This window comes from Oryza sativa, chromosome 12 (assembly GCF_034140825.1).
Source record: "Oryza sativa Japonica Group chromosome 12, ASM3414082v1".
Lineage (NCBI taxonomy): Eukaryota > Viridiplantae > Streptophyta > Magnoliopsida > Poales > Poaceae > Oryza > Oryza sativa.
In genome coordinates, this window is record NC_089046.1 from 11976732 (window position 1) to 12047809 (window position 71078).

General features: G+C 44.8%; 3 protein-coding genes, 4 long non-coding RNA genes and 1 pseudogene across 15 annotated transcripts; 2 read left to right on the forward strand and 6 right to left on the reverse strand.

The window, feature by feature from the left end:
* Positions 1–3260: 3260 nt before the first annotated feature.
* Positions 3261–6219, reverse strand: LOC9271475 (uncharacterized). Of its 4 annotated transcripts, XR_010738673.1 has the most exons (6): positions 5685–5821; positions 4791–4906; positions 4432–4519; positions 4267–4313; positions 4080–4169; positions 3261–3553 (listed from the first exon to the last, which is right to left on the reverse strand). It is a non-coding gene; the product is annotated as an uncharacterized lncRNA (long non-coding RNA). The 4 variants fall into 4 exon arrangements; XR_010738672.1 differs by lacking the exon at positions 4791–4906 and having other exon boundaries at positions 5685–6219; XR_010738671.1 differs by lacking the exon at positions 5685–5821 and having other exon boundaries at positions 4791–5531.
* Positions 6220–9856: 3637 nt separating this feature from the next.
* On the reverse strand, positions 9857–12379 carry LOC4352033 (uncharacterized). 3 transcript variants are annotated; one of them, XR_010738411.1, is made up of 3 exons: positions 11482–12379; positions 10537–10626; positions 9857–10366 (listed from the first exon to the last, which is right to left on the reverse strand). It is a non-coding gene; the product is annotated as an uncharacterized lncRNA (long non-coding RNA). The 3 variants fall into 3 exon arrangements; XR_010738410.1 differs by having other exon boundaries at positions 9857–10397; XR_001542312.2 differs by lacking the exon at positions 9857–10366 and having other exon boundaries at positions 10450–10626.
* A 2780-nt stretch (positions 12380–15159) lies between these two features.
* LOC9269494 (uncharacterized) lies at positions 15160–16740 on the reverse strand. Its single transcript, XM_066306042.1, has 4 exons — positions 16591–16740; positions 16423–16498; positions 15404–15975; positions 15160–15165 (listed from the first exon to the last, which is right to left on the reverse strand). Exons 1-4 carry the CDS (start codon positions 16738–16740, stop codon positions 15160–15162), a joined length of 804 nt encoding a protein of 267 aa, XP_066162139.1.
* Positions 16741–17235: 495 nt separating this feature from the next.
* Positions 17236–18528, reverse strand: LOC136354640 (uncharacterized). The gene is made up of 2 exons (XM_066306149.1): positions 18037–18528; positions 17236–17941 (listed from the first exon to the last, which is right to left on the reverse strand). Exons 1-2 carry the CDS (start codon positions 18526–18528, stop codon positions 17246–17248), a joined length of 1188 nt encoding a protein of 395 aa, XP_066162246.1. The 3' UTR covers positions 17236–17245.
* Positions 18529–20574: 2046 nt separating this feature from the next.
* On the forward strand, positions 20575–23681 carry LOC4352036 (nucleolar protein 58). The gene is made up of 7 exons (XM_015762674.3): positions 20575–20789; positions 21175–21284; positions 21380–21421; positions 22389–22556; positions 22632–22808; positions 22974–23177; positions 23251–23681. Exons 1-7 carry the CDS (start codon positions 20684–20686, stop codon positions 23443–23445), a joined length of 1002 nt encoding a protein of 333 aa, XP_015618160.1. The 5' UTR covers positions 20575–20683; the 3' UTR covers positions 23446–23681.
* Positions 23682–29481: 5800 nt separating this feature from the next.
* Positions 29482–32131, reverse strand: LOC136354538 (uncharacterized; annotated as a pseudogene).
* Positions 32132–34683: 2552 nt separating this feature from the next.
* Positions 34684–41939, forward strand: LOC107279609 (uncharacterized). 4 transcript variants are annotated; one of them, XR_010738413.1, is made up of 6 exons: positions 34741–35497; positions 35591–35717; positions 36420–36486; positions 40473–40538; positions 41688–41806; positions 41899–41939. It is a non-coding gene; the product is annotated as an uncharacterized lncRNA (long non-coding RNA). The 4 variants fall into 4 exon arrangements; XR_010738412.1 differs by having other exon boundaries at positions 34684–35497; positions 41688–41939; XR_010738414.1 differs by lacking the exon at positions 36420–36486 and having other exon boundaries at positions 34700–35497; positions 41688–41939.
* Positions 41940–57483: 15544 nt separating this feature from the next.
* Positions 57484–59482, reverse strand: LOC136354809 (uncharacterized). The gene is made up of 3 exons (XR_010738622.1): positions 59217–59482; positions 58828–58893; positions 57484–57694 (listed from the first exon to the last, which is right to left on the reverse strand). It is a non-coding gene; the product is annotated as an uncharacterized lncRNA (long non-coding RNA).
* Positions 59483–71078: the final 11596 nt, after the last annotated feature.

Here is a 71078-nt window from a genome sequence, read left to right on the forward strand (position 1 = left end):
AGTGAAAATGAAGCTTGAAGAACTTATTTTGGAAAGATTTCAAGGAGTACATCCAGAGACCTACCTTCCTATCTGACACCAAAAACTATAACAGGAATTTTGGAGATGTCGAACCCGAAAATCATTGGATTTCCCCGAAGACAGCAATTGAGGGCAATAGCCATAGAATCCATAGAAAGCCGGAAGGAGAAATGTGAAAAACAAACCACCAAATGGAAAGCGGATGAGGGAGAGCGGGAAAAATTAACCGGTGATCGGAGACGAGACCAAATCTGGGAGGCAAAATCCAATCCCAGTGAGAAATCCCACTTGTCCGCGAAGGAGAGATCCCCCATGGAGGCCAGATCGCCATTAGGCCGCCTCACAATCGCCTCCGCAAAAGAAGGTCCTCACCATCGTTCGTCAGTCCATATTGCATTTTCATTCTCCTTCAATCGTTGGTACTCTACTTCTATTTCAAAATCAATTATCTTTTCGCCATGACAACTATATTTATTGCTCAGGGCAATACAAGGAGGTGCGGATTCACTTTGTGGATCCACAATATCAAAGGCGGTAGCCACCTAGCAGCGATCTCTACAACCACACTTTGGATACTCATACCATTTAGGTAAATCTAATGGATTGTTCCTACAGTCTAAGCTTGCAATTTGTACCCGATGTTCGTACTCTATCCAAGCCTAAATGAAATGTGTGGTTGTTGGCGGCTATTAAATGTCGATTCTATACCACCAACATCTACCAGATAATAAAACATCCAACATAGAGATAGGTGTTTAATCTCACATATTTCACAAGTGTTAGTGTATATTTGTATGCAGGTGTTAAACCCCGAAGTTGGGAGGAAATCTAGAAGTGAAAAGAAACATGTATCCATACGAGGATGGGTTGTGAACTTCATCAAAATATCAAAGACTCACCCCAAAACTCCGAGAAATGGAGAGTCAGGGGAGTCCACAAGCCGAAGGCCAGCCCCGGATGGCCCAGCCCAGGTTCGCTCCTCTGATCACCGTTGATCTGGTTCGGCTAAACTCCCTGGTTCGGCCAAACTCCTCTGATCACCGTTGATCCTAGGGTTTGGCGTGGACGCTCCAGATGCTCTCCTCATGACGGTTGCGGGGCAGTTCGGACATTTCCCCTTCTCACAACCGTCATAACTGCCCTATAAAAGGAGCTTCACTCCTTCACTTTCACACACACTTCCAAGCTTGAGCTGAATTATAAGAGGCTCCATTGTACTATATTGTATACTAGAATAGGAAGAGAGTAGAGTAGAAGAAGTCGGAAGAATTCCGGAGTTGTTGGTAATCTTCTCTCATTTCTTTTATTCTATTTATTACTCTGATTTTAATATAATATTCTTCCTGAGTAATTTAGATTTATCTTGTGAGAATTATTTCTTGGTTAGTTCCTAAATAGCATACGGGATTATTGTTCACTATAATCAACTAAAATATAGTGATTGCTTTAGTGAGTTATAAACACTGAAGTAGATATTAATTTCTTAGACGTGGTGTTTAGGTAATTATTATCCAATAATTGTTGCGTATCCCACAATACGTTTGAGGTAGGTGTAGAGGTGGTGACAGCCCTCGAGATCACTTAAGTCCTCCCTATCCGGGTATGTAGTAGAGCGACATTTGGGAAGAGCGGGTTGCCAGTGCCTGAAGTATTGCATTAGGAATAAACTTAAGCTTTCCCTAGACACTGTTTCTCACCAGTATATCCTCTCTATCCTGGCCTATCTTTAGCTTGGTGTCCTTGGATGAACCGGAGGAAGATCTGACCACACACGTTCTCTTGGATTCGATACCCTTTGGAATACTCCGTAGGGGAAGTGCTACATCGGTATATCCGTGCGCTTGCGGATTTTATCTGTAACCGTAAGAATTACCAACAGTGGTCGTCTCATGTTGCGTTATGGTTTGACCATTGGAAGTAACTCTGACCGTATCGATCCATTGTATGAATTGACAATTCCTTACATCCTCCTATTGGTACAATTTTATAGGGACGGGTAAGTGCATGATAGTAGTGATTAGTGGTACCGAAAGAATTGATACTTATGATGAAATCATCATCGACAATGTTAGGACACACGAAGCATCTTTGTCCTCAAGTTCGTTGCCTTACATACCTTATTACCTGACAACGGTCACCACAATGACACTCTGGATGTTCACGACACGAGTCCCAGAGGATTTACCTTGCATTCTAAAGCTTCTGCATCAATTCAGCGTTCATACTCATCCTTCCGCCTAAGATAGTCTGATCGTGTTTCACTATGTGAATATGGACGTGTTCCGTCGTTTTGTAGGTTCTCCTTATCTACCCACAAAAAAAAAGGAAGAAGGGAGAAAAAAAAATCATGTCATCATCCACGCGGCATGCCACGTAAGCAAGACCACGATCAAACAAGGTTTTGGACTGGGATGATATATTAAACCAAGTTTAGATATTTCAATGCGCGTTTTGTAAGTTCGTGGACCTAAGTGAGACCTCGTTACAAGTTTAAGCAACGCTAGTGTATTTTACTCTAAAATGAATTTTTTAAGTAACTAGGGGCCTATTTGGATTGCTACATGCCAATTTTTTGGTAGTGCTAAAACTTAGATAAATTTTAGTACTACCAATTTCTTTGTAGGACAAGATTGTATTTGGTTTGCTACCAATATAAAGTCAACATATGAATTATAGTGAAGTTGCTCTAGATTGATGCTAAATCTAACATGGACAGTACCAATAAATTGGTCACAATCCAAACAAGCACATGTACTATCTAAACTACCAAAATATTGGTACGGCTAATAAGTTCTAGTAATCGTGCACGTGCAATGCACGTATTAGCAAATATTGTATGAATATGAATCATCTATTTATAAGCAAAGCATATTCAAATGATTGACAATAGACCAAGGCTAAAAAACATGGTTTTTTTTTTCTTTTAAGACATTGTAGTTCTGCTTTTATTTTTATATAGCAAGGGCATATTACTATATAAAAAAGATAAGAATAAACGTTGTTCTGCTTGTCATAGTATGTTGACTGAAGCATCTAGGTGAATCCTTTGGCGTGGTTGCGTAAAGATTCATTTAGTTGTTTATTTTGGCAACTTAAAATGTACATAAATCTAAATCTGAGGCACATTCCATCTAAAGAAAACCTAGAGCTAAATCTTCAAGACTGTAGAATTGATTCATTCACTATATGTAAATCAATCTCTCTTGCAGTGTTTGTGGCAAAAGATGAGTGGTGCAATCTTGATCACTAATTACAGTTTATTCTCTTTCCATCGTTTGTACACGCTTGTTTTTGTGTCTCTAAGCATCAGAAGAAGAAAACACAAAAGAGGTAAGCAAATGACAATACATTCTTTACTGAAGATACTAGCAGCATAATGCTATACGACTGTTACTTATTTCAGTTTCTTGCAAGAACTACTAATGGAAGGATGTGCATCCAGTAAAAATAAACTCAATGGAGCAGACCATGAACATGATTACATGAATGGAGTCAGAGGTGGAGACACCGCTTGGCAACCCCGGGCAGCCACCTGGGCTTATCGGCAAACACATAATAGAATTTTATCATTATCTTAGTGATTGAAAATATATTTCTTTTATAATAAACACTCAATGTAAATGGATTTGTCCAGCTCTAAAAGATTCCTAGCTCCGAAAATTGTGAAGTAACATGCATTGGAAGATTGAATATGTTGGTTCAGGTAGGTGTATTTCTACATGAATTTTAATTGGCAAATGATATCTAATTGACATTAAGAAAAATTAAACATGTACATGTACCCAAGCCTAAAAAAAATAAAAAATATCATTGGGTGTATAAGAAACACAAAACCAAAGGATTGGATCTAGTAGCCACCCTAACATAGAAGTGAGATTTTATTCATGAACTTAGGAAAAAAACATGCACATGACCTAGGGTATTTTACACATTAAAAATATTGCTTCATATATAGTAGAATGGCAATTCAGTGATCTACATTAAAATCAAAGTAGCAAACAACATCATTGTTCATCGAGATTATCCCAGTCAATGCAGCAAAAAGTGCATTTACTTACCAACAAAGATTGTTTCATCTGTGATTTTACATTGACAACCAAATCCCTTGAGACCTCATTCTTTGAAGAGGATATATGCCTTCGTCCATTCTGAAATATTGATTCAATCCTAAGGGCAAAATATATAAAAGGGGCAAAACAATGTTTGGTTTTCATGAGATAATATCATGCAGATCACATTAGCAACCTTTAAGCCTTCTAACTCCATTTCCAAGTCTAATTGCATCCCCTTCACTGAGTAGAACATATATATTATCAGTAATCAGGGTTTTAGCTAAAAGGGAGTCAGTATAGATCAAAATCGAACCAATTGAAATATATCCGATCTGATGCAGAGAAGTGGAGAATCAACCTTGTGCAATCGCTGAGCATTGCCACACACCTATGAATTCCTACTTCAACAGGAAAGACCATAAACACAGTAGAGCTACCTGTTTTTCCTTCAGTTCAAGAATTTCTGGTTTCATTAATCAAAACAAAAAGAAGAACCGAAAAAATTGGAAGGAGAGGAACTAAAGATTTTCTTTAGCACAAGAGCCTTCCTCCTCGGGATGTCGCTTTCAAAATAAAGGATATCGAGCAGTGCAAACAGATACTTTCACAGGTTAATCACAAACCAAATTTCAGTACAGCCGAAAAAAAAGAGATACTCCAATCATGCACAAACATGAAAAAAAAAACCGTGATAGCTAATCTAGAAGACCCCCTCACCGTAATGGAAGGGTACCATCTGCAGCACGCAGTAGCTGGAGCCGCTGAAGGCCTAGGTGCAGACATTGTGGCTTGCTTGCGAGGTATCACTGATGGCGGCATGGAATTCTACATATCTATCGAACCCAACTTTTAAAACAATCTATGCACTTGTGTAATCACTTGAACATCATGTGGATCAGTTTAATGATAACAAAATGAAACACAATATATAATCTTATGATTATACCTAACTGTTAAGTTTGTATTCTTCTTGGTCCCTGAAAGAGAAATTTTCAGCTCCTACACTTGCATCTTGCATCATTTACATAGGTAAAACAAATTGCATTTAGGATTTTTCATGTAAATTTAGGGTGAAAGTGAAACAATACCTCAGAGGTACTGTCATCATGTGCAAGGATCAAAAACAAAAATGACAAACTAATAAAGTTATGAAAGTTGGGATCTGGGGCAATGCCTTTTGTAGTTGAATAAGTACCCAGAATCAATGATTTACATATAGATTGAGCTTTTCATTTTGTATAATTTCCAGAGCATAATCAAACATTTTATCAATTTTGTTATTTTTCATATATATTGGAATTGCATTTTAACATGTATCGATTAAGCAAATTTGGAAATCAACAGATATGACAATGAATCAGTGTGACATAGGGTCATAGTCGAAAGGTTGAATGTTGACATTCTCACAAATTCAAGATTAATATATAGCATATTGCTACAGATTTCATTTGTTTTTTTTTTTTGCCGGGGAAAAATTCTCATAATATAATTAGCATTCACGGAACAATTCATTGATCCTATTTGATAGCAGAAAGGAGAAAGAGAAAGTAAATGCAATCTGAACAAGGGCACATAAAGGAATTGAGAAGGAGAGGAGACGGAAAAGCAAACCTGGGATAATACCAGCAGATGGCAACCGCTTTGCTGCTGTGGTAAAATCATTCATCGATGAGGATACTGGCACAACAGAAAGACGTGGTAGGAATCCTCTCTCCTCGGGCTAAAGAAGGCAAGCACACGATGGAGAGGAGGGCGGCAGGGATAGAGGTTGTCCGGTGGTGTGGTGGTGGGCAGCGGGCGTCCGGCTCCGAGGCGTCGAGGGTGAAGACAACTAAACATGGCGCACGGCAAGGATGCGCACGATGAAGACAGGGGCTGGGGAAGACCTCGCCTCCGGTTCAGTGCGCGGTGACGGCGGCAGCGGCGGCGGAAGGGAACGACCTCATGGGCAGCGGTGGACTGCGGCGGCGGCGGCGCATCGGGAAGACCTTGTCTCCGGCGGCGGCGGTTGGGGACGACGTCGGCTCCGGGCGACGGATGGGGACCTGCGGCCGGCCGCGGTGGATGGGGAAGCTCCAGCGGTGGGAAGACCTCGCCTCTCGTTCAGTGCGCGCCGGCGGCGGAAGGGGACGACAACGCCAGGAGTGAGTCGCGCGTTGAGAGGGTGATGACTGATGAGGCGTAGGGGCTGTTTGGTTTGGTGCCACACATTGCCACACCACATGTTAGGCATGCTACAGATTGTTAGCTTAGCGTTTGGTTGCTTGTTTCAGTTGTGGCAAGCCACACTTTCTTATTTCATGGGTCTACATGTCATATACTCATTTTCTAGCCAAACATTGCCACACTTGTGGCCAACAAATTGTTGGCCACACTTTGTTTGCCATGCCACACCTATGGCAAACTGAGTTATGGCAATGTTAGGCAACAACCAAACAGACCCGTAATCTTCGCTCGGTCTTCACGCGTGGAGAGGGTGAAATCGTGCGGTGGAGATGGGTGGACGGTTCGGATTACATCTGACCTGATTTCACCAGTAGGATTGGATGGGTCCAACTCTCTCTCTCTCTCTCTATATATATATATATATATATATATATATATATATATATATATATTTTCCGGATGTTTTTTTCGTCCGTCATTACCACGCGCTTCGCTAAATCCGGATTTAATCCGGTTAACAGCCCGATCGGATATTTTTTTATCTACTCCAAAATCACGTTTGATACGGTATATGTACTTTCCATGTAATCACTTCCCACATGTAGTAGTCTTCCCACTTGGTGAGGTATGAAAGTTTTCATTTCGGCCACCCGGGTTCGACTCCCACTTTTCTCTCATTTGTACACCTTTTATTACTTGCACAGTTTGCTTCCCTCATGTCAAATTATATTTGCCTTCGATTTTTTTTCTCTTTTTTCAACAGATTTTTATTTATTATGAAATCTTATCTTATAATGAATTAGTTTTTAATTCGAAAATTAAAAATATATACTTACTATACTACTACTTAAAAAGTATGAGATGTTTCCGTCGTCCGTGTGAAAAAAAATCGGGGGCGAAAAAAAAAGTCGACGCGGTAACAAAAGGGAAAAAAATCGATCCGATTCAATCGGGTGGAAAAAAAAAAGATCTGTCGGATTCCAAAAAAATTCGTCCGTAATAATAACCAAAAAGGACGAAAAAATTAAAACAAAAGGAGGAAAGTCCGCTTCCATCCATTTTTTTTATTTTCCTAGGAATTTTTTCATCCGTATTAGTCTGCAAGATTGCATCTCACTCCGACCAGCTCGCACCCGTCCCGTACGGGCAATACAGATTATTGAACAAGAGATCAAATCCGATCCGATCCAAGAATTACGCAAAGAAACAAGAGAATCACAAAATCACAAAAAAACCGGCGCCACTGCTCACATCAGAGGCAAGCACGCCGCTGCCCCGAGGTCGTGGCGGCTTGGCGAGCGCCCCACCGTGCGCCGCAAGGAGGATGTTATCGCCGAGGCACTAACGGGAAGGGGTTGCCTCCACTGTGCCGGAGAAGACAATGATGCTGCCGAGGAGAGGGCGCCGCCGGCTGAGGGGAGGGCGTCGCCTGCAGAGGGAGGGCGCCGCCGCCGAGCGAGGGTGCTGCTCGCCGCCGTGGGCCGTGGTTGAGGAGGAAGGGGGCGGAGAGGGAGGGGTGCCGCCGGTGGGGGAGGGGGAGGGGGAGGGGGAGCGGTGGAGAGGGAGGGCGTCGTCGGCTGTGGAGATGGCGCAGCGGTGGAGAGGAGATACAAGCGAGCGAGGAGAGAAGACCGAGAGTAGAGAGGAAGAGGAAAAATGGCGCTTGGAAAAAGGAAGAGATAAGGGCGGGCGGAAGGATCGAGACGGGCGCCGCTCTCTCGCCTCAGCAGTCCACGCTTTCACGGGCGATCATTTTTTTTTCCTTAAAAGAAACCAGGTACTTGAGAGCAAGTTCAATAGTATAGCCAACTACTAGCTCTAATTCATCTATAGCCAATCTAATAGCTCATTCATACAATAGTTACATACTACACTATTAATATCTAGTCCCACCTGTCATAGACACACTGCGTCTTGGAGTCCGTGCTACAGCTGGCTACAAATCTGTAGCCCGCTGCTCTTCTCTCTTCTGATTTATCTCTTTAAAATATGTTTGTAGCTGACTTATAGCCTGCTATTGTAGCTGCTCTTATAAGTCATCCATAAAGATACTACTAATACACCCCTAATTAAATAGCATGCGGAATTAATCCCATTGCTCCTTCTTCCACGGCGCATGCACGCATGCCAGAATCTTTAAGTCCGACTCAAAATCAAAAACGAGAAAAACAACTACTGTCGTACTAGATCGATAAAAAAAAAAAGTCTCGTCCGTCAAAAAAAAAACGTCCGACTCAAAAAAAAACTTCCCACGCCCGACTCTGATAAAAAGGGAAAAAAATTCCGTCCGTAAAAGAAATCTGACTCCCTTAATAAAGAAAGAGAAATAAAGAAATCTGACTCCCTTAATAAAGAAAGAGAAATAAAACTTCTCACGACCGACTCCCGTAATAAAGGGAAAACAAAGTCACCTACGTAAAAAAAAAGTCCGACTCCAGTAAAAAAATAAAAAACCGAGAAAAACATAAAACATCTTTTTATAAAAAAAACGGTTTGAAAAACGTTCGACTCAATGCGAAATAAAAAACCACTCCGAAATAAAACCGTCCAAAAAAAATGTTGTTTATAAAAAAGCGAATCGGAACAAACTGTCTGAATCCACGCGAGAAAATTCAAACCGAAAAAAATTGTCCGACTCTTCCCGAGAAAAAACTCCGTTTATTATAAAAAAATACTGCTTCCGGGAGCTAGCATCCGTTTATTATAAAAAATTGCCGGTGTTTATCCGACCCAACGTGAGAAAATATCTGCGTTTATAAAAAAAATCTGGTTCGCACCGTGCAATGCAAAAAAATTGTCCAATTTTAGAAAAAATTTCATATTCCACGAGAAAGGTTCGTATCATCCATCGTCTACCACATTGGTTTGGTTTTTCTAAAGCGTTCTGTGAATGTTCTTAAGGCTTGAGTCGAATAGGATACTTAATGTTTTCCATCTCCTACATAGCTTATGTTGCCCCTTATTGAAGACTCTGCATGATTCTGTATATAATTATCAGACTACTTTATATAATTATCAGACTACTTTGATAAGTATAGCTAATATTCTTGATTGCGTATCATATAAAAAAATAAATAAATTTTTAATTATTATTAAGAGAAGAGTCATGATGACTCTATTTTATCTAGACTTGACCACATGAGATAGTGTAGAATTTGATTGATCCTATTATTAGTTGCAAGAATGAGATTGAAAGATCATTGGGAGATTGCCATCGTCGAGGTTTTCTTTATGATATGTCTTAGCAACAACGATAGATACAACCATTATACATTATACGTCGAGGTTTTCTTTATGATATGTCTTAGCAACAACGATAGATACAACCATTATACATTATACATGGAAAGTGTGTATTATCATTAGAAATTTTTCACCCGTTGCAACGCACAGGCATTTTTGCTAGTATACCTACTTAAAAAATAAGTAAGGCTGCGGTTTTTTTGGCCCGGATTTTTTCCGTCCGATTGGTTTTTTCTTTTGCCCGGTTTTTTTCCGCACACGGTTTTTTTCCCAATTTCTGTCCGATTGGTTTTTTTTGCCCTTTTTTTCGTTCGATTTTTTCTTGGTGGGTCGCGATTAGTTTTTTACGCGGGCCCGGTTTTTTCCCACCAAGATTGAATCCCAAATAGAGTCATATACAATTACATGGCTCAATAATTACAACCCAGGAATTACATACAGAATCCAAGAATAAGAATTACATGGCTAAGTAGGATGCAAACATCTTCTCAACCTATATAAAAAAACTGAAAATACAAACAAGACTCATATATACACCTAATAATTGGTGTGGATACTCAATCTCCCGCTTGACGCTACTCAATTCCCTGTTGGGCATGACACATCTGCGTTTACTACATTTATACGACGATGGAAGGTAATTCTTAAATGTTCCGTGTTTAATAGAAGCTGAAAGATGACTCCCTATTAGAAGCACTAGAGTGATTTCTCATATTTATTTTGCTGGTACATATTGAACAGCAACAGAGCAATTTCTAACCAAAGAAGTGTAGCTAATGAACTTCGATGTAAGGAGTATCCCTTCAGCAAACTTAAGTAAGAGAGCAGTTTTCAGAACAGGGACTGCTTGCTGCCAACTTGGAGCCAGATTAAGCTGCCCAAGACTGAAGATAACTACGAATCAACAAAGGCCGACTGCACAGTGCACACACCTCTCTCAAATACTCCAATTAGATGGCCAAGACAGTTTCACCCAATCATAATATCTCATTATTTAAAATAATGGGAAACCGAGAACCTGAGAACACCGGGAAAGCAAGAGAGGAGGTCTCACCGGCGGGCGGGAACTGGGACGTCGTGGCCTGCGGGAACGCGAGTGCAACATCCAACGCCAGCAGCCCCACCTTGCCGCCTCCATCTCCGCCTGCAAGAAAACCATCATCCAGCAATGAGTCAGCCACTCGACCAAGATCGTCATAATGATAGGATGAGATTAATTCTGAAGATAAATAATCTAGGCCAATTCTAATGTATTTAAGATAGGAATGCATCTGCCATGTATGCTTGAAGCTAACACTCAATATAATTTATCTAAGAACTGCTTCATTCCTTTCATGGTAACATATGTCCATATCACAGGGCAATGGCTAAGCTACAAGACCGCACCTAATTGATATTTTAGGTTTGGGTTCTAAACTACTGCAATTTTTTTCATTTTCCGTCCATGAGGACATATCAAGGCTGCCAGCATTATCACTGGGGTGTTTTATAAACCTTTCAGTAATGACAAAACGGACCGTGTATATAAAAGTGCAATTTGTGTATATAGATTAGGACCATTCAAATGTTATTTTTTCCTGATTAAGTTGCTACTTCATAACACAAGTACCAAAGTATTCTTTTCCTACATCATCACTAACTAGCAGGCAGTAAGGGAACAAAGAGCTAATTTGTGCACCCAAGTCTCTACTAATCCTGCCATTTTGCAGGTTATAAGTCATGGGATCAGTCAATCAGTCATGGATGGTGCTATTGAAACTGCTTCAAAATTCTTCAAACTGCCAAATGAGACTATATTCAGTTGATACCTAAAAATGAACAAATTTAGTTAATTCTTACCCTAAGTTTATGTTAACAGATCGAAAAGAGGGTGACAAAAAGAAAATGGAACCATAATGGCAATCATTCAATTTTTTATAATCTCAACAATATTTTTTATATCACTTTTCTTTTTTATAAAGGAACCCAAGATAGCCCAAAACTCATATTAGATTTGAACCTTCATTGCGGCTTCCGAGACAACTTCGGGTGACATCTCCTCTCCATCTTGGCCACCATCTCTGACTCCAATCAGCTCAACAACCAGCTCCAACCACAGTGACAACCCACCCAACCTTGCAAGCACAAGTAACATGCTATCATAAGTGCAAAACTACATTATAAGAACAGCACAAATACATTAAAAACATATGAAAGGCATACTAACACGGGGAAGAAGGAGACGGCAGGGTGCGGTGTATGGGCCGCGCGTGCAGAAGCGGCGGTGGCAGGGAAGCCGCGACCACAGTGGACACCACCGGATCTGGACCCTCCCGTCGTCGCCGGCCACGGATCAGCGTGAGCGGGGCGCTGAGAGACGACGGGATCCGAGCGGGAGAGGAAGAGGTCGCCGGATCTAACCCCTCCCATCGCAGCCGACGACGGATCCGCGCAAGAGGGAGCGGAGAGACCATGGGATCCGTGAAGGAGGGGAAGAGGTCGCCGGATCGACTGCTCCCGTCGCTGTCGACGGCGGATCAGCTCCTCAACCTTGACGCCATCGCCGTTGAGCCGAACGCCGACCAGGAGCTTGGTCGGAGGAGCCGTCGCCGCCGCCGGCGCGTTGAACTGCATCTTCTCCCAGTTGAGTGCCGCCCAGTAGCCGCCCTTGGCGTCGCGCCGGATGGGAGAGAGAGAACGACAGAGTGAGCACCCGTCGCCGTCGACGGCGGATCAGCTCCTCAACCTTGACGCCATCGCGTTGAGCCGAACGCCGACCAGGTGCTTGGCCGGAGGAGCCGTCGCCGCTGCCGATGCGTTGAACGGCATCTTCTCCCGGTTGAACAAGAGCGTGAGCAGTTGAGCACTGAGGAGCAACGCTTGGAGAGTAAAGAGAGAGGGACAGGGAGAGACAGAATGGGAGAGAGAGAACGAAACAGTGAGAGAGTGAGAGGATAAGGATTACCAATTTACCATACCACACAATTTTATCTACTCAGTAGTCAGTAGTACTGTACAAGAAATAATCTTCTTTTATTTTTATTTTTTATGAAAAAATAGGAGCTTCTGGCTGCACTTGGCTGTGTTCTTCCCCAGTTTTCCCAACTCATCGCTCCTGATTTCTGCGCGCCCGCTTTTCAAACTCCTGAACGGTCCTTTTTTTATAAAAAGTTTATATACCAAAGTTGCTTAAAAAATTATATTGATCCATTTTATGAAAAAAAAAATAGCTTATACTTAATTAATCACGAGCTAATGTACTGTTCCGTTTTCCCGTGCTGTAGACATGGGTTCCTAACCAGGCTGCTGAACAAAACCTTAGCTGTGGACAGGTGCCACTGTGTTCTAGATTGTGCTAATCCATGGATTTAATTCAGCTAAAAAATAAATTATTTTATTAAGATCTTTTATTCTTCACATCAAAAAAAATCGAAACTTCTACTTCAATATTTATTTGAGATAAAAAAAATAATAATTGTAAAAAAATTCCAAAAGACTTGACACATCGCCCCGAGCTTTGGACCCACAAAACACAGTCCATGACTAACCTCAAACCTCCCCACCGCCCCGAGATTCTTCGTCGATACCGCCGTGACCCGAGCTTCGTTCCTATAGGAGCCACGTGAGGCAAGGGCGAGGAGTGGCGTGTCGTGGTTGGCTGGCTGCTCTTCCTAACATTAACTTTATTATATTAACCATACGGATAATATTCGATCACATGAAAAATGCTGAGAAAAGTTTGTGTTTGTTAATTTAATTTTTACCTGTTGCAACACTTTAATTTAATTTAGTGTTTACCTATTGCAACACGCGGCAACTATGTGGATCCACGTATATTGTGTGTGGTGCATAATGCGGACAATATACGAAAAACAACAGATAATTCAAAAATCAATAATTTTAAGTAAGTAATTATTTTCTTTCTGTGACATGACATATTAGAGTCCGAGCACCATCTCAATTTTGTAAATGATATCATGCGCTTGCCATGTGAGAGTTGATAGAGAGCACGTTATGACTATATGAGTATATCAAAATGCGACAGTGTTTTATATCCGTTCTTGAAATATTTATAACATTTAAACGTTCATTTTAACCGTAGCGAAGCACGAGCATTTTGCTAGTTAGTATAGATATAGATATAGATATAGATTGGTCACAATCCAAACAAGCACATGTACTATCTAAACTACTAAAATATTGGTACGGCTAATAAGTTCCTGTAGCAATGCAAAACGGCCCTTTATCTCGAATCAGGCCCAAACAGTGGGATCGATTGGCTTGTAGGCGGTTCCAGAAGCACAACAGCCGCACGCGTAAGGCCTTGTTCGCTAGCTGTGGGAAATAATCCAAAGGAAAACCAACCCACGTGGGGTTTGGGTTGTCCCCGCTCCCCACACTCAATCCCTTCCCCCCAATCCCCTTGTTCCCCCAATCTCCTGGCCTCTATTCCCCTGTTTGCTAGCTGGGATTTCCCTGTTGGCTAGCAGTTTGGAGTAGAAGGTGGGATTACAGGTGAGATTAGAAGGGATTACTACCATTCAAATTCAGCGTGAGAAACTATCATGGAAAATTCGGATAAAATTTAAAAAGCTGGAAGGTCACGAAAGTCAAAATAATTCAGAAATGACAAGATAAAAAACGATCATGAAAATGGAACAGAAATTCAACGTGCAAAATAATTCTAAAAAGCGTAAAGATAGAAAATCATGGATTTACCACAGATGGATTCTAAAAATAGTCGAGAATATTAAAAATTATAATTTTGGATAGATTAAATTCTACAAGCAGTAAACATCCAATTGCCATTGTGCAAAGCAAGCTACAAAATAGGTTCTTTGAACGTAATATATCTCTATCCGATCAAACTAAATAATATATCTATGTCTGATCAAGCAAGTGTTAATCCTGTAGAAAAAAAAGGTTCCTGCAACCATCACAGCTACATGAATTAAGAAGCAGTTAGGAAAAATTGTCCTTCATCCATCGCATTTCACAATTCAAGTGGTCTCTATGAACTATCTTGCAAAAGATTCCTTCCAATGGGCACAACTAGCAAATGGGCCATGGAACCCTGTAAACTACACAACCAAAAAGAAACAAGTCTTAGACACTAGACAATGGTGATTGCTAATATGTAAACTAAACAACAGGTAAAATGAACTTGAATCAAATTAGATAAATATGCAGAAGATGGTTACTTGTACTCAAGTTTTTGTTGAGCACAAGCAATGATACAATTACACATCAAACACACTCACATACACACACACATACACACAGAGAATCACTCTAGCACCTGCTTTATTACCATGTCACAATTAGCTTAGATTTGTGGTAGGCAGACATAGCACATTATACCTGCAGCATAGCACTGCATATATGTAGCAGCAGTAGAGAGAGATGATCACACTGCCAGTTAATCAGTTACAGCAAGCACGCATGATAGATCGATAGATAAATAGATAGATAGATTGATTTTAGGAAGTAGTAAGGTGGTAGGCAAGGAATGTAAGTGGATGAATGTATATAGGTAGATGTAGATCGATGTAGATATGTACTAGTAGTAGTGGCGCGCGCGCACACACACTAGCATGGCTGCATGACAGAAGAGAGGGGGCATGCTGACAAGAATCAAAATTATAAAAGTTCAGAGGCATACTAACAAGAATTATGTCAAAATTATGCTAACTTCAGCCTAAACCTGACATAAATATAACATGAAAATCATGTCAAAATTATAAAAGTATGAACGGGTACCTGGAAAGACAATATCCTTTTGGTCCAAAGGTCATTCTTGCATGGTCTGCATTGTTACACAATCGCATCATAAACAAAGTGCAACGTGGCTAAAAAAATGTACCTATTTAAGTGTAGAAGAATTGAATTTCAGAATTGCACAAATTAAGATTATGCTAGTAACAATAGTAATTCAAACTTACCAGCATCGTTCTTAACCATATAAGACGAGTCATAGGCCCTGCACTCATGAAGATCTCCCTATTCTGCGCGTCCTTGAATACTCCAAAAGATTTGACCTTTTCTTCATTTGAGAGCTCCTCCATCGATTCCACAACAGTGATGCAGTTCCTTATTGAGCAATCATCAACCTTGCTTGCCTCCTCCCTCTTCTTTGCTTCCTCCTCCCTCTTCTTTGCTTCCTCCTCCTCAGATTGTCTTTTTCTCATCTCCAAGTAACTTCCCATCATATCAACAACATCATTCCTCTTATTCCTCTTCGGTGTCTTTTCTACTCTCTCTCTCTCAGTAGATTTGGTCTTCTTGACATTCTTTTCTCCATTAGCTCTTGAGGTGATAGTAATGTGGCTTCCCTGATTTTCATGCTCCACTGCATTATCTTCATCTTGAACTTCAGTGGTCTCATCATCATCAGCAACCCAATTTACATCAGGAAAAGAGTCACTTCTCTCAAGATATTCATTCACTTGTGTGAGAGTAGCATGTTGGAATGGCTCAATAGAAGTGAAATTCATGTTGCCCTCAGCAGTTTGGCCTAAAAAAAAAGGTTGCAATTCACTACCCATACAAAAGTTTCAGTATATACCTATTAGGGAAAATACTAGATCCGAGAAGGGAGATGCATAACTAATGGAACATTGATCATACTGCACCAAAAAAGAATGTGTTCACTAGCAAACAGAATCAGCCATTTAAAGCCTCAATCTTAGTAAACATCATGAGCAACCAAATAATTTGGCATTGATTTCCAATATGCGGATATGAGAAATGTCACTATGCATAACTAATCAGCTATGTTCCTGTTGTTTCCTAAGAGGACTACAGCATACAAAAGGAACATAGTACAGGTGCAGGATATGTGAAGAAGCCAAAGAAAGAAGGTAGCAGTGCCAAACAACGAGAGAAGAAAACAAATAACAAGGTTGGCTGCACTGAACGTAAGCACAAGGAATCAAAGAATTATGGCATCAAGTAAATTTACCATCATAAAGTTCACCCAAGGATTCAAAGAGAGGAAAGGATTTGTTTTTGCTGAACTTCCTTACTTTCTCATTTGACTGCACAAGATACAAAAACAGATAATTATGGCATGAATACAAATAATAGTGATTTGAATGAGGACAAAACAATTATGCTCAAAATATCATACCGTAATTATGTTTGCCCAAACAGCATCATCGGCAACAATCATGCACCGTTGATTATCCCAAGAAGCTCCACTCTGTTTCCTTGCCTCCTTAAGCAACCTATAATCTCGTTTTAACTCCTTCTCCTTATCTTGGATCTGTTGCTTATTCATGGCGACATAGGGATGTCTGTCACGAAATTCTTTGACGACCTTGTTCCATGCTTCACTTGTCCACCCGTTTTGGCACCGGTAATGTGGGTTATTGTGCTCATGAAGTAAATCAACTAAAGCCTTTTCTAGTCCCGGGTTCCATGAAGCTCTTGATTGTTGAGCTATTAGACAAAATTAGATTATAGTAAGTAAAATTTGTAATCATTAATATGAAAGGAAAATACTTCACAAAAAAACAAGTTAGATACTACCTTTTGGAGAAGCCTTCTTCTTCTGTATGCTACAGCTCTTTGGTGATGCCTTCTTTTGTGGATGCCTTTGTTGCTGCTGCAATAGGCTTGCTTTCGGAGATAGTCTTCCAAACATCATAACTATATTGCAATATTTTATTGAATGAGAAAATACAAACTACGTTGCTTACTATTAATTTGTCCATATCATAAATGTTGATTGCATAAATAAATACAAATCATGCAAAACCAAAATATTATCTATACTATTCTTGCTAGTTACGAACATAATCTTCCCACATCTTCTTAGCAATCATATCTCTAATATTATTCCCACTGATCATTTGATTGCTAAGAGATGGCACATCATTTTGGTATTCACTGTCACCTTCTGGTAGATCGACAAAATTAGTAGGTTCTATATTATCAGGTTGGTTGTCCAACCAGCCCTCATCACCATTAAGCAACCGGATCATGTTGTGGAACACTGCAGCAGCTGCTGGAATCCGCACTTGGTTCTTTATCCGATGGAAAGTGCCTACTTTCAGGATGGGAAATCGCTTCTTTAGAACCCCTAGAGCTCTCTCTACATGGTTTCTCAGAATGGCATGGCGATGATTGAATAACTCCTTGTAGTCTCTAGGTCGACGATGACCACGTCCAAACTCCTTTAGATGGTACCGAACACCACGATAAGGAGCAATGAACTGTGGTGTGTTGGCATAACCACCATCTACTAGAAAAAATTTACCATTTGGGACTTGAAAGCCACTATTCATTGCTGATCTAAGGACCCTAGCATCGGTTGCAGACCCCTCCCAACCACATGAGATAAAAGTGAAATTTAGGTCGAAATCACAAGCAACCATCACATTTTGGCTCAAAGTCCCTTTTCTGTTCCTATAAGGAGCTGCCTTCTCTCCATCTATAGTTATAGGAATGTGAGTGCCATCAATAGCCCCTATGCAATTCTGCAGCAAAAAGGGAAGAAAAGGACAGAATATGCATGAGTTATTTAATTGGAGAAGGAATAGATATTCATTTCTATTTTGAGTGCCAGATTCACCTTGAAGTAAGGAAAGAAGCGAGGATTTGTTCTAATCTTCCAATGCGTTTGGTTGGCATGAGGAAGCTTGAGAAATCTATAGGTGAGAGCTGGGATTATCTTGAAAATAGACTTAATATGCCGATGAAGTGTAGACCCACTATGCTTGAATTCATACTGTAGATCTTGAAAGCTTGCATTGTGAGCGAGCATGAACATAAATATCCCAAGTTTCTCCTCAATCCTCAAGCCTCTACTATCCTTTAACAACTTTTCCTCTCTAAGATAATTCGCTATTGTCTTGAAAACATGAGGCTCCATGCGGAATGCAACTTTACAATCCATTACATGTCCTTCAAGGATTTCTTGAAGCCGCTCTTTACCGGATAGTCTTGAGATATGTCTAGGTATTTTCTCACTATTTGTCGTACCGCACAGCATATACATCGCAGGAAAAATAAAAAGCATCATATCATCGTCCTCTTCTCTCCTCCTTTTAATTTCATCCGCCATTCTCGAACTGATTTTATCACTAAAAGAGATATAGAATTACTATACTTTAAACTATGTGTGAGAACATAATAATATGCATATGTATTACAAGATTATTAAACATGAAATTAGAGGCATTCAAGGTGGCTACATGCATAAATACTTTTAATACTTTCAGCAAATAAACAGTCTGCAATGGGAGGAGGGGGATCAATAATGTGTTCAGATTTTAATACTTTGTGTACTTAGTTTTGTTTAAACCTCAGAGATAGCAACTTTAATAAAGTGAGGATATCCTTCTAGGGTAGGATGTTTACTTGAAAATAACAACCTCCTGTTCACTAGCAAAAAAAACTGAGACCATCTGCCACCTGAGCAAGATCACATAACATTGTACCTACAATCTCTCTCTCTCTCCAACTTCAAATTACTTCTGTTACTCTAGTAAATATGCAGGGGCAAGATTAAATGCTTCATATCAGGCAAATGTAAGTACAACTGTATTTAGTTTTTTCTCAAATACCTTGAGTAATATCAACTCCTTCAGCTTTACTTTTGCCAACCCCACACGCCTGTGCCTCTCCTGAAATTTAATTCAGCACAACAGATTATATTTTTGTCATTCAATAGCAATTTATATAGCTTTGTATGGTATGACCTCTAGTAATATATCTGATCACCCAGTTTCCTGAAACTAGTTGTGAACATAGTAGCAGTTCAGAATAGATAAATATGCTAAATTGATTGCTAAGAGTAAAATAGGTATTCGAACAAAAGATGGACAGCTACATTTCTCAAGTTTTAACAAGGGCATTTTGCTAAACAAAAAGCCATGGAAAAAATTACCAAAACTAGAATGTATACTACAGTGTCCACCTGACCACCTCATAGCATGACTTTAAAAATTTTTGTATCTTCTTGCTCAAATTTTTGTATCTTCTTGCTCATTCAATTGGCATATAGTATTGGTCGTTCAATCTGAAGCTCAAATGACCTTGGCCAAAAGCAAAGTGATGCATTCTAGACAGCAACAACAGAGTGCACTAGTTTTTATTTTTTAGGTGTGCTCCCACTGCATCTACAATAATTCCTGGAGAATCAACAAACCAGGTTTCTCCCTCACAAAAAAAAAGAAAAGAAAGAAGAGAGCCCATGTTCAGAAATATAGGATCTGCCAATTCAAATATATATTTCCTTGATTACAGAGCAACTGATAGGCAAGATTTGCACACACACACACAGAGATGTGCATGGAATTTTCTGTGGTTTCAGGTTCTACTACTACAAACCACATCACCCCTCCTTCTAAGCAGAACATGACTGATACTTCAATCCATACAGCCACTCAATACATCAACTAGCAACAAATTCATCCACTAGATAAGTCACAAAATCTTTTCTGAGTGGGAAAAGAGGAGATCAAGAATCAGACCTGCTTCTTGGTGTCCGGGGCTGTTGCCCTCGACCTTGCCCTCTCCCGCAACCGGTGAATCCGAAGCGAGGAAGGAGAGATGGCGAGCGCCGGCGACTGGCTGGGATGGAGAGCGGGAAGGAGAGCGGCGGCGACGGCTGAAGCGGGATGGAGACCGGCGGCGGCTGAAGCGGGATGGAGACCGGCGGCGGCTGAGGACGGGATGGAGACCGGCGGCGGCTGAAGCTGGATGGAGATCGTCGGCGTCCGAGGGCGGGATGGAGAGCGGCAGCGGCTGGAGATATGCTGCTCCTGGATCTCCACCCTAGAGCCGCCTCCCGGACCTCGCGCCGCCTCCCGGACCTCACGCCGCCTCCAAACCCTAGCGCAACGAGGAGTCGAGGAGGCCGAGCGCTGCGGCTGGCTTGGAAAAAAAAATCGTCTCCGAGGCGATTTTTCTCTCCCCGTGGGATTGGTGTGGATTGGGTGGAGAATTACTCCCACCCCGGCCCAGGCGAACGCATACATGGGCCACGGAAGAAAATTCGACCCGGCCGGGATGGCACACGGGGATGTTGGCCCATTCCCCCCCAAACCCAGCCTAAAAGAACAAGGCCTAAAAGGTAAAATACTCCCCCCCTCCCCCCAACCCCCACATCTCGCAATCTGTGCGGCGGAGGTGCTTCTCGTCCGGCAGCGGCGTCTGTTGCCGGTATTAGGAAGCCAACGTTGAGACGTCTTCCTTCGGTCCCAATCTCACACACCATGACAGGAAAGAGATCGACCTCGACCTCGACCTCGACCTCGACCTCGAGTAAGCGAGGATGCAGTGCTACTCGTACGGCGACGGCGGGGTCAATCGCCGGTGTAGGTGAGCCACCAACCCTCTCTTGATCCCTCCCACGTCGGAAGGAAAACTGGCGTGTGAGGATGAGAAAGCAAACCCCTAGCGGATCCTTAACTTATGGTAGCACATGCATCGCATGGGAAGAGCAGATAGATCTGGGGAGGCGATTCCTGTATGCACGGAACCCGTTTGTTGTCGATCTCGCATACTGTGAACACCCTGTTCATGGCAGTTTGACTCCGCGTGGCAGATGTAGCGGTTATTTCGCAGAGATGAGGGCTTTTCAGCCTAAGATCCACATCTTTGCTTCACGCGTGCTGACTGAATGGGCGATTGATCTCCTCTCGTTGCCTCTTGCAGTCCTTCGTGCTTGCTGTTGCTTAAGTTTGCTTGGCTTGTGTGTTCGCAGATCACAATACGTACCATTGTCTAATAGTCTTAGTTCTGTTTGAGACGCCCTCTGGCTTCGCAATGTTCGGTATGAGTGGGGACAGACTCATTCAACCAAATGCCCTGCAGGTGCATGCTTTTATTCCTTCCCTGTTTACTTATGTGCTTGATTGCCTCTCTCTTTGTCATCGACCTAACTTTTCTGTTTTCTCTACCAACTACAGGAAATCTGGGCAAACTTTGGCGTGGACTATAGGGTATCCAAAGTTAGTCATTTCTTCTTATTGTTATTCCTTTTTTTTTTGCGTTGTTGGTTGCCAGTTTGAATTGGGTATTGACCACCACATTTACTTTACATTTTCCTTTTTATTTGCATTGAGAGAAGAAATGCAAGCACAAGCTCAGTATTCATTTTTTTGTTTGCTGATCAACTGATTGAAAATGCATTTTTTCCATAATGCTCTGTTGAAAGTTGTTCGTTATAGTTTAAAGAATGGATTGTTGCAGGCTAAAACCTTTGCTATACAACCAATTTTATTTTCTAACTGTGGGATAGGGATGATTGAGCTCTAACATGCTCCGAAAGCCAGGGTTACCGGGATAATGAACACCACAGCCTAACCGAAAGAACATCACTTTGTTTGTTTTTAAAATGCGTTGTATATTACCTTAGCACAACAACTTATTCTCAATCACATTGCAAGAACTTAAGGAATTGAAAAAGGCTAGATCTTTCGATTGTGATTAAATATTCCAGCTGTTCTTGGCAGCACATCTTGAGAAGTACCGCTTTTCAAAATTCAAAATTAGTAACTGGGCTAACTAGTAACTGGGCCCAGCTGCCCCTCTTTCATAGCACCTAGGATTGCATCTAGTTGTTTTCCTGCCTAGTGTTGTTTCGGGTCTGCACAGAGAAGTGGGGCAAATTAGAGATGAAGATTTTACATCATTGATGTCATGGATGTATGATATGCCAGTTTCTATGATTTAATATGCCAGGTTTGCTCTATGTAATATGATAGTACATACTCTATGTAGTAAAATTTACATGTGCCTAATCATGCCTAGGTTTGCTTGGTGGAACTAGCTGCTTAGCGTCCACTGTTTTTGAACCACTGATTGCGGTGTACCTACTGAATTGCATGCGTCATGATTGGGAGACATTGCATGATTATTTACTGGATTTATTTATTTTTTGCCCCTTAACATTCTTCTCTTTCGTTTATCTATCAGTTCATTTGGCTGAAGGAATTTCGAGAAATCAAGGACAAGTCCAGTGCCATTAATCATGATACTGGTGTCAGTTGCGACCTTGCTGAGATGATCATGAAGTGGCATCACCCTGGGCAGAAAATGGCCGTTGGAAAACCCGAATATAAAGAAATCATTGAAAGAAGCTTGGTTAGTGTTCAGCTCCCTTGTTTGCTTTTCTTAGTGGACAACCTTGAGCACCAATTTTGCTGTCATTTCTTTCAGAGTGTGCCCTGCATGTTTGATGAAATTGTGATGGAAGTGATGTGGGGCCTGAAGAATCTGATGCATGTTTTAGTACCCCAAGAAAAAATGAAGTTGAGCAAGGACGACTACCTCCCAATGAGCCAAGGATTGTACATGCTCCTTAACCGCTATGGTTTGGATGTCAAACCAGAGATGGTGAGTTCACAAGTTGCTTCCTTAATGTCAATGCCTCCCCATCACACATTTATATGATAGTTTGTTCAATGTGCACTTGGAATCCTTAACTGTCCTTTCCCAAAGAATGCAATATTTACTTACATTTTTTTTATTAGTGATGAAAGAATGCTCTTTTGTACCCAGGTTACTGACTCTATTATTAAGCTGGCATGCTTCTTGCTTGATTGCGAATACTGTGATGTGAAAAACTCCAAGCACTTGCGCTGGACTGGTGAATACATTGAGAAACGGTCTGGCATTAAATGTTTAGACTGGGATTTGATGAAACTTGCTACGGGTATTAAGATCATATGTTACCCCACAGAAAGATCTACAGCTGAGGAAGCGGTAAACTGTAACATTTTCATCATGGCATTTTTGTAATGGGCTGAATCGCTGAAGCATACCTATTTTCTTTCAGATGTTTACACAAGATGAGCTGTCGAAGTTAGTGAAGGATGCACATAAGTATGAAGGGAAGATCCGTAAGAGATCTTTCATGAATGCCTACAGCGAGATGGTTGAAGCCCGTCAACTTATTCCTATGGCACAAAAACAACTGGAGGACTTGGTAAAGGAGGCCAAAGATGCATGTGAAGCTGAACAAAGCACATGAACGCAATAAGCCAGTCAGTAGCATGAGAGAAGAACACAGTCGCATGAGAGAAGAACTCAGTCGCCAAGAATATCACATTTCCTTAAGGGAGAACTGGTTTTGAAATCCTATCCTGGACACTGGATGGTGAGGCTGCCTGAAGCTGCCATCCTGGACCAAAGCGTTGCATTCGTGTGTTTTTCTCTGTTTAATTATCGACAATGGGAACTCACTAGTAATTCGACCAGCGTTATCTACTCTTGATTGCTTTTGATGTTTCTTTTCCTATCAAATAGTTAAACTTCAGGTTCTCGAAACGATGACCGTGCAGTAGAAAGTCAGTTCAATATGGGCAAACAAACGTGTTTAGCAGGGCCTGTTCGGTAGTATGTTTTTGTAGCTGCTACACTGTTAGGGCAGTTGGGCTGCAGGGCACTGGAAAACTTAGTTGTTCAGCTGTCAATCAAGAATGTATATCTCAGCCGCTGCTAGCTTAGCTGCGTTAGACGCTGTAGCTGCAGAAGCTAGCTCTTCCGAAGATTTTTTTTATTTTTAATTTTTTTATTAAAATATTTACAAAACTAATTTTGTGTTTGAAAATTTTACAAACTAGTCGCCCACCGCCCCTTGGGGAGGACGCGGATCCTCTGACTTTACATGCTAAAGTCATGGTGTGACTTTCGGCCGATCTCCACCGTCCGACTCATCCAACGGAGGACGTCTCCCGTGGGCTGCTTTCGGGCCATTAAATGCCTTGATTGCTTATCCTAACCAGCGATTAATGAACCTAATTATCTATAAAATATAATACTGCGTGAGATTAGTCCGATAACTAAAAATCTATATCTATACCTATACTAATCGGGCACTTTTTTGGAGCTCTCATATTAACCAGAAAGATCTAAGCGTCAATTAGATAATTCCTTTAATCTACACCGTAGATCATGCAATACTTTAACGTTGTGGGCCAATCAATCTTAAACTCGGTGGGCTACTTGCAAATCCTATCTACCGAGTTATCGATGGAAGGACAGAACCCATCTAATTTGTCTCCAAGTTCCATCGTGAGAAATCAGATTGGAAATTTAGAAGCGATAGAAGAAACGGCGAACGCGATCGTCGACCTTGATCCCAGACTGTGGTCCCGATCAGCGATAATTTGCCTCAATCACGAGGAGAAGTTAAAAGTTGCAGTGAATCAGTGATCGCTCTCGCTCCAGAGGTATCGTTCATCCCTGTTAAGTCTCTGGTTTGACGTCTGGAGCAGGTACTATTTTTACTCCATAAAGATTGGATTAATTTTAACCTGAAACGAAATTTAACCAAATGAATTCTGGGGAAAAAAGTTTGCTACAAAATAAAAAAATTGCTTGCACATCCGTCACTGCGTCTGCTACAGATCTATTGCTGCATCTACAATATACATATATACGTATTCCTTTGAATTTGCATGGTTTGCGTGTTCAATTCGCAATATATATTTAGCAGTCTATTTAATTAGGACGCACTCAATTTATGGTTTTGATTGGAATGATCAACTATTTGCTGATCATCTTTTGCATATTGAATGTGTGTTTCTATTCCATTAAACTTGCAAGTTCTAAGTTGTCAATTCTGATTTTGATAAGTTGTTTAATGACAGTACAAGCAGATAAAAATATATTGATTATAATTTTCTGAATGCAATCAACTATATTTAATTTTCCATATGCCCGGTATATCCCGTATGCAATGCATATATATGTACATGTAGTTTGCAGCTTACTGTTCATGTTCATTCGTTTGGGTTAGTCCTTATATCAATTTTTCCTAACAAGTATTTCAGTTAATATATAGAGCTCCATTTACAAGTATATTTTAGCAGCCTAATTTCGAGATACAATTTCTTTTAGGAAAACCGAAGGGTAACTACAATATATTACATACACTTGCATTGTAGTTAATTACACGCTAAATTTCATAACATAAATAATTACATTATAAATTTCAATATTTACCTTTTGTTTTTTAGTACACAGTTTATAAGAATTAGGAGTAAAAATAATTTAATTATTATCTACTTGGAAAAGGAAATGAGAGAGAGAGAAACATACTTACTAGAGTATCATATAGGATACATGACGTGAAATTAAGTGAAAAATTTTACCCCCATAATTTTAGCAATCCTGACTCTTTGGGATGTCATAAATATTCTTCTCGATAGTAAATCATGCGACGTAAAGAGAACGAAATTCAGAATTAATCCTACACACGGTTTATCTATTTGAACTAGCTAGAAACCTATTAAGCGAATAATCATGCACGGAAACAAATATTTATCATGTACGTAGGTTCATATGAGAATTACTTGCAGCAAGAGTAAACAATCTAGGCTTGATCTGATAGACGTGACCAAATTCACGTTAAAAAGCATGTATCATGGCAAAATCGCAAAATCATAGCATTAGAGTTTATTTAGGGTTTGTGAAAAATAAAACATGCAATTGGCAATATCGTGGACTCTTTAATTTATACAGATAGACAAGAGACCATACATCACTACTAATTATTATTACGAGAGAAAAAAGCTAATTGCATATATCTTATATCTTCTAGGGTCCATACTGAGTATAACTATTTTTTTTTGAATTTGAAAATTATAAAATTACTGGGTGCACTTAAATTTAAACTCGACCACAGACACAACTAAATACTTAATTAATTCCAGAATTCCACAATATCAAATAAATAAGTTGGATGTATCACAAATTTAGCATTTGTTTAATTCGAAATTAATAATTAACAAGTAGTATTCACTCCGTCCCAAAATAGAACAACTTCTAGCCTTTAGAATTTGTCCCAAAATATAACAACTTTACCACCAACATTCTCTTCTCAACAAATCACAATCCTCCACCATTCAATTTTTCCACCTATCTTCACTTCTCCTTCAACCACAACACTCCCCTATTTAATTGTACCAACTTTCTTAATAACCGTTGTCTAATTCTAAAAATACTTATATTCTGAGACAAACGGAGTAGTTAACTATTATTTCAATCTAACATGCTAGAATTCGAATATAACCAACGTAGTAAACGTATGGTTAAAATTTTGATCTTTATACTACCAATACCAATAACCCGTGCAAGGCACGGGATGACCGGCTAGTTACCTCTAATCTGTTGCAGATGAATGTCATTTTATTACTGATTCTACCCAACAAGTAATAAATCTAAACAATACTACTCAATGAGAGATTAGGCCGGCAACTGCATGAAATTATTTTTTATTTTGGTGACTAAAAATAATAAAGCTGCTTTCCCGCGTTTTTTTGGGAAATGAAAAAAAATGAAAATCAAGTGGATCGAAAGTCCTCGATCAATTTTGAAAGATCGAGAAAAAATTGTAACGCACGTATATTTTTTTAATAACAACAGAAATTTAAGCAAATAACTATGTATAAAAATACATTGCTATATACGTGGAACATAGAGACGCACTTGATATTTGTGATTTTGACTCCGAGGTCCCGTGTTCAATCCCCAACACGCTTACAATTTCTTCGTAATAAAATGTTTGGAGGGATCTCATTTACGTACGTGCAATATATCAATCGATACGTTCTGGCGAGAAAACTAATCACATGTACTGCTTACACTAAATTTTTCAATAATGCTGATTACACAGTAATATATTCACATGGAATCAGCAATTTAGCACACAGATTAGAAGTAATTTCCAGTTATCTGACTAATCTCATGTAGTATTATATTGGTTAGGTAATTAGGTTCACTAATCGCTGGTTAGGATCATCAATCAAATGGCATTTAATGGCCCAAAAGCAGCCCGCAGGAGACGTCCTCCATCGGATGAGTCGGACGGTGGAGATTGGTCGAAAGTCACACCGTGACTTTAGCAAGTAAAGTCAGAGGATCCGCGTCCCCTTGGGGAGGGCGATTTTAAAAATCGCCCTTCCAAAGGGCGGTTTTTGTGACGTGGCACACGGCCGTTAGGTCATTCCTAACGGCCGGCTATGGGGGGGCGTGCCATTTTGCAAGCGGCTCCCTTGCTGCCCTTACGGAGGGCGGTTTTACATTGTTCGAGGGCCGCCTGCAACAGAGTGGCCTAGTTTTTTTGCAGGCGGCCCCCTTGCCGTCCTTAGGGAGGGCGATTTACCACTGTGCGGGGGCCGCCTGCAAAAGGGCGGCGAGGCGGCCCCCTTGCCGCCCTTAGGGAGGGCGATTTTTCACTGTGCTGGGGGGCAAGGGCAGTCCCAGGTGTTTAGCTCCGTTTATTTAGAAAATTTAGTAAACCATTATTTAAAAAATTTTAAAAATTGTGAAACAAGAAAAACATTATTACATTTGAATGGTACGTTGTTTTCGCAGTTTGGAGCCCAACAAGGGGTGTTTTTACATTGAAATAATTAATGGTTACTTTATAAACTACGTAAATTATCGTTTCGAAATAGAAGGAGAATAGTTTCAAATTATTCATTACATAAATCTAATTATTTTGCACTTAAAATTTTTCGAAATAGGTGTTTTACATAAACCTAATCTTTTAGCAGCTAAAATTAGGTAAAATATCATTTTGAAACGAACAAAGTAAGTACATTTTTATAAAATTTGAATAATTTAATTTTTCATAAAGATTGGAGGGTAATGAGGGTTTTTTTTTTTGCGGGGAAATGAGGGGGTTTGTTACCTATAAATTGTAAGTTATGTATAATTCTCGCGTATGTTGAATCATGTACACAATTGAAGGTGGAAGTTATAAAAATATAAGCAGATACTTATAAATTTTAAGGATACAACGTATCGTGGCGTAAAAGAAACTTTGGAAATCGGAACGATAGAGCCCATTTATTTGTAATTCGTGAGGCATACAACAACACACCATAATAATGAAACATTATAATGACAAGATAGCATGGATAAAAGATACAAATTTGTCAGTCCTGACAAATCGAGCCTGAGCGTATCTACCGACCCCTTCCGCGCTGTTCAACATGTATTGCATTTTAATGCTCCTTCTCTCGCTGGTACTCTACCAGTGTTTCAGACTCAGTTATCTTTTGGCCATCATATGTGGGATTGACATTGTCGATCCATAAAGTGAATGCGCACCTTCCTGGATTGCCCTAAGAAACAAACATAGTTAGTCAGATATGATAGTAATAATAAGCAGATGCTAGTTAAATTTGGAATTTGTTATACGTACAACGAAATCGTCGTCTACATTGGGGCAGACAAAGTATCTCCTACCAATTGTTTGTTCTGCAAACTAGGTATCCACCTGGCAGTGATCTGTACAACCACACTTTGGACGCTCTGACCATTTAGGTAAACCTAATGGATTATTCCTCCAGTCTAAAGCTTGCAATTTGTACCTGATGTTCGTACTCCATCCATGCCTGAATGAATTGCGTGGTCGTCTCAGGTTGCGTTATCGTTTGACCAATGGAAGTAACTCTGACCGTATCGATCCATTGTACGAATTGACATTTCCTAACTTCCTCCTATTTTAAAAATTGTGTAAATAGATGTAAGTGCATGAAAGTAGTGATTAGTGATTAGTGCATGAAAGAGAGATCTAAGGTAGTCCAATCTTAATTCACTACGTGCATATGGACGTGTTCCGTCGTTTTGTGGGTCCTCCGTATCTACACCTCAATGTAGTTGCACAATGTACGGTATGTCTACGTAAGATGTTATGATGGAGTAGAAATCGGTTAGTGTTTTATGTATTCAGTACAGTTAATTGAACTTGTAACGAATAAATCATACCTGATCAAGGTTTGCGCATTGGAAGAATCTCATGCCCCGAGTTTGTACCATGAGGCTTGGCTCAAGAAATGGAGCTTCCATTCTCTCTAGATGTGTGGGAATATGAATGATGATATGAAGCTGTTGTATTCAGCTTGTCTATTATATAGGGCCGCAACTAGTGCTATAAATGGACTTAATGAGAGTTCATCTGGCCCACTTGATGTGACAACACGCGCACGCGTGAGCAAAATTTCACTATTAGACCATCGCATCGCCTGCCGCATGAGGACGCCTGTTGTTCCTATTAGCTTGTTGTTCCTTCCCCAGGTGATCTTCTTCCATCACTTGCCTCTCCAGATGGACCAACATCCTCGGTGCTTGGACCCTGTGCAGTCTTCGAGCATTTCTTGTAAGTATGGCCGCGATGGTCACACTTGCTGCAGCGTAGAGTCCTCCCACCAGCTTCCGACTCGTTCATGTCATTTTTGATGCGTCTAGTCTAACGCCGCCCCTTTTTCACCCTTAACTTCGATGGATCGGGAATGAAAAAAACTTGGGACCTCTGAGTTATGTATGATCCTGAAATCCCGAACCCATGTATCTCCTCACTCCATGTATGAAAGATTGCTTCCTTCCTGAAATAAGGTGACACGTACACATCGGGACATATACCACAGTCTCCTGCCACGGCAAGTATGTGAGAGCAAGGCAGATGTCGAAGCTTAGGCTTCATATAGGTGCAACTGCATCCTCCATCAGACTTCAGTACACATTCCTGCACGGCATGCTTGCGCATGATTCCACGCCTGCTCCTATCAACACACATTATTTCATACCGATGAACTTTTGTTCCTTGAGCCACAACTCTATGCCTCTGTGCCTTTGCTATTTTATCTTCCATGTACTTAGTCACTACGCTGCCAAATATTATCTTGTTATCTACCATTGAGGGATCAATTTTCTTGTATCGATCCCTGAAGTAGGCCTGCGCGCCGTGAAGGATAAATTCGACTATACCAACCAACGGTAGTCCTCGCACTCCTCGCATTACCAAGTTGTAAACCTCGGCTAGATTAGTTGTCATTATGCCATATCGAGAACCATCGGTGTCGAACAATAGAGACCACTTCTCCTTTGGTTCATTCTCAATCTAATGAGAGAACTTTTGGATAGATGATCCCGACCTCCTTCTCATTGTGGGTGCGTCATCATGTAGTGCACCAAGAGGTACTGGAGGCTCGTCACCTTCAGCTTGTAGTCGACGAGATTGCTCGTCAGTTTGCTTGGTTGTCAACTCATCCAACTTATTCCACAACTCATTAAATTTCTTCTCTTGATTCTGTGCACAGAGCCTCTTAAAAGGATCCATAAGATGCTTGTTCTTGAATTGCTTGTAGAAATTAGCACCCATGTGACGCATGCAGCACCGACTCTGAACATCGGGCCACTTAGCTGGAATTCCCTTCTCATCCCAACCGTTCTGCAAGTAGTCAATAGCCCGCAACATGCCCGCATGACGATCAAGTATAAGGCAAACATTGGGCCTCATACACACGACTTTTCTCTGCACTCTGTCCAAGAACCAGTACCAGCTTTCAGTGTTCTCACTCTCTATAAATGCAAAAGCCATAGGTAACAGCTGATTGTTCCCATCAACTCCAATCGCTGTCAATAGCTGACCTCTGTATTTACCGATCAAAAATGTTCCATCTATACATAACACAGGCCGGCAGTGCACAAAAGCCTTCATGCAAGCACCCAATGAGAAAAAGGCTCTTTGCAACACACTCTTGTTAGGATCAACAGTGGATGGAAATGTATGCACGCCATAGTATGTATTGCTATTCCTCTAGGCAATGGTGGCTAACCGACGCTGCAAATTATCATATGATGCTTCAAAAATGCATCTCTAAAACCTTATGTTTTTCTCTCCAAGCCTTGGCATAGGTTATGGTGTACTTGAATTTGTCTTCAATGCGGCTAATAATTGCTCTTGGTTCAAAGCCAGAGTTACCGACAACACTCCTGTACATCTCACTTGCAACAAAAGCTGATGTGATGTTGCGGTGATACTTCTCGACCCCTTGTAAGTGGCACTGATGCTCGGTCACAATGTTAACTTTTCCAATATTCTTTCAATTTACCCTTATATGCATGAACACGCCACGGACAATCTTCTTTCACGCACCTCACTTCATACACATAATTGGTTGACTTGACACCCTCTCTCATCAATGAGACCGCCCAATACTTCACTGCCTCCTTCATATCCTCCTTATGAGCATACGTAGCACCCTTAATTACCTCGTTATCCTTGTATTCCCAGGGTACATGATGCCCCTCTGAGATAGCAAGTCCCGAGAAGTCCTCGTTTGTCCAATCAGTGGACATTACATCACCTTCCTTGTCGGATGATGCATCGTCCTCCGCTTGCTCGTTATCTAAATCTTCCCTCTCCATTTCATCAACGATTGTACTGATTCTCTCCCCCTCATCCGCCATGCCCATGGCCTGCACCACCACTGTGTCATTTCCCTCATCTTCCCCCGATGGTTCAACAAATCCCCCTCATGGCTTGGACCCTCCACTTCTTCGGTTTCCATTGCAATATTTCTATCATTTTCATGCACCAACACAAAAATAACCAGGGGCCATGACCTTTCAAAAGCCATCTCCAGATACCGTTTCCAAGCAATAGTGCTATGCATCGGCATGAGTTCCCAAAAATAACCTTTCGTTGCACGACTCACTACAACCGATACTGACATTGTGTAGACTTCTAAGTCTATTCTAAATTCTCGCATCAACCAATTATAAATTGACTGAAATGATCTCTCGGCAGGCCTATCGATGCCCTTCGATGTCATTAAAAAATCTGACCGATCAACACCATCAGGACCAAATCTAAGGTTGCCTTCACCATGAACTATCTAAAACATGACCTTACTTGACATTGTGCCTGATGAAAAAATAGCTATGTTAACTAAGTTCATATCATACTAACCAGATCTAACCCCCCCCATTCATCAATACAAACTACGCCCTAAGTTAAAGATACTACAAACAAGTTGTTTGTCCTATGTCTCAAATTTTAAAATAGGGTGTGTGCTACAGATCTACTAAAGTATATGGTAAAAAAACTAAAATGCAACAACAAAATGGAAACACATTTCAAATGAATGTATTACATGTGATGGAGTCAGTAGACCAGCAGGGCTTCGCCGCTCCCCTTCTCCTCCCCCTCACCCCTCCCTCTTTCTCTTTTTTTGGATTTTGAGTGAATACATTGAAAATTCTCATAGGGGGAAGGGGTTTTATAGTGGGGAGGGGAAAAATCGCCCTCCCTAAGGGCGGCAAGGGGGCCTCCTACAAAATTCCAGGCAGCCTCGCCGTCCTTTTGTAGGCGCCCCCCCACACAGTGGTAAATCGCCCTCCCTAAGGGCGACAAGGGGGCCACCTGCAAAAAAACCAGGCCGCCCTCGTCGCCCTGTTGCAGGCGGCCCCCGAACAGTGTAAAACCGCCCTCCGTAAGGGCGGCAAGGGGGCCGCCTGCAAAATGGCACGCCCCCCATAGCCGGCCGTTAGGAATGACCTAACGGCCGTGTGCCACGTCACAAAAACCACCCTTTGGGAGGGCCCCAAGGGCGGCGGGCGACTAGTTTTGTAAAATTTTCAAACACAAAATTAGTTTTGTAAATATTTTAATAAAAAAATTAAAAACAAAAAAAATTCTCTTCCGGAAAGGTTTTATAAATCCACTAGACCATTAGGCGTGCCTTTCCCGTGCCCTAGCCGGAGTAAAGGGTGCATCATTAAGAGGGCGATATATTTTTAGATTTGGGAAGGGAAATTTCTAAATACTTAAACCACATAATTGTGAATGGTAACATGAGCCTTGCTAGTACAGAATTGGTAGGTTGTGGTGTAGAGTTGCATATAATGGAACATGGTACCGTCATTAGTAAATAGCATAGTAAGTACTGGTCGATGGTTTATAAACTGATCATAGATAGTTTTTACATGGTAGGCCCTAGAGCAAAATCGGCTACACGTATTAGGTAGCCTGATTGTGCCATATATGGTCTATTGTCTCTAGGCACTGTTACACAAAAGCAGTGCATATGGAGATAGCATCAGTAGGCTGGTTTCATGGACAACTCAAAAGGCATTGTTCCTAAAGCTGGCATAGGTATATTACAGCTACTCTTCTGAGACAATATAAACCACTGCTTCTAAGCGCTTCCTAATATAAAAGTGGAATATGCAGATAGCTCCAATGCTTATGCTATTCTCCTCCATGAAAGATTTCCATCCTGTTGTTAAGTTGCAGCGTCCATCTGTTTTGCTATGAACTCTGTAGAAAACTGCGTTGTGAAGTATTAGAAAAACATATTGATGTTAGTTGAGTATGTGTAAAATATACTTGCATTGATGTGGATTATGAAAAATGTATACCACTCTGCCTTTTAATGGCTGTTGCATTGATGGACATTGTTGGAGGCATGCCACGAGGGCCTTCAACCAGACCTGCCAAAACAGTCTAACTCGCGAGGAATTAAGCCAAGTCTAGAAGATTCGGTTGAGGCGATGATGTGGACTAGGGTTCCCGATCTTTCGAAAGGTTCTGATAACCAATAATTTGGGCGGACTCGCGACACAAATCGATCCGGCATCTTGATCGAACACGCTCTTGAGCCCCGCAATCGCAACACCATGTCTCCTCTGGTTATCACCCGTATCGAAACGCGGATGACCTCACTGAGAAGGCTAATCCCTGTTTGCCAATCGAAGAACACAAACAAGAACAAGATAGAATACAACCAAAATTGCAGATGAATGATTAAGCTCACTAGTTGGGGTCTTACAAACCGATTTAGCGGCGAAACTGTTCTCGATAGAATAATCTAAGCAAAACCCGACTCTAAATGATGACGACTAAAGAATAAATATGATTAGAGATGTCCTAGGGTTGGCCTAGGGCGCACACCCCCTTGAGCTAATGTAACGCCCCGATTTTCGTTCGGGATTAAAAATCAATTAATAATGCATTTCTAGAAATTATATTAAAAGTTAAAACAATTTATTCGAGTGAATTAATGGGAGAATTAAATTTTTCCCTTAAAAATCATTGGCCGGGAATATTTTGCAATATTCTTTGTGCCCTAAAATATTCTCTGAAATTTTCTCGTGAATTTTCGGAGCTCAATAAATAATTTTAATAGCACATAGATCATTTAATCAATTAATTAAAAAGAAAAACAAATAAAATTCCCTCTTCTCCCTTTGGGCCGCTTTCGGCCCATTCCCCTCCTTGCTCCTTTCCCTTCCGGCTGGGCGCCTCCCTCCCCTCTCCTCTTTGGGCTGCTCGGCCCAGTTCAGCTCCCCTCCCCCCCCCCCCAAAGTCCAGAAAACCCCCACCTGGCTTCCCCTCTCTCTTCCATTGGCTGACAGGTGGGACCCGCAGCCCCACCTGTCATCCCCTTCCCCTACCTCCAGCCACCCCATCGCCAGGGACCGGCAATTGCCGCCCCACCCTGCCGCTAAAACCGCCGCCTCCCGCCTCCCTCGCGCACGTTCGACCGTGCGGATGTGGTCGCCACCCACTCCTCCTCATTTTCCCCCACTTTTCCCCAAAAATCACGCCGGTTTGACCTCCCTCGAGCTCCATGTCGCCACCCCACGTCGCCGGCCGGTTGCCGCCCGATTCCGCTCCTTTCGGCAACGATTTCCCTCTCCTGAGCCTATATAAACACTGTCCATGCGACCCTCGTCCATTTCCCCAATTTTCCCGTACTCCCCACACTCTCTCCCGCTCTCCCCACGCGAGCCCAAGCGCCGCCGCTCGCCGGCGACTCTCCAGCTGGCTGCTGCCGCCGCTGCCGCCGTCCCCGCGCCGCGCCGTTTGCGTCGCCGGCCTCGCCGCGCGTTGCCGAACCCCGTCCACCGCTCCGCTTCTGCAATAAACCACCCGGGCGCCGGTTTCACCGTGCACCCGAGCCACAGCCGCCTCTCGTCTCCTCCAGTCGCTCGCCACCGCCACTCGCGTCGCTGCCACGCTGCGCCACCACCGTCGAAAGCTTCGTCGTGCCTCGCCGCACCCCGGCATCCGATTCGTTTCCCTAAATCGCCACCGCAACCACCCCTCCACCGTCGACCCGAGCCACCACCTCCGTTTGTCGACTGCAGCCGCGTCGTCCCACTGCTTTGGTCGTCGCCAACCCACGTCGTCGCCTCCCTCGGCTCCGCAAGGACGAGGAGGTCCTCGGCCACCACTCCCCGTCACCCGAATCCTGCCGGAACTCCACCTTCATCGCACACCGGTGAGCACCCGCTAGTCTTCTTTCTTCCGGCCGGTGATTCACGCCGCCGGGTGTCTCCTCGTGCCCTCCTAATCCCGCCATCCCCTTCCCCAGGTCCTGCTGGCGCTCGGTCGTCCCTCCGCTTTCGCCGGACGTCGCCGGAGTCCCGCCGTCGCCGTGCCTCCTCGAGGAGCTTGTCGCCGCCGCGTTCCCGTCGTCTCCTCGCCGTTGCGCGAGCTCGGTGAGCATCCCTCCCTTACCCTCTGTCTCCCCTTCACCGGCCGCCTGGCGACGCGCCACCACCGCCGGTGGCCGTCTGGCCGGTTCATCGCCGCCGTGCTCCGCGCCCGCACCTCTGCCGGCTGTGCTGGGCAGCCGGCTGCCGCCTCCCCTCGCCGCGCCGCGCCGCCACTCCCTAGCGTGCGTCGCCGCTGCCCGCGTGCGCTGCCGCTCCCCGCGCCGTCGCTAGCCGTCGCCGCCGGTGGTCGTGCGCCGCCGCGCGTCGTGTCTCAGCTGGGCCGGCTCTGAGCCGTGCCCGTGCTCTAGGCGCCTTGCCCTGTGGCTGCCCGTGGACCACCCGTTGTCTCGGTCCACGGTGCCGCCCCGGCCGCGGTGGACCGTGTCCACCGTGCGTCTCCCCCTTTGACCCGCTGACGTGTGGGGCCCGCGTGTCGGCACCGGCCGCCCCTTGCTGACGTCAGCGATCATCTTTTCCTTTGAGAAATTAAATAATAATTGCGCAATAAATCAATAATAATTCTAGAAATTCATTTAAATGGCTCAAAACTTCTAAAATTCATATCTAATTCATATGAACTCCGAATTGGGCCATTCAACTTGCAAAATTCATCTAAAATTGAGCTCTACATGTTTGTTTACTTTTTATGTACTGTTTCCTTGGTTTTTACTAGGGTTTTTCCTCGTTTTGCGTGCCTGCGTGTAGTTCGCGTCGTTTCGGAAGTTCGCGGTCGCGAGGATCAGAGTTCAGAAGGTTGTAGTGAAGAAGCAAGGCAAGTCACACATTCCCCTTGAGCATGTTGATCCCAATTTATAAATGTTTTACCGTTTGCAAATAAACATGCATGTCTTGCTAATTACATGGGATCCGAGTATTACCTATCTGCTCGCTTGTGCCAATGTTTACTTGATATCTGTCCTTTGTCAACCTTGTGTGATAAATCAACTAGCTCATGGTACTTATGTGACCTAGCTAGAACTATATGCTTAGCCATGCTTAATTACCACTAGCTCAGTTGATGGGATAATTACAGTATTAGACCTTTTTAGTATCAGAATGAGCTGCATGCTCGAGACATCTGACCATGCTTCGTGGTCTTAATTATCCAACTAAAATACAACTGAATGGTGGGCTGTGGGTGCATGGTTTTGCTAGTCGCATCCATGGCAATTAAGGACCGGTTCGCGGGATGCCCTGGAAGAACTTATCGTACTTACCACAAGCCAGCGTGGGCAACGGCTGGGCTTGTAGTGTAGCTTTCGTCTAGCCGACGCATCCTGGCAAGGGTGGGCGTGATGGAGTTTGGATGGGCCCTGCGACGGTCTATGCGGCTTCCGGATTCACCTAGGCACGAGAGGGGACTGCCCGCTGCCTTGCGAGGAGTGGGGGTGAAACCTGAGGTGTGGTGTGCTTGGTTAGAGGGAGTTATGCAAAGGGTCCTGTCATGGGCTCTTTCCGGTATGTCGTGGTGGCATGTCGGCGCACGGAAACGTGTCGTGGGGCTGTGTCTTGTGGGTACAGTTGTACACCTCTGATCAGAGTAAAACTATTCGAATAGCCGTGCCCGCGGTTATGGGCGGTTGACCAGATTCACCGTGATTAGTCCCACCTTAATAAATCGACTCAATGCACTGTAGATCAGTGGTGATTTAATGTTACTTTAATTACTCAACAGTTTTACTGTTTTGCTAAATAAAATGTTTTACAACCGCCTTTATGCAAATAGCCACAAACCGTCCCTTTGTTCCCCTTGCACGTCTGCATCATTGGTGTGGCTTGCTGAGTACGGTGGTTGTACTCAGCCTTGCTATTATTCCCCCTTTTCAGAAGTGTAGTGCTTCTGAGCTGAAGATGAAGTTAGAAGACCAAGGCTCAGACCCCAGTTGAGTTTTGCCTGTGGAGTGGAGCTGAAGCCCCGCTAGGATCGCCTTTTTCCGCTGCTGTCGTTCTGTTTCGGTGTGAGGACTAAGTGCCTCTTCTATAAGTATTTTACACTTTATTTACGTTTGGAACCGTATATTACTTGTCGTTTTGTGTACCCTGGCTGGTCCTGGACAGGGATTTAATACACAAAATAGTCTGGAAATTTGGGCTAAATTTCTGGGCGTGACAGCTAAGCCCACGACACAATTACAAGGCCCAAAACACAAATCAGATTCGGACTGGATTAGATATGTGGCTTGTTTTGCAGATTCACGGCAGCTCGGTAGGAATTTTGATGTGGGACCAAAATCATATGAAAGTAGACTCCATAAGAATCAGCGGCTAGGTCCGTTTGTAGTTGGTGCTGTGAGGAGGCCCGAATCCGAATCCAAAACATGTTGAACTTTATCTTTTGTCTTCTATGGACCAAAAGTGACGTGGTGAGATGAAAGAAGACTTGGAGAAGGTTTTGGTTTGGTTCCCAATCAACTTCTTCAATCATCCATGCATTCCTTATGCTCGGTCTCTTTTCTTTCGCCCAAGCAAGTACCTCTGCAATTGAAAACACACAAAACTCATTGTGTAGCAACGTTTGTTCGAATATATAACAAGTAAATCTAATATAAAACATATGCACCTTTGGTTGATTAATACATAAGGTAGTCATGGTTATATCCGAGCTAGTTGTGTCCTCATCAGGCAAAGCCACAAGGTGAAGCATGATGGCAAAGATCAAAAGATCGGGTCCAAGCTCGACAATTCGGGAGACATCTGCCAATGGGTGAAAGCCACATGTCGAAGGCCATGTGGCAAAGCATGAAGGCTTCACCCTAGATAAAACACAGTCGGGAGAAAAGGATTGAAGGGCCGCACAGTCCATGGAGGCCTTTCGCCATAGTTGGGCCGACCTAGCTAGCCCATTAAGAGCCCATTAATGAAAAGGACACTGTGTGCCTCACTAATGTCCTTATAATAAGGGTATCCATGTAAATTTCCCTGTACAACCTAAACCCTAGAGGATGTAAGCCTGTACTAAGACTATAAATAGTCCCCTGGAGACATGTAAAGGGGGGATCCCAAACAATTTTACTAAATAATCCAACTTGCTGTTGAGTGAACCACGTCTTTCGACGTGACGTGGTTGTCAATCGAGAATAGTTGGCACCGACCATGGGGATCTCAGGGCGAAATCACTGAGAACAAGAGCGAAACCACTAATGCCACCAAAGAAGATCGCCAAAGAGAGAGTTACCACCAAGCATAAGTAGAGTGATGATGAAGTGGAGATGGCTGGCGAAGAGGGTGTACAGCTTCCAGCAGCCGGAGTTGTTGTAGCACCTCTTCAAGGGGTGGCGCCTCCTTGTCACACCTTGATTTTCGTCTTAGGATTTATAAATTATTTAATAAATTATTATTAGAATTTATATTAAATGTTCATTAATTTACAAGTGAAGTTAAATGTGGGAAATAAAATTTCCTAAATATAAAGCATGGATGGATTTAATTTTTATTAAATTCTCCATTGTTAATTATACTCTCTGGAATTTTCTCGGATTTTTTTCGGAGCTCAATTCCTAATTTTAATCATACAAAGAACATTTCAGTAAATACCCACATATTAAATTAATCATTAAATGGTCTAATTATATTTTTTTAAGTACTTTGAGTGTCCAAGTATTTTCAGGATTTTTCTTGAAATTATTTGAGCATTGGAAGTATTTTTAACAATTCAAAGATCATTTAAGTGATTATTTTAATTGGAAAAGTAATAAAAATCCTCCTCCTCAGCTTGGGCCCTTTTTGGCCCATTTCTTCCTCTTCTCTCTCCCTCGCGCGCGTGCTGTGCAGTCCAAGCCGGCCCAAGTCAAGTGCTCTGTTCTATTCTCAGCCAACCGAAAAAGTCTAATTTGCCTCCCTAGACACTGTTCATCTTCTACCTCTAGCAGCCGAACTGAGACCGAGTGGGCTCGGTTTTTCCCCTCCAAATCCGACCTTTTCCCTTGTGTTTTCCTAAAATTAGTTGAGGGGAAATATTCCTCTTATCCTCCTCTATCCTTTCCCCCAAGAATCAGACTTTATCCCGAAGAAATCAACGCGGAATCGAATTCGTTTTCGAGTTTATCTCTCCAACTAACCCTCGGTTTTTCCGGCTCAAATCCTCTCGTTTGGAGTCCGATCTCTCTAATCCAAGCCTATAAATAGCATCCCCTAGTCGCCCTCTTTCGTTTGCCCCATCTCCCGAGCCTTCTCGTGCCCCGTAGCGCCGTCGCCACGCCGTCCAAGCCGCCGCCGTCGCCGGCCGACGAGGAGCCGCCTCGCGCCGCCGCTTGCGTCGTCCGCCGCCTCCCGTCGCCGCCGTTAGGTGTGCATGGCGGAGTAGAGTCCCGGCCGCCCCCTCCCCGCTGTCGCCGGTCGCCGGAGAGCCGTCGCCGCCGTCAATCGATCCACCGCCGCCAGACAAGTTCGTCGCCGGCCACCATCCGTCGTCGTTCTTCGTTTTGGTGAGCACCGTTGAGTTCGCAATGTTGTCCTCTACGCGTAGGTGCCCTCCAATCGCCCAGCCAAGGTCCGCAGCGCCGGCAAGGTCGTCGTCCAACCCGTGGCTGCCGTCGATGACGTCAGCGATGATGTCATTAATCCCTTTTCTCGGTTTTCTTTTTAGATGCAAATCGATTAAAACTTCGGAAATTCATAACTAAATCGCCGTAGCTCCGATTCGAGTGGTTCAAGTTGCTAAATTTTTCTAAAATCGAGATCTACATGTTAAAAATATCCACATGTACTGTTTATGCTTGTTTTTGTACTGTTTTGTTGAATTTTGTTCTTTCGGTTTAGTTTCCGACGTTCCGGAGGAGAGCGTTTTCGTTGAGGAAGGTTCGGAAGTGTTTGCGGAAGCTCAAGGCAAGTCACACAGATCCCAAACAACTCTTTGAGCATGTTGAACCCGTTTAAAGCTATTGTTTTATTTCAACTTATACATTATTTTCGAATGTCATCGCGCGGGGGGGGGGGGGGTTGAGCCTTTCCTAATTAATTAATGGGCGAAGATGACTTTATTTTCCTATGGGTTATAATTTGATTAGCATGAACCTTATATATTGGATTGGTTCAGCTAAATGCCATATGTATGTTTGCTTAGTCATGCGTAGAAACATTAGCTAATTAAAGGGGATTAAATATAAATTATATTATTATTATTAATTATGGTTATATTTAATGATAGCTCACGATGGTTAATCATGTTATGTTGATTAATTGATAACTAAAATATGATAAAGGTGGGTTGTGAGCATATGGTTTTGATGGTTGTGCTCATGACAATTAAGGACCGGTTCGCGAGCTACTGTTGTGAGACATTAACCGTGCCAACCACAAGCCAGCGTGGGCAACGGCTTTATCTTTTGTATAGCATGATTCATTATGGTGTGCCAGACTGTGAAGCGGCGAGAAGTCCGTGGGGGTCGCTGGGGAGTCCATGCCTCTGGTTTTGAGGGGGTGATTATGATCCAGGAATGGTGCACTGTGGTGAGTTGTGTTGTGCGAAGGGTATTGTCACGATTTCCCCCTTAGCAGTGCCGTGGTGGTACTTCGGGGCATGGCAACATGTGTGGAATCGTGTCTTGTGGGTATAGTGGTACACCTCTGGCTAGAGTAAAACTATTTGAATAGCCGTGCCCGCGGTTATGGGCGAGTTGAGCAATGTTTTTCGTGATTAGTCCCACACTACTCATTAATGGTACTAATGTGCTAATTAATTTGACTCCTGGTTTGGAATGGATAATTCCTTGTTTGGAGGTTTGATCTGTACGACCGGGGTTGGTTGTTCAGGTTTGGTTGGGCCTGAGCAGCATGGGTGTGCTGTTCAGTGTTGATTAAAATTGATGATTAATTACTCTACTGTTTTACTTCTCTTAAATGTTTGTTAAATGCTGCTTTTGCAAATGAGTCTATATTATGCCATCCTTTGGTATCCTTGTGCACTTGCATATTTGCTGTGTGGCTTGTTGAGTATGTCATATGCTCATTCTTGCAATAATCATCAAACCTCAGTTGAAGAAAAAGGATCCAGAAGGAGAAGACGTTTGGCTTATACCCCAGTTGAGCTGCCTGTGGGAGTGGAGCTGAAGCCATCGCTAGACCGTTATTCCGCTGCTGTTTTCTTTTCTTTTGTAAGTATGTAACGTTATCATTATGATGGATTTGTATATTAAATTGTCAGTTTGTGTACCTCGGCTGATTCCTGGACGAGGGTTTTATGTAGAAATAAGTTCGGAAATTACTAGTGAATTTCTGGGCGTGTCACTCCTCCACCTTTGGCACAAGCTACTTCGGTAGTCCAAGCTTCAACCAAGGTAGCGGCTTCGACATCTTAAACGGCCACACGGGCAGTGGTTGCGGTGAAGGCCCCTTCGACCGCCGCCGCCTCTTTGTCCCAGGCGGGAGGCTCAACCCAAGCCGCTGCCACGACCCAACAAGCTACGGCTTCCACCATGCTCACATCCGTTCAAGCGAACGCTGACCTCGAGGCACAAGCCGAAGCCGACATGGGTGTTGTGCGCCAGAACATGGCCAAGTTGCACGACATGCTTCACCAAATGCAAGAACAACAACAAGCATTTGAAACAGCAAGACAAGCGAAGGCCTCTTGGGTAGCCCCGCAACCGCCTTCGTGTCGATGCGAAAAACACTCACGGCCTAGGAGATCTGCGTAGATCTAATGCAGGCCCAAGGCTTGCCTCGAGTGCTAAGGGTGTGCCAGCTGATTTGATCCTACAATCAACAAGGAAACAAAAAAGAGGAGGTCGGTCAGCCGATAGCCGATCGGCCGATAGGCCGATAGCGTATCGTTGGTGGTCCCCAGCCGATTGGACCGGCTATGGACTGGGTATATCAAAGAATGTGTATGCTGTAAGAATGCCCTATCGGCTAAAAGCACTGCCTATGAAGATAAAACATGTGAATCGAGACAACACTAGCAAAAGAGCAGCCGATGAAGTAAAGGAAGAGCATAAAGGTAACGTGCCAGCTAGTACTCTGGCACGTACCTATACAGCCTGGCCAAACCATAACAAGGCGTCAAGGCTAAGCCAAGAGTCAGATCGATGGCCTCAGCTGATACGACATAACCTCAGTGCCAAGTTATAGCAGGGCCTGCTTGTATAGGTGGTAGATACACGTGCAATAATTTAAGAAACAAGCATATTAGGTAAGATCAGCTGAAACCCCGATGCTAACCCTAGGACTGACCGAAAACAGGCTATACCTCTCGGTTCTAAGCACGACTTAGCAGATCAAACCTAACTGATTCAGCACTGAGTATGAAAAGAAACACGAGGTATAGACAATCAAGCCACCGACCAGCAGTCAGGCTGGTAGATACCCTGGCTAATCTAATCTGGTAGGATGATATAGTCAATACCAGCATCAACCCTAAAGCGAATATCAGTCGATACAACTAAATCGGGCTACCAAGCTAGATTAGACATGATATATGATAAAACCAAGCAAAACGCGTAATCCAAACCAGTGCGATCCAAGAGATCTATCGTTTCTGATACAGCCTTGAACAACATCGATGTAGTTGATACGATTGCTTGGGCCGACAGAACGTAGGACTTACCCCTTCACCGGATATTGAAGCCGATGCAGCCCTGCGTCAAGTGCCAAGTTCTGCTGAAACGTAAAAACGAAAGTGAAAAGTAAAAGGGTGGCGATGCGCCGAAGTTGTATTGGATTGTCTCCCATATTACAATGCTAGGGGGTTAATATTTATACCTAAGGTACAAGATAAGTCCATTATGGACACGACTCAAACATTCTAAAAACTCTGTCGGAGAGTGATCTCCACTAGCGGGAGGTTGGAAGTCCCCCCTTTGTGAGTTCGGCCAGGGGAGCAGGTGCAATGCTGAGGAGTATCCTTTCTCGCAATCGCGATGGATCCGTGGAAATCGGGCTCACGCGGTTGAAGGTGACACAGAGAGAGAGAGAGAGAGAGAGAGAGAGAGAGAGAGAGAGAGGTTATACAGGTTCGGGCCACTATCGAGCGTAATACCCTACTCTTATGTGTGTGATGATCTTCCTATGGTTACAAGCACTCCAGATTCTCAGTGCACAAGCTAGGGCTTGGCCAGCCTTCCGCCCAGATTCTGGTTTTTTCAAAGAACCTCTCTCTACTCGTGGGCAGTGTCCTCCTTTTATAGATGAAGGGGACATCACACGCGCCGCCCCCATCCTCAACCATCGGGAGAGGGCCGACATTGCCGATATTAAAATACATCTTATGCCTTGGGCCGGAAGCGATCCGCATGGCTAATCTCGGGTGGCCCCCACTGAATCCCTCCGGCTGACACGGGGGACGACCCCTATCATTCCTTATTAAATGTTTGGCGACTTCGTGGGCACACGCACATTGGGGGGTCCGATCCGGACATGCCTCACCGGTTAAAGCCACTATCAACTGGGCGAGGGACGCTGGGCTTCCTACTGCAAATGATGGGACAGGACATACCTGCCCCCACGCCGCCTGACACAAGTCAGGGTGTGGGTGCATTGCCGCCTGTCCCTTCTATCCATCGCCGGGTCACAGACTGGCCACAGGGTGGTCGCAGGCACACGTCGGTCAGCATGCGCCGCACGCCGTGCCACGTCACATTGAATGCGACAGGGGCGGTTACCGCGCCACTCATAAATGCGCCTGGCGGACGGCACTCACGCCCGCTCAAGGCTCCTGCATGGCCGCCACGTGGTGGCTGAGCGAGGATGTCACGCCCAGAAATTCCCGAATAGAATTCCAAGCAGAATGTGCATTAAAATCCCCGTCCAGGACCGGCCGGGGAACACAAACGACAATGTTGACATACAGATCCACGTCTTACAAACATCATAAAAGTCTTACATAAATGCAGCGGAAAACAAAAGATAACAGGAGCTAAGCCTTGACTTGAACTGCAGCGGGAACACCACTCCACAGGCATCCTCGACGGCACGGACGAAGCCTACTCCTCGGATAACCCACCATCGGACACATACTCATACTCTGGGGTTGGGGAAAATAGAGCAAGACTGAGTACTATCCACTGTACTCAGCAAGTCACACCGGAATAGGGGTATGATGCAGGGATTTATCAAGGGATAGCTGTACAGGTTCATTTGCATAATTTTGGCTTTTATAAAGAGAAGTGGAATGCGAAAACAGTTGTAATAATTAGTCAATATTAATCATCCACTATCCAACGCTACACCACGTTGTAACAGGCCCAACCATCCACCTGTACTATCCAATTTCATTAGACTAAACTAGGATGAGACTAATCACGGTGAATCTGGTTGACCGCCCATAACCGCGGGCACGGCTATTCGAATAGTTTTACTCTGATCAGAGGTGTACAACTGTACCCACAAGACACAGCCCCACGACACGTTTCCGTGCGCCGACATGCCACCACGACATACCGGAAAGAGGCCGTGACAGGACCCTTCGCATAACTCCCTCTAGCCAAGCACACCACACCTCAGGTTTCACCCCCGTCCCTAGCGGGCGACGGGCAGTCCCCTCTCATGCCTAGGTGAATCCGGAAGCCGCATAGGCCGTCGCAGGGCCCATCCAAACTCCATCACGCCCACCCTTGCCTGGATGCGTCAGCTAGAGAAAAGCTACACTACAAGCCCAGCCATTGCCCACGCTGGCTTGTGGTAAGTACGAGGAATTCTTCTAGGGTTTCCCGAGAACCGGTCCTTATTTACCATGGGTGCGACTAGCAAAACCATGCACCCACAGTCCACCATGTGATTCATTTTAATTAACCAACACCAAAGCGGTGGTACTAATCCAACATTACCATTAGAACCTGCAGTCTATATTTCAATGGGATTTTTCCCCCAAAGTGTGCTAGTTGAACTAAGCATGGCTAAGCAATTCCTAGTCCAAAGTCTATTCATGTTATAACCCAAGCTAACAAAGGAGCATGGTACCAAAATAGCAAGGCTGTAACAATTGGTAAACATCCCATATTATTATTGCAAAACATATGCAGTATTTGAAAGAAAACATTAGAACATTTGCAATATAGGATCAACATGATCAAGTGACAGGCATGACTTGCCTTGCTTTGCTGCTGGAGGAACCTCGGCGACTATCTCGAAGTACACCGGAGCGTCGGAAGAGCCGGAATCTAAACGACATACAAGGCAAACAATGCAAACAGGCTATAAGATTACTGAAACAGAGAACAAAACCATTTTTAATAGATTCTACACATTTTTCTTGTTTTACTGAGACTTGAATGGGCTTAAACGGAGCTCGGATGAATTAGTTATGAATTTTAGAAGATTCACTGTGTTTATTACTATAACAAAAAGTCCTTAAATCATTTATTGCGCAATAAATCCCAGGGCTGACGTCATCAAAGGGGGGAGGCGGCGCCGACAGACGGGGCCCGCATGTCAGCGGCGCACGGGTGGCCTGTCTACCGTGGACCGGGACCACGTGGGTGGTCCACCGCCGGTCCACGGGATCGACGGCCCGGATCGGCCCAGGGCCGATCGGACGGTGCGGCGGCGGCCTGGCTTGGCTCGGCTCGGCACAAAGCCAGCCGGCCGGCCATGGCAAAGGCGGCGGCGCGCGCGTGTTGCCGGCGACGGCAACCGGCTGCGGAGGTGGCGGCGTAAAGGCGGCGGCTCGACCCGGCGCGGCTAGGAAGGAGAGGGAGGGGAATAGAGGAGGAGGGGGTGCCTCACCGAAAGTGGCCGGTGCGGAGGGAGACGACGGCGAACAGTGACGGCGAGCCACGGGAGGACGGTGGCGATGGGCGGACGAGCTCCAGGATGCTCTAAGAGAGGAAAAGAGAGAGATTAGAGGGAGGGAGGTGAACCACGGCGATCGGAAGCCATGGCCGAAGGCGATGGTAGAGGTGGTGCTCACCGGAGTGCGAGGGGATGCGGGTTCCGGCGACGGACCTCGACGGAGGAGGGGCGGACGGGGTGGCCCTTGACCACGCGAACCCGACGGCGGCGACGGCGCGGTGCGGCGGCGAGCCTAGCGGCGGCTAGCGGCGGCCGGAGTAGCGGGAGCGGCGGCGGCGGGTGGATGCACGGCGCGGGAGCGATGGAGAGCTCGGGAGAGTTCGACAAGATGGGGAAAAAGAGAGGGGGTGGCGGTGGAGCTTAAATAGGGGAGGGGGAGCTCGGACGTGGCCGGTAGGGGCGGGATTCGCCGGCCGACGTGGGGAGTGTGGGAGGAGAGAGAGGCGGGATTTGAAATTCGAATCCCGGCCATCTCGGGCGCGGGCACGAGCGGGAGAGAGGGGGAAATGGGTGCGGGAGACGCGGCGCACGACCGGGGCGGTCGACATGGCCCGGAGGAGGCGGGACGTGGGCGCGGCGGCGGTTTCGGCGGTGGTGGCGACGTGGGGCGGGCGGACGGAGGAAGGGGACGACCCCGACAGGTGGGGCCCACCTGTCGGCGTCCCGGGGAGAGAGGGGAGGCGGCCGGCCTGACTGGGCCTCGGCCTGCGGCCGGCCCAGTGGGGGAAGGGGGAGAGGGAGAGAATGGTCCGGCGGCCCATTCGAAAAAAAAGGGAAAAAGGAAAAAGAAAAAGGAAGAAAAGGATTTCCTGGAATTAAATATTGCTTGTGCTATTTTTAATTGGTTAAAATTATTTAGAGGGCTCTGAAAATTCCACTAAAAATCTTGTTAGCGTATTTCGACATGTAGAACTTAAGAAAACTTCCACATGCCAAATCCGATTATGATTTGCATTAATTTATTAGGGTTTTCTCTTGCTTTAGCACCAATATTTTCTCGGGTGGATTATAAATTCCATTTTAGGCTTAGGAAAGAACTTCAGGGTGTGACAAACCTACCCCCCCCTTAAACGGAATCTCGGCCCCGAGATTCGAGGAGCTGGCGAAGAGGTGCGGATGGGCAGCCTTCAACTCATCTTCCCTTTCCCAAGTTGCTTCCTCCTCTGAATGGTGACTCCACTGAACCCGACAAAACCTGGTGACCTTGTTTCTAGTCCTCCTTTCGCTGGTCTCAAGGATATGAACTGGCTTCTCCACGTAGGTCAGATCCTCCTGGATATCGATGTGCTCCGAATCGGCCTGTTCTTCGGGTACCCTTAAGCACTTCTTTAATTGGGACATGTGGAACACGTCATGAATGCCGATTATATTGGATGGAAGCTCCAGCTGATAAGCAACTTCTCCCCTTCGTTCCAAGATTTTGTATGGTCCCACGAAGCGTGGTGCCAACTTGCCTTTCGTCTGGAAACGGTGTACTCCCCGGAGCGGAGTAACACGAAGTTACACATAATCTCCTGCTTCGAAAGTGAGCTCCCTTCGGCGGTTATCCGTGTAGCTCTTCTGTCGAGACTGGGCAATTCTCAACCTTTCCCTGATGGTTCTGACTTTCTCTTCTGCTTCCGTTAACACCTCTGTTCCAAACAGTTGACGCTCACCTGTCTGATCCCAGAAGAGAGGGGTGCGACACTTCCGGCCGTATAAAGCTTCAAATGGTGCCATTTGGAGACTAACCTGGTAACTATTGTTGTACGAGAATTCCGCATATGGCAGGCTCTTATCCCATGCTCCACCAAAGTCAAGTGCACAAGCTCGCAGCATATCCTCCAAAATCTGATTGACCCTCTCAGTCTGGCCATCTGTCCGCAGATGGTAGGCTGTACTGAAATTTAAACGGGTCCCCAATTCTTTTTGCAATTTCTGCCAGAACTTTGAAGTGAATTGGCTCCCTCGATCAGATATTATCTTTCTGGGTACCCCATGCAGACACATGATCCTTCCCAGGTACAACTCTGCCAATTTCTTTCCCGTATAGGTGGTATGCACTGGTATGAAGTGAGCTACCTTAGTGAGTCGGTCCACGACTACCCAGATTGAATCGTGACCCGATGATGTCTGCGGCAGTCCAGCTATAAAATCCATTCCAATTTCCTCCCATTTCCATTCCGGGATTTGAAGAGGTTGGAGTAAACCTGCTGGCCTTTGGTGCTCTGCCTTCACTCGTTGGCAAACGTCGCAGAGTGCGATGAATTCAGCTATTTCTCTTCTCATGCTGTCCCACCAAAACTTTTCTTTGAGGTCTTGGTACATTTTGGTGCTGCCTGGGTGAATGGAATACTGTGTCTGATGAGCCTCGGTGAGTATCAGATCCTTCAATTCCTTGTCATCAGGTACACACAATCTTTCTCCCATCCAAATTGTGCCGTGCTCATCCTCAAGGAAGTCCCGGGCTTTTCCAACCCTCATATTCTTTTTCAATTCAGCTATTTCAGGGTCATTTACTTGAGCGGCTCTAACCTGATCCACGAGCGTAGGCCGTGCTTCCAGAGCGGCTACGAACCCGTGTTCAACAATTCCCACTTTGAGACGCTCAAGCTCCTGCTGCAATTCTTCACACATGCCCTCGATGCATAGGGCATTGCAGTAGCTTTTCCTGCTTAGCGCATCTGCCACCACATTGGCTTTACCCGGGTGGTAGTGAATGCTCATGTCGTAGTCTTTGATTAGTTCCAACCATCTTCGTTGTCGGAGATTTAGGTCCGGTTGGGTGAAGATGTATTTCAGACTCTTGTGGTCTGTATATACTTCGCAGCGGTTGCCAATCAGATAATGCCTCCAGATCTTCAAAGCATGAACCACTGCTGCCAATTCCAGGTCATGAGTTGGATAATTCCCTTCATGTGGACGCAACTATCGCGAGGCATATGCAACCATCCTGCCTTCCTGCAATAGAACACATTCAAGCCCATGGCGAGATGCGTCGCAATAGACTTGGAAGTCTTTCATCTGATTGGGCAGGACCAAAACCGGTGCGGACACTAATTTCTTTTTGAGCTCCTCAAAATTCTTGTCGCACTCGGCTATCCATTTAAACTTCTCATCTTTCTTAAGCAACTGAGTCATGGGTCGGGCAATCCTGGAGAAGTTTTCGATGAATCGGCGGTAATAACCTTGAAGTCCAAGAAAACTCCGAATTTGCGACACGGTCTTAGGTGGGGTCCATTTGGTAACTGACTCCACATTTGCTGGATCAACTGCCACGCCTTGAGCTGTAATCACGTGACCCAGAAACTTGACTTCCGACAACCAGAAGTCACACTTGCTGAATTTGGCATATAACTGGTGCTCCTTTAACTTCTCGAGTACCAGACGGAGATGTTGCTCATGTTCTTCTTCGGACTTTGAATAGATAAGTATGTCGTCGATGAATACCGCAACAAACTTGTCAAGAAATTCCATGAACACTTTGTTCATCAGATTCATGAAGAATACGGGTGCGTTGGTAAGTCCGAAAGACATAACCGTGCACTCATACAGCCCGTACCGAGTGGTGAAGGCCGTCTTTGGAATATCCTCTTCCCGAATTCTTAGCTGGTGGTAGCCTGATCACAGGTCTATCTTAGAAAACACCTTAGCTCCCTTCAGTTGATCAAACAAATCATCGATCCGTGGTAAAGGATATTTGTTCTTGATTGTGACCTCGTTGAGTGCGCGATAATCGACGCACATCCTCTTCGTCTTATCCTTTTTCTCCACAAAAATGACCGGAGCACCCCAAGGTGAAGTACTTGGTCGAATGTACCTTTTCTGCAGTTGCTCATCAACCTGCTTCTTGACCTCTGCTAGTTCATTGGCTGCCATCCTGTATGGTCTCTTGTAGATTGGAGCGGTTCCCGGTGCCAAATCAATCCGGAACTCAATCTCCCTCTTGGGTGGCTTGGTAGTGAGGTCTTCAGGAAACACTTCTGGGTACTCGCAGACTATGGGAATCTCTTCCAACTTCCTCGAATTCCTCTCCTCGGTGACCACTGGGATTTCCACCTCAATCTGATTCAAGGAGACCCCTTGTTTTGGTGAGACTAGTGATTTGTACACTACTGTTTCTCCCTTCTCGTTGGTCAAGGTGACTGTGCGATTCGCACAATCAATGACTCCCTTGAACTTGGTCAGCCAATCCATCCCCAGAATGACATCTAGGTCTTTGGATTCAAGAAGAATGAGGTTGGCTAGAAATGGTGATCTTTGAATTTCTATTAGCACTGAAGGGCTAAAACTGACCGAGGTTGAACTATTTCCCGGGGTATGAACCCTCATTGGTGTACTAAGCTCTTCTTTCCTTAACCCATGCTTCCCCACAAATTTCTTTGAAATGAAAGAACGCGTTGCACCAGAATCAAAAAGTACGGTAGCAGGGACTGAGTTGACAGAAAACGTACCCAGTACGACCTCTGGTGCTGCTTGTGCCTCCTCTACAGACGCGTGGTTGACATGAGCCTAGACGAACCTTGGCCCGGCACGCTTAGGCTTCGGGCATTTGTCAGCGAAGTGGCCAAGCTCACCACAGTTGAAGCAGGACCCTGGCTTTGCTCCAGTCTCCTTCTTGGCTTGCGCGGATGGAGCTGACTGTGCTGGTTGCATTGGTGGGCGTGGAGCTGCACCGCGGTTGGGCTGACCTCCATGGTGGTTCTGGCTGCTACTGGCACCCTGATGGAAGTTGCTGGCATTGAAAGGGCGGTGCTGGCGGACGATCATGGTGGTAGGTCCACCCTGTTGTCCGGGAGTGAAGCGCGGTCGCTGGTGGCTCCCTTGGTTGGACCAGAACTGCGCCACCTTCCTCTTCCTGTCCATTTTATTGCGCTGATCCTCCTGACGGATTGCCTTGTCAACCAGCCTCTCAAAGTCGGTGTAGCCTCCCGATATCAGCTGGTTGGTTAGCTCGTCATCCAGACCTGCCAGGAACTTTTCCTGCTTCTCTGCGTCAGTTCGGACATCCTCCGGTGCATATCGCGCGAGGCGATTGAACTCATGGAGATACTCCGTCACTGTCCTGTTGCCCTGGTGGAGTGCCCGGAATTCCCTCTTCTTTTGTGCCACGACCCCATCTGGCACCTGCGCCTTCCTGAAGCTGCGACAGAACTCCGCCCAAGTGACTTCCATGCCTGGCGGACGTATGGCCATGTGATTGTCCCACCAAGCTGACACGGGACCTTGGAGCTGGCGAAAGCGACCTTCTCCTGATCATTACACTGCAGGAGATTCAGCTTCTTTTCTATAGCATGGAGCCAGTCATTCGCCTCCATGGGGTTGGTGGTGCTGGAGAAAGTGGGTGGCCTGACGCGTAGAAACTCCGGCAGTTTGGACTGAGGGGGAGGGGGACCAAACTGCTGCTGATGCTGTTCGGCGTGCTACTGCATCCTCTGGTGCATCTGCTGGTGCTGGTGCTGCATCTGCTGCATCATGGCTGCCATCATCTGAGTCTGATGTGCCATTACTTGGGCTAGCGTCGGATTCTCGGGGAGTAGTGGGGGACCATTGCCGGAATCACTGTTGGGATGCACACCATCAGTGCGCTCTTCGCCGTTGCTGCCCTCGCCTGTTGTGCGGGTGCCATTCCAGGTGTAGACCATCTGGAGGAAGAGCAGACGGGGAAACGGAGAAAAACAGATACTCAGGAACTAAGCTTTATTATATAGAAATTTAAACTGCAATTGTTCTGATCTGATTTAAAACACTTAAACAGCAAGCAACAATCCTTATTAAGACAGCCATATCATAGGAACATGATATCGACCGTCGACTGACCCACAAGCGAGCAACCTAAACACGCAAACTAACAAGCAAAAGCTAAACAGTCGATAAACTAATGGAAAGCGAGCCTAATGCTCGGAACGGCTCCTGCGGTCGGTGGAGTCGAAGGCGTCGTCCTGCTCGTCACCAGGTCCCTCTGAGCGACTCCTGGAGCCTGGCAGATATGTCTCGCCGCTGCCCGGCTCTGAGCCACTGGAGCTACTGCTGCCGCGGTCGTGGCTGCCATTGGGAGTAGCAGGCAACCAACCCCCATTGCCACTGGCGGGGCCCCTGACGGCTGATGCTGGCGTGAAGGAGAGAGCGGATGCAGGAGCTGACACGGGAACAGGAGCTGGAACTGGCGCTGGAGCTGCAGGAGCTGCGGGAACTACTGGCGGAGGTGGGTTCCTGGGCGCAAGCTGGATGCGCACGGGTGCCGTTGTCGACTTGCGGGGCGTAGTGCGGATCCGGACTCCTCCTGGCGCGGGTAGACCCTTTAATTGAGCATTCTCCTCCAGCCGGGGAACACAAACGACAATGTTGACATACAGATCCACGTCTTACAAACATCATAAAAGTCTTACATAAATGCAGCGGAAAACGAAAGATAACAGGAGCTAAGCCTTGACTTGAACTGCAGCGGGAACACCACTCCACAGGCATCCTCGACGGCACAGACGAAGCCTACTCCTCGGAGAACCCACCATCGGACACATACTCATACTCTGGGGTTGGGGAAAATAGAGCAAGACTGAGTACTATCCATTGTACTCAGCAAGTCACACCGGAATAGGGGTATGATGCAGGGATTTATCAAGGGATAGCTATACAGGTTCATTTGCATAATTCTGGCATTTATAAACAGAAGTTGAATGCGAAAACAGTTGTAATAATTAGTCAATATTAATCATCCACTGTCCAACGCTACACCACGTTGTAACAGGCCCAACCATCCACCTGTACTATCCAATTTCAATAGACTAAACTAGGATGAGACAAATCACGGTGAATCTGGTTGACCGCCCATAACCGCGGGCACGGCTATTCGAATAGTTTTACTCTGATCAGAGGTGTACAACTGTACCCACAAGACACAGCCCTACGACACGTTTCCATGCGCCGACATGCCACCACGACATACCGGAAAGAGGCCGTGACAGGACCATTCGCATAACCCCCTCTAGCCAAGCACACCACACCTCAGGTTTCACCCCCGTCCCCAGCGGGCGACGGGCAGTCCCTGCTCGTGCCTAGGTGAATCCGGAAGCCGCATAGGCCGTCGCAGGGCCCATCCAAACTCCATCACGCCCACCCTTGCCTGGATGCGTCAGCTAGAGAAAAGCTACACTACAAGCCTAGCCGTTGCCCACGCTGGCTTGTGGTAAGTACGAGGAATTCTTCTAGGGTTTCCCGAGAACCGGTCCTTAATTACCATGGGTGCGACTAGCAAAACCATGCACCCACAGTCCACCATGTGATTCATTTTAATTAACCAACACCAAAGCGGTGGTACTAATCCAACATTACCATTAGAACCTGCAGTCTATATTTCAATAGGATTTTTCCCCAAAAGTGTGCTAGTTGAACTAAGCATGGCTAAGCAATTCCTAGTCCAAAGTCTATTCATGTTATAACCCAAGCCTGCAACCCATATCCCTAGTTAGAACCTAATCCATACCTCCCATTAAATTCCAACTGACTGTCAAATAAATCCAAAATAAGTTTTACTAAAACCCTAACCGATCTTATTTGAACAAATTTCAATTGAATGAGCGATCAAGATTTTTCCCATGAACTGAGGAACAAATCCCAATTTTCCCAAAACAAATCCAATTGCAAAGAACATATGCAAATGAAAAGATTCGGAGGTCTCTTAGGGTTTCCATTTGGCTTGTCCTACGGTCACGGTCGGCTTCAATACCAACTTGTCACACCCAGAAATTCCCAAATAGAATTCCAAGCAGAATGTGCATTAAAACTCTTGTCCAGGACCGGCCAGGGTACACAAACGACAATGTTGACATACAGATCCATGTCTTACAAACATTATAAAAGTCTTACATAAATGCAGCGGAAATTAAAAGGATAACTGGAGCTAAGCCTTGACTTGGATAGCAGTGGGGAACACCATTCGACAGGCATCCTCGATGGCATGGATGAAGGCTAGTCCTCAGAAAAGCCACCATCGGAAGCATACTAGAAGTCTGGGGGGAGGGGGGGAGGGAAGATAGAGCAAGACTGAGTACTACCCACTGTACTCAGGAAGTCATACCGGAACGGAGCGTATGATGCAAGGAATATAACCAAAGAGGACTAAAGGAGTTCATTTGCATAAAGCCAACATTTGTAAATAGTAGTTGAAAGCGGTAAAACAGTTGTAGTAATTAACCATTATTTAACCCATTCACTGCTCAACGCTACACCACGTTGAGACATGCCCAAACCACAACCTGAACTAATATGATCCATTAAGCTAAGTTAGGATGAGACTAATCACGGTGAATCTGGTTGATCACCCATAACCGCGGGCACGACTATTCGAATAGTTTTACTCTGATCAAAGGTGTACAACTGTACCCACAAGACACAGCCCCACGACACATGCCAGTACCACATACCGGAAAGAGGCCGACATACCTGTGTGCCGACATGCCAGTACGACATACCGGAAAGAGGCCGTGACAGGACCCTTAGCATAACTCTCTCTAACCAAGCACACCACACCTCAGGTTTCACCCCCACTTCTCAAAAGGCGGCGGGCAGTCCCCTCTCATGCCTAGGTGAATCCGGAAGCGACAAAGGCCGTCGCAGGGCCTATCCGCTCCATCACGCCCACCCTTGCTTGGATGTATCGGCTAGAGGAAAGCTACACTACAAGCCCAGCCATTGCCCACGCTGGCTTTTGGTAAGTACGATAAGTTCTTCCAGGGCATCCCACGAACCAGTCCTTAATTGCCATGGGCGTGACCACCAAAACCATGCACCCACAGGCCACCATTTAACGTATTTTAATTAACCAACACCAAAGCGGTTGCACTAATCCAAAATCATGCATTAATGTAATTCCCCCATTGTGTACTAGTTGAACTAAGCATGGCTAAGCAATTCCTAATCCAACATCTAGTCATGTTACAACCCAAGCTTGCAAAGGAATCAGATAACAAATTGTATGGCTGAGACAGTAGGTGAACATCCCATGGTAACATTATCAAACAATGCAATATTTAAAGAAAACAATAGAGCATTTGCAATAAGGGATCAATATGTTCAAGTGACAAGCATGATTTGCCTTGCTCTGCGGCTAGAGGGACTTCGGCGACTATCTCAAAGTACACCGGAACGTCGGGACAGTCGGAATCTACGGAACATATAAAGCAAACAATGCAAACAGGCTATAAGACTACTGAAATAGATAACAAAACCATTTTTAATGGATTCTTCGCATTTTTCTTGATTTACTGAGACTTGAATGGGCTTAAACAGAGCACAGATGAATTTTCTATGAATTTTAGAAGATTCACTATGTTTTTACTATAACTGAAAAACCCTTAATTAATTTATTGCACAATTAATTAACCCCGGGTGACGTCAGCAGGGGGCGGCGCCGACAAGCTGGCTCCGCATGTCATTGACTCAAGGCGCACCGGTCCATGGTGGACCGAGTCCACGGGACCGAAAGGGGAAGAGCCATGTGGCGCTGACGTGGCGCCGAGGTGGAGGCCACGCTGGCGGCCACGTGGGCGGCGACGGATGGCCCTGATCTACCTGAGGGTAGATCGGACGGCCGGGGCGGCTTAGGGCTGGGGCACGCGCGGGTGGCTTGAGCCGGCCCGGCGGCCATGGTGTGCAGCGGCGCGGGCGGCGCTAGCGGCGGCTAGGCGGCGGCGCGGTGGCTAAGCAGAGTAGGAGAGAGAGAGAGAGAGGAAGGGGGGAGTGCCTCACCGATGATGATCGACGACGGTGAGCGGCGAATGGCGGCGGTGATGGCGGAACGGGCTCTGGGATCACCTAAGGGGTCAAATGAGCGAGATTAGCGAGCGAGAAAGGGGTGGAGACGCCGGCTGAAGGCGGCGGCAATGGTGGTGCTCACCGGCGGCGCGGGGAAAGCAAGCTCTGACGGCGGAGTTGGACGGGAGAATGGCGGACGAGGTGGACCTCGGCCGTGCGAACCCGACGGCAGCGACGGCGTGGCTAGGCGAGGGCACTAGCGGTGGCGAGCGGCAGCCAGAGCTGCCGCGGTGGCAGCAGAGGAGGGGGCGACGGCGCTAGGGCTGTGGAGTGCACGGGAGAGCTCAGCGAGAACGGAAAAAAGATGGAGAAGGGTGAGGGGATGCTTTATATAGGCATGGGGTGGCGAGACGTTGCCGGGACGGGCGTGAAACAGCGGTGAAGTGGGGAGGTGGGGGAGGAGAGAGAAGTGGGATTCAAAAACTGAATATTGGCCGTCTCGAGCGCGGGCGAGGGCGAGAGAGGGGGTAGTGGGGTGCGGGGAGGTGGGTGGCATGCGTGGGCGTGGGCGGACGTGGCTCAGGAGGCGCGGGAGCGGCGGTTGCGAGAGGTGGCGGCGGTGGCCGAAGGTTGGGGGAGGAGCCGACGACGAGGAGAGGGCAGTAGAGGCACGCGAGGTACCAGTGGCCGAGATCCGGCCACCGGGGGCAAGCTGCCTTTGTGCGGCGGTGACCATGTTGGCCACATCATCCAGCCATCGCTGGACTGGGGTCTCTGGCTTCGGGACGACGAGAGGGTGTCGCAAAAGAGCCCCCACGGCTTGGAGTGCACCCTGAGGCGTACCGCCGTCATCATAGGTAAGGCGGCGGTGCACCCCGCCGCGGCATCCCCTTAACTTGTCTACTGGCGGAGAAAGGGCCGAGCCCCCCGACTTGTCCAGGTCCTCTCGCCGCCTGGGACTCTAGCGAGGGGGAGTCAGAGTGGCCCGACGGCGGTGACGGGGGGTCGCAGCTGCCCCCGTCGTCTTCACTCCCAGTGGGAGTGGGAGTGTACGCCACCACCTCTTCTTCCTCCACAACCTCTACCATGATCGAGGTTGGAGGGAGCTTGGGGCGGAAGAAAACCGGTGCTCCTCAGAAAAGCACAAGCGTCCCTCTACATGGCGCACCAGCTGTCGGAGAGTGATCCCCTCTAGCGGGAGGCTGCGAGGCAATTGTCACGCCCGAAATTTCTATCTAAAATTCCGAATGCTTACATGTGTGTTAAGCCCTCGTCCAGGAATCAGCCGAGGCACACAATAACAAATTGATAATAGAGTACAAATAAATAACTATTTAATATTCTCAAATAATAAAATTATTACAGAGGTGGATAGTTCCTCTCAAAGAATAACATTCTACGCAGCGGAAAAAATAAAACTAAAACAAACTACGGAACAGCTATGGCTACTCCACTCCACAGGCATCTTAACCAAGAACAAGCTTAATCCTCCAGGTCATCACCTTCGCTGAGATACTCCTCCTCTGATGATTGAATATTGCAAGAATGAGCATATGACATACTCAACAAGCCACACAGCAAATATGCAAGTGCACAGGATAACAAAGGATGGCATAATATAGCTCATTTGCATAAACAACATTTAATAAATATTCAAGAGAATAGTAAAACAGTTGTATAATTAATCAATATTAAATAAACACCATACAACACACCCGTGTTGCATAGGCCCAACCTCATTTGAACAACTAACCCCGGTTGAACAAACCCAACCTCCACACCAGGAATATACCATTCCAAACCAGGAGTCAAATTAATTATCACAATTACCATTGATTAATAATATGGGACTAATCACGAAAAACATTGCTCAACTCACCCATAACCGCGGGTACGGCTATTCGAATAGATTAAACTCTGATCAGAGGTGTACCACTGTACCCACAAGACACAATCCCACAACATGTTACCATGCGCCTTAGTACCACCACGGTACCTCGGAAAAGAGCTGTGACAATACCCCTCGCACAACACAACTCACCACAATGCACCGTTCCTGGATCATAATCTCCCCCTCAAAACCAGAGGCAATGGACTCCCCAGCGACCCCCACGGACTTCTCGCCGCTTCACAGTCTGGCACACTATAATGAATCATGCTATACAAAAGATAAAGCCGTTGCCCACGCTGGCTTGTGGTTGGCACGATAAATGTTTCACAACAGTAGCTCGTGAACCAGTCCTTAATTGTCATGAGCACAACCATCAACACCATATGCTCACAACCCACCTTAACCAGGTTTTAATTATCAATTAATTAACATCACACGATTCACCATCGTGAGCTACCATTTATTATAACCATCATTAATAATCACAGTATAATATAATTTATATTTAACCCCTTTAGTTAGCTAATGTTTCTAGGCATGGCTAAGCAAACATACATATAGCATTTACCTGAACCAATCCAATATATAAGGTTCACGCTAATCAAATTATAACCCATAGGAAAATAAAGTCATCTTCGGCCAATAATTAACTGGGAAAGGTTCACCACCCGATGACATTCGAAAATAATGCATAGTTGAAATAAAATAATAGCTTTAAACGGGTTCAACATGCTCAAAGGGTTGTTTGGGATCTATGTGACTTGCCTTGAGCTTCCGCAAACGATTCGGAACCTTCCTCAACGGAAACACTCTCCTCCGGAACGTCGGAAACTAAAGCAATTAAACAAAAATCAACAAAGCAGTACAAAAACAAGCATAAACAGTACATGTGGATATTTTTAACATGTAGATCTTGATTTTAGAAAAATTTAGCAACTTGAACCACCTGAAACGGATCTACGGTTATTTAGTTATGATTTTCTGAAGATTTAATCTATTAGAAAATCGGGAAAAAGAAAAACCGATGATGTCATGATGACATCATCAATGGTGGCCGGCTAGGATGACAAGCTCGCCGGAGATTGGATGGTCGGCTGCGAATTTGGAGGACACGGACACGTAGAGGGCGACGAGACGAACCCGACGGTACTCACCCTCGAGTCAAACGACAAACGACGACGGCCGGCGACAAAGGGGCGGCGGCGGCGGCTCGGCTTGCACGGGGCAGCGGAGCTCCGGTGACCGGTGACGGAAAAGGAAGGGTGGCCGAGCTTCCCCTCACCACGGCACACCCAACGGTGGTGACGGCGACCGGCGACGACGATGGAGACGGCGGCGCGGCGGCACCGGAGATGGCCGGCGGCGGCGGTTTGCTTGGCGGCGGTGGCGACGGAGCTACGGAGCACGGGAAGGCTTGGGAATAGGGGCAAACGAAAGAGGGGAACTAGGGGGTCCTATATATAGCCTTGGATGGAAGAGATCGGACTCCTCCCGCAAGAAATCGACTCGGGTAATCAAAAACTCGGTTTTAGAGATAAACTCGAAAACGAGTCGACTCGGATAAAATACTCAACGATTTGCTCCGATTTTTGGGGGTAAAGATAGAGGAGAACGAGAGGATAAAAACCCCTCAAAAATCCGAAAGAATCGAGGCCGGATTGAGGCGGATTCGAAGCGGCAAAGTGGCGCGGTGGGGCGGCTCGGGCTCGGCTCCATGGCCGGCCGGAGGTTGAAGGAGCTCCCGACAGGTGGGGCCCACCTGTCGGTCTCCACAGGAGGGGGAGGGCTGGCGGGCTGGCTGGGCCGGCTGAGTTGGCTGGGCCGGCTCGGCCGCGCGGCTGACGGGAGGAGTTGGGCCAAAATTGGCCCAACGGCTTTAAGGAAGGGATTTTTGGACTTTTTGAATGAAAATAATTTGTGAAATATTGTTTCAATTATTAAAAATACTTCCCTTGCTCAAATAATTCCCAGAAAATTCTAGAAAATAGAGGAACAAGCAAATTATTTAATAAAATTTTATCTAGCTTATTTTTATGTTGAAATTTTTCCTAAATTATTAGGGTTTAGCTTGTAGGCTTTTAATTTAATTTCTAAAGATGACTTAAACAATGTATTTTTAAATTAAGCGATTTTTAGGGCGTGACAGCAATGCTGAGGAGTATCCTTTCTCGCAATCGCGATGGATCTGCGGAAATCGGGCTCACGTGGTGGAAGGCGAGAGAGAGAGAGAGAGAGAGAGAGAAAGAGAGAGATAGAGAGAGAGAGAGAGGGGTTATACAGGTTCGGGCCGCTATCGAGCGTAATACCCTACTCCTATGTGTGTGATGATCTTCATATGGTTACAAGGACTCTAGATTCTGGGTGAACAAGCTAGGGCTAGGCCAGCCTTCCGTCCAGAATCCGGTTTTTCAAAGAACCTCTCTCTACTCGTGGGGCAGGGACCTCCTTTTATAGATGAAGGGGATACCACACGCGTCGCTCCTGTCCTCTCCCATCGGGAGAGGGCCGACATTGTCTATATTAAAATACATCTTATGCCTTGGGCCGGAAGCGATCCACATGGCTAATCTCGGGTGGCCCCCACTGAATCCCTCCGGCTAACACGGGGGACATCCCCCATCATTCCTTATTAAATGTTTGGTGACTTCGTGGGCTCACGCGCATTGGGAGGACCGATCCGGACATGCATCACCGGTTAAAGCCACTGTCAACTGGGCGAGGGACGCTGGGCTTCCTACTGCACATGACGGGACAGGGCATACCTAGCCCCTCACCGCCTGACACAAGTCAGCGCGTCGGTGCAATTCCGCCTGTCCCATCCATCCATCGCCTGGTCATAGACCGGTCACAGGGTGGTCGCAGGCGCACGTCGGTCGGCCTGCGCCGCATGCCACGCCACGTTGCATTAGATGTGACGGGGGTGGTTTCCGCACCACTCATAAGTGCGCCTGGCGGATGGTGCTCACGCCCGCTCAAGGCTCCCACATGGACGCCATGTGGCGGCCGAGCAAGGGCCTCGGGGACGGTTCAACCCCTCGGGCCCGAGAGGTATGACGAGGTACCCTGAGCCCGAAGGGGGGGGGGGGTTCAGGCCGCTGCTCCCTATGCGTGGGCACGACCCCTTTGTGGGGAGGGGGCTCGCCCATACGCGCCACACGGGAAGGGCTTTCTTTCCCCCTATACCACAGGCCCCCGGGCCAATATCACGGACAAACTCTAAGATACAGACAAGACCATATATGGCGGTCTCTTGCCAAAACTAACCAAACTGACTCATTGAGCTTTCATCTCTAATTGGCATTGACGGTCGTTCCAAATTTAGGCCCATGCTGAGCCCGAGTCGTATTGTGATGGCGGGCTTAACCATCTGTCGACTTGGTCGGTCCTGGTTGCTGGCCGATATGGTTCCTAGCCGATGCATGATTCAATCTTGAACCCAACATGTTTTCGCACCGAATCTGTCTTGATTTCCTTTCGTCCATCTGACTTCTGCTGCCAGATTTTTCTATTCACACATGCCCCCCAATTCCGCTGTACTTGGGAAAGTACAATAGAATTTGCTTCGACTGACCCTGCGGACTATTGAGGCTTTCCAAATCTTAACCGTTAGACCCACAAATATTAACCCGTTGCTCTGAGCTCTTTCGCCTTCCCACCGGATTTCCGCCACAGCCTTCTACTGTAGCAATTCCTAGCCATCAACCCCTCTAGGGGCCAACTCCAAGCAGTTTCACCCTTTGTTCTTCCAGCTTCTCCGAGCTTGCAATGGCACTCTCATCTGAAATTCCAGAGGTAAGCATGTCCTCCTTCTCCTGATCTTTGTCTTCTCTTCATTTCGCTAATTCTGACCCAACATTGCCTTCCTTTGTCAGCACCTCAAAGGTCAACTTCCATTGCCGCGCGAATCACGAAGTGAGTTTTTGCCACGAACGCACCCAATACACTCCAATATGTCCAAAAATCATGTTTTGCTCTTTTTTGAACCTTTTCATTCCGGTCAAAAACATCGCACCCACGTGTGCCAATAATGGCATTAATTGAGAAAAGTTCGCCGCACGAATCACAAAGTGAGTTTTTGCCATGAACGCACCCAATACACTCCATTATGTCCAAAATTCACGTTTTCGTGCTTTTTGAACTTTTTCATTCCGGTCAAAAACATCGCAGCCACGTGTGCCAATAATGGCATTAATTGACAAAAGTTTGCCGCGCGAATCACGAAGTGAGTTTTTGCCACGAACGCACCCAATACACTCCTATATGTCCAAAAATCATGTTTTGGTGCTTTTTGAACTTTTTCATTCCGGTCAAAAACATCGCACCCACGTGTGCAAATAATGGCATTAATTGACAAAAGTTCTCCGCGCGAATCACAAAGTGAGTTTTTGCCACGAACGCTGCAATATGTCCAAAAATCATGTTTTAGTGCTTTTTGAACTTTTTTTATTCCGGTCAAAAACATCGCACCCACGTGTGCCAATGATGGCATTAATTGACAAAAGTTCGTCGTGCGAATCACAAAGTGAGTTTTTGCCACGAACGCTCCAATATGTCAAAAAATCATGTTTTGGTGCTTTTTGAACTTTTTCATTCCGGTCAAAAACATCGCACCCACGTGTGCCAATAATGGCATTAACTGACAAAAGTTCGCCGCGCGAATCACGAAGTGAGTTTTTGGCACAAACGCACCCAATACACTCCAATATGTCCAAAAATCATGTTTTGGAGCTTTTTGAACTTTTTCATTTCGGTCAAAAACATCGCACCCACGTGTGCCAATAATGGCATTAAGTGACAAAAGTTCGCCGCGCGAATCACGAAGTGAGTTTTTTCCACGAACGCACCCAATACACTCCAATATGTCCAAAAATCATGTTTTGGTGCTTTTTGATCTTTTTCGTTCCGGTCAAACACATCGCACCCACGTGTGCCAATAATGGCATTAATTGACAAAAGTTCGCCACGCGAATCACAAAGTGAGTTTTTGCCACGAACGGTCCAATATGTCCAAAAATCATGTTTTAGTGCTTTTTGAACTTTTTTTATTCTGGTCAAAAACATCGCACCCACGTGTGCCAATGATGGCATTAATTGACAAAAGTTCGCCGTGCGAATCACAAAGTGAGTTTTTGCCACGAACGCTCCAATATGTCAAAAAATCATGTTTTGGTGCTTTTTGAACTTTTTCATTCCGGTCAAAAACATCGCACCCACGTGTGCCAGTAATGGCATTAATTGACAAAAGTTCGCCGCGCGAATCACGAAGTGAGTTTTTGCCACAAGCGCACCCAATACACTCCAATATGTCCAAAAATCATATTTTGGTGCTTTTTGAACTTTTTCATTTCTGTCAAAAACATCGCACCCACGTGTGCCAATAATGGCATTAAGTGACAAAAGTTCTCCGCGCGAATCACGAAGTGAGTTTTTTCCACGAACGCACCCAATACACTCCAATATGTCCAAAAATCATGTTTTGGTGCTTTTTGATCTTTTTCATTCCGGTCAAACACATCGCACCCACGTGTGCCAATAATAGCATTAATTGACAAAAGTTCGCCGCGCGAATCACAAAGTGAGTTTTTGCCACGAACCCACCCAATACACTGCAATATATCCAAAATCATGTTTTGGTGCTTTTTGAACTTTTTCATTCCGGTCAAAAGCATCGCACCCACGTGTGCCAATAATGGCATTAATTGACAAAAGTTCGCCGCGCGAACCACGAAGTGAGTTTTTGCCACGAACCCACCCAATACACTCCAATATGTCTAAAAATCATGTTTTGGTGCTTTTTGAACGCCCATATTGGCATTAATTGACAAAACTTCGCCGCGCGAATCACGAAGTGAGTTTTTGCCACGAACGCACCCAATACACTCCAATATGTCCAAAAATCATGTTTTGGTGCTTTTTGAATTTTTTTCATTCCGGTCAAAAACATCGCACCCACGTGTGCCAATAATGGCATTAATTGACTAAAGTTCGTCGCGCGAATCACGAAGTGAGTTTTTACCACGAGCGCACCCAATACACTCCAATATGTCCAAAAATCATGTTTTGCTCTTTTTTGAACCTTTTCATTCCGGTCAAAAACATCGCACCCACGTGTGCCAATAATGGCATTAATTGACAAAAGTTCGCCGCACGAATCACAAAGTGAGTTTTTGCCACGAACGCACCCAATACACTACATGTTTTGGTGCTTTTTTGAACTTTTTCATTCCGGTCAACAACATCGCACCCACGTGTGCCAATAATGCCATTAATTGACAAAAGTTCGCTGTGCGAATCACGAATTGAGTTTTTGCCACGAACGCACTCAATACAGTCCAATATGTCCAAAAATCATGTTTTGGTGCTTTTTGAACTTTTTCATTCCGGTCAAAAACATCACCCCCCACGTGTGCCAAAAATGCCATTAATTGACAAAAGTTCGCCGCGCGAATCACGAAGTCAGTTTTTGCCACGAACGCACCCAATACACTCCAATATGTCCAAAAATCATGTTTTGGTGCTTTTTGAATTTTTTCATTCCGGTCAAAAACATCGCACCCACGTGTGCCAATAATGGCATTAATTGACAAAAGTTCGCCGCGCGAATCACGAAGTGAGTTTTTACCACGAGCGTGCCAATACACTCCAATATGTCCAAAAATCATGTTTTGGTGCTTTTTGATCTTTTTCCTTCCGGTCAAAAACATCGCACACACGTGTGCCAATAATGGCATTAATTGACCAAAGTTCGCCGCGCGAATCACGAAGTCAGTTTTTGCCACGAACGCACCCAATACACTACTCCAATATGTCCAAAAATCATGTTTTGGTGCTTTTTGAACTTTTTCTTCCGGTCAAAAACATCGCACCCACGTGTGCCAATTATGGCATTAATTGACAAAAGTTCGCCGCGCGAATCACGAAGTGAGTTTTTGCCACAAACGCACCCAATACACTCCAATATGTCCAAAAATCATATTTTGGTGCTTTTTGAACTTTTTCATTTTGGTCAAAAACATCGCACCCACGTGTGCCAATAATGCCATTAATTGACAAAAGTTCGCCGCGCGAATCACGAAGTGAGTTTTTTCCACGAACGCACCCAATACACTCCAATATGTCCAAAAATCACGTTTTGGTGCTTTTTGATCTTTTTCATTCCGGTCAAACACATCGCACCCACGTGTGCCAATAATAGCATTAATTGACAAAAGTTCGCCGCGCGAATCACAAAGTGAGTTTTTGCCACGAACGCTCCAATATGTCAAAAAATCATGTTTTGGTGCTTTTTGAACTTTTTCATTCCGGTCAAAAACATCGCACCCACGTGTGCCAATAATGGCATTAACTGACAAAAGTTCGCCGCGCGAATCACGAAGTGAGTTTTTGGCACAAACGCACCCAATACACTCCAATATGTCCAAAAATCATGTTTTGCTCTTTTTTGAACCTTTTCATTCCGGTCAAAAACATCGCACCCACGTGTGCCAATAATGGCATTAATTGACAAAAGTTCGCCGCGCGAATCACGAAGTGAGTTTTTGGCACAAACGCACCCAATACACTCCAATATGTCCAAAAATCATGTTTTGGAGCTTTTTGAACTTTTTCATTTCGGTCAAAAACATCGCACCCACGTGTGCCAATAATGGCATTAAGTGACAAAAGTTCGCCGCGCGAATCACGAAGTGAGTTTTTTCCACGAACGCACCCAATACACTCCAATATGTCCAAAAATCATGTTTTGGTGCTTTTTGATCTTTTTCGTTCCGGTCAAACACATCGCACCCACGTGTGCCAATAATGGCATTAATTGACAAAAGTTCGCCACGCGAATCACAAAGTGAGTTTTTGCCACGAACGGTCCAATATGTCCAAAAATCATGTTTTAGTGCTTTTTGAACTTTTTTTATTCTGGTCAAAAACATCGCACCCACGTGTGCCAATGATGGCATTAATTGACAAAAGTTCGCCGTGCGAATCACAAAGTGAGTTTTTGCCACGAACGCTCCAATATGTCAAAAAATCATGTTTTGGTGCTTTTTGAACTTTTTCATTCCGGTCAAAAACATCGCACCCACGTGTGCCAGTAATGGCATTAATTGACAAAAGTTCGCCGCGCGAATCACGAAGTGAGTTTTTGCCACAAGCGCACCCAATACACTCCAATATGTCCAAAAATCATATTTTGGTGCTTTTTGAACTTTTTCATTTCTGTCAAAAACATCGCACCCACGTGTGCCAATAATGGCATTAAGTGACAAAAGTTCTCCGCGCGAATCACGAAGTGAGTTTTTTCCACGAACGCACCCAATACACTCCAATATGTCCAAAAATCATGTTTTGGTGCTTTTTGATCTTTTTCATTCCGGTCAAACACATCGCACCCACGTGTGCCAATAATAGCATTAATTGACAAAAGTTCGCCGCGCGAATCACAAAGTGAGTTTTTGCCACGAACCCACCCAATACACTGCAATATATCCAAAATCATGTTTTGGTGCTTTTTGAACTTTTTCATTCCGGTCAAAAGCATCGCACCCACGTGTGCCAATAATGGCATTAATTGACAAAAGTTCGCCGCGCGAATCACGAAGTGAGTTTTTGCCACGAACCCACCCAATACACTCCAATATGTCTAAAAATCATGTTTTGGTGCTTTTTGAACGCCCATATTGGCATTAATTGACAAAACTTCGCCGCGCGAATCACGAAGTGAGTTTTTGCCACGAACGCACCCAATACACTCCAATATGTCCAAAAATCATGTTTTGGTGCTTTTTGAATTTTTTTCATTCCGGTCAAAAACATCGCACCCACGTGTGCCAATAATGGCATTAATTGACTAAAGTTCGCCGCGCGAATCACGAAGTGAGTTTTTACCACGAGCGCACCCAAAACACTCCAATATGTCCAAAAATCATGTTTTGCTCTTTTTTGAACCTTTTCATTCCGGTCAAAAACATCGCACCCACGTGTGCCAATAATGGCATTAATTGACAAAAGTTCGCCGCACGAATCACAAAGTGAGTTTTTGCCACGAACGCACCCAATACACTACATGTTTTGGTGCTTTTTTGAACTTTTTCATTCCGGTCAAAAACATCGCACCCACGTGTGCCAATAATGCCATTAATTGACAAAAGTTCGCTGTGCGAATCACGAATTGAGTTTTTGCCACGAACGCACTCAATACAGTCCAATATGTCCAAAAATCATGTTTTGGTGCTTTTTGAACTTTTTCATTCCGGTCAAAAACATCACCCCCCACGTGTGCCAAAAATGCCATTAATTGACAAAAGTTCGCCGCGCGAATCACGAAGTCAGTTTTTGCCACGAACGCACCCAATACACTCCAATATGTCCAAAAATCATGTTTTGGTGCTTTTTGAATTTTTTCATTCCGGTCAAAAACATCGCACCCACGTGTGCCAATAATGGCATTAATTGACAAAAGTTCGCCGCGCGAATCACGAAGTGAGTTTTTACCACGAGCGTGCCAATACACTCCAATATGTCCAAAAATCATGTTTTGGTGCTTTTTGATCTTTTTCCTTCCGGTCAAAAACATCGCACACACGTGTGCCAATAATGGCATTAATTGACCAAAGTTCGCCGCGCGAATCACGAAGTCAGTTTTTGCCACGAACGCACCCAATACACTACTCCAATATGTCCAAAAATCATGTTTTGGTGCTTTTTGAACTTTTTCTTCCGGTCAAAAACATCGCACCCACGTGTGCCAATTATGGCATTAATTGACAAAAGTTCGCCGCGCGAATCACGAAGTGAGTTTTTGCCACAAACGCACCCAATACACTCCAATATGTCCAAAAATCATATTTTGGTGCTTTTTGAACTTTTTCATTTTGGTCAAAAACATCGCACCCACGTGTGCCAATAATGCCATTAATTGACAAAAGTTCGCCGCGCGAATCACGAAGTGAGTTTTTTCCACGAACGCACCCAATACACTCCAATATGTCCAAAAATCACGTTTTGGTGCTTTTTGATCTTTTTCATTCCGGTCAAACACATCGCACCCACGTGTGCCAATAATAGCATTAATTGACAAAAGTTCGCCGCGCGAATCACAAAGTGAGTTTTTGCCACGAACGCTCCAATATGTCAAAAAATCATGTTTTGGTGCTTTTTGAACTTTTTCATTCCGGTCAAAAACATCGCACCCACGTGTGCCAATAATGGCATTAACTGACAAAAGTTCGCCGCGCGAATCACGAAGTGAGTTTTTGGCACAAACGCACCCAATACACTCCAATATGTCCAAAAATCATGTTTTTGGAGCTTTTTGAACTTTTTCATTTCGGTCAAAAACATTGCACCCACGTGTGCCAATAATGGCATTAAGTGACAAAAGTTCGCCGCGCGAATGACGAAGGGAGTTTTTTCCACGAACGCACCCAATACACTCCAATATGTCCAAAAATCATGTTTTGGTGCTTTTTGATCTTTTTCGTTCCGGTCAAACACATCGCACCCACGTGTGCCAATAATGGCATTAATTGACAAAAGTTCGCCGCGCGAATCACAAAGTGAGTTTTTGCCACGAACGGTCCAATATGTCCAAAAATCATGTTTTAGTGCTTTTTGAACTTTTTTTATTCCGGTCAAAAACATCGCACCCACGTGTGCCAATGATGGCTTTAATTGACAAAAGTTCGCCGTGCGAATCACAAAATGAGTTTTTGCCACGAACGCTCCAATATGTCAAAAAATCATGTTTTGGTGCTTTTTGAACTTTTTCATTCCGGTCAAAAACATCGCACCCACGTGTGCCAGTAATGGCATTAATTGACAAAAGTTCGCCGCGCGAATCACGAAGTGAGTTTTTACCACAAGCGCACCCAATACACTCCAATATGTCCAAAAATCATATTTTGGTGCTTTTTGAACTTTTTCATTTGGGTCAAAAACATCGCACCCACGTGTGCCAATAATGGCATTAAGTGACAAAAGTTCTCCGCGCGAATCACGAAGTGAGTTTTTTCCACGAACGCACCCAATACACTCCAATATGTCCAAAAATCATGTTTTGGTGCTTTTTGATCTTTTTCATTCCGGTCAAACACATCGCACCCACGTGTGCCAATAATAGCATTAATTGACAAAAGTTCGCCGCGCGAAGCACAAAGTGAGTTTTTGCAACGAACACACCCAATACACTGCAATATATCCAAAATCATGTTCTGGTGCTTTTTGAACTTTTTCATTCCGGTCAAAAGCATCGCACCCACGTGTGCCAATAATGGCATTAATTGACAAAAGTTCGCCGCGCGAATCACGAAGTGAGTTTTTGCCACGAACCCACCCAATACACTCCAATATGTCTAAAAATCATGTTTTGGTGCTTTTTGAACGCCCATATTGGCATTAATTGACAAAACTTCGCCGCGCGAATCACGAAGTGAGTTTTTGCCACGAACGCACCCAATACACTCCAATATGTCCAAAAATCATGTTTTGGTGCTTTTTGAATTTTTTTCATTCCGGTCAAAAACATCGCACCCACGTGTGCCAATAATGGCATTAATTGACAAAAGTTCGCCGCGCGAATCACGAAGTGAGTTTTTACTACGAGCGCACCCAATACACTCCAATATGTCCAAAAATCATGTTTTGGTGCTTTTTGAATTTTTTCATTCCGGTCAAAAACATCGCACCCACGTGTGCCAATAATGGCATTAATTGACAAAAGTTCGCCGCGCGAATCACGAAGTGAGTTTTTACTACGAGCGCACCCAATACACTCCAATATGTCCAAAAATCATGTTTTGGTGCTTTTTGAATTTTTTCATTCCGGTCAAAAACATCGCACCCACGTGTGCCAATAATGGCATTAATTGACCAAAGTTCGCCGCGCGAATCACGAAGTCAGTTTTTGCCACGAACGCACCCAATACACTACATGTTTTGGTGCTTTTTCGAACTTTTTCATTCCGGTCAAAAACATCGCACCCACGTATGCCAATAATGCCATTAATTGACAAAAGTTCGCTGTGCGAATCACGAATTGAGTTTTTACCATGAACGCACTCAATACACTCCAATATGTCCAAAAATCATGTTTTGGTGCTTTTTGAACTTTTTCATTCCGGTCAAAAACATCACCCCCACGTGTGCCAAAAATGCCATTAATTGACAAAAGTTCGCCGCGCGAATCACGAAGTCAGTTTTTGCCACGAACGCACCCAAAACACTCCAATATGTCCAAAAATCATGTTTTGGTGCATTTTGAATTTTTTCATTCCGGTCAAAAACATCGCACCCACGTGTGCCAATAATGGAAATAATTGACAAAAGTTCGCCGCGCGAATCACGAAGTGAGTTTTTACCACGAGCGTGCCAATACACTCCAATATGTCCAAAAATCATGTTTTGGTGCTTTTTGATCTTTTTCATTCCGGTCAAAAACATCGCACACACGTGTGCCAATAATGGCATTAATTGACCAAAGTTCGCCGCGCGAATCACGAAGTCAGTTTTTGCCACGAACGCACCCAATACACTACTCCAATATGTCCAAAAATCATGTTTTGGTGCTTTTTGAACTTTTTCTTCCGGTCAAAAACATCGCACCCACGTGTGCCAATAATGGCATTAATTGACAAAAGTTCGCCGCGCGAATCACGAAGTGAGTTTTTGCCACAAACGCACCCAATACACTCCAATATGTCCAAAAATCATATTTTTGTGCTTTTTGAACTTTTTCATTGTGGTCAAAAACATCGCACCCACGTGTGCCAATAATGCCATTAATTGACAAAAGTTCGCCGCGCGAATCACGAAGTGAGTTTTTTCCACGAATGCACCCAATACACTCCAATATGTCCAAAAATCATGTTTTGGTGCTTTTTGATCTTTTTCATTCCGGTCAAACACATCGCACCCACGTGTGCCAATAATAGCATTAATTGACAAAAGTTCGCCGCGCGAATCACAAAGTGAGTTTTTGCAACGAACACACCCAATACACTGCAATATATCCAAAATCATGTTTT

What these genes read in the sequence shown, in the direction of transcription:
- LOC9269494 (XM_066306042.1), bottom strand. Translation starts at nt 16,740, where the DNA reads ATGAATAAGCAACAGATCCAAGATAAGGAGAAGGAGTTAAAACGAGAT. An exon ending in TTTGGGCAAACATAATTACG is followed by an intron (nt 16,499 to 16,590) that starts GTATGATATTTT and finishes TATCTTGTGCAG; the next exon opens with TCAAATGAGAAAGTAAGGAA. An exon ending in CTTGGGTGAACTTTATGATG is followed by an intron (nt 15,976 to 16,422) that starts GTAAATTTACTT and finishes CTTTTTTTTTAG; the next exon opens with GCCAAACTGCTGAGGGCAAC.
- LOC136354640 (XM_066306149.1), bottom strand. Translation starts at nt 18,528, where the DNA reads ATGGCGGATGAAATTAAAAGGAGGAGAGAAGAGGACGATGATATGATG. An exon ending in GCTTCTTTCCTTACTTCAAG is followed by an intron (nt 17,942 to 18,036) that starts GTGAATCTGGCA and finishes TTTTTGCTGCAG; the next exon opens with AATTGCATAGGGGCTATTGA.
- LOC4352036 (XM_015762674.3), top strand. Translation starts at nt 20,684, where the DNA reads ATGACAGGAAAGAGATCGACCTCGACCTCGACCTCGACCTCGACCTCG. An exon ending in TGGATGTCAAACCAGAGATG is followed by an intron (nt 22,809 to 22,973) that starts GTGAGTTCACAA and finishes TTTTGTACCCAG; the next exon opens with GTTACTGACTCTATTATTAA. An exon ending in GATCTACAGCTGAGGAAGCG is followed by an intron (nt 23,178 to 23,250) that starts GTAAACTGTAAC and finishes ATTTTCTTTCAG; the next exon opens with ATGTTTACACAAGATGAGCT.